Below are 63,806 nucleotides of genomic sequence, written 5' to 3'. Positions count from 1 at the left end.
GGAATCGGCTGCCCTGGCTGGCAGTCTAGCCCCGGGCTAGCCTTTTGGAAACCTTTCCCCCTCATTCCCAGGCTCTGGCCCCACAGGTGTCAATTTGACTCCCCTGGGGCATGGACCGTCATCGCCTCTGTGTTCAAGGAATGGCCTGAGTTCAAGCCGGGCTGGGGGTGTGTGAGTCCAGGCCAGGCAGACAGGGCCAGCTCCTCCTCCACCTGGTGGGTGTGGTCATCCCCAGACGGTTTGTGGCCACCCCCGGACCTTCCTTCCAGCCTGCCCTCCAGGTGCTGGCCTTGGCTCACTCCTCCATTTTGCTGGGCTCTCTGCCTCACTCTTGCCTGCTGCTTTGTGAGACTGGGTCAGGGGTCCCAGGGACTTGGGTGACCTTGGCTTCCCCTCAAGTTCTAGGCTAAAGATCTAGGATTGGAATTTTCCCAGAAAGAAACTGTCCAGTTTGTTTTGCTTTTCTGAGCCCCTGCAGCCAAAGGGCTAGGGCACTCTGTTGGCAGGGTGGTGGATGGGGAAATGGACCCTGGGGTAGGGCCACAGAGCGGCCATACCCAGGTCTTCCTGGCTGAAGTGGGGTCTCACTAGCTAAGGTGGACAAGGAAGGCATGCATGGGGGGACCAATTTCTTGAGGAAGCCAGCCTGCCTTCTACAATCACGGTTGAGACTGCAGTTGTGTCTTGGTATTGGGGTTTTTCTTGCGGGGGGGGGGTGCCCGGGTAAATATAAGACTGCATGTCCTAGCGCCCTCGTCTGGTGCAGCCATGTGTCTGCATTCTGGATGATGACAAAGACGCAAAACCACGTTGACGGCCAGCTGTGCCCTCCCGCTCCTCACCCTGTTTCCTGCTCACTCCATCTGGAAGTCTCGCTGGCACCTTGGCCCTGAAAGGTGACCTTGAGGAGGGAGGCCTGCACCTGGATGGAGCAGGCAGATGGAGTCTGGCTCCCTGAGACCTTGACCACTGGTAATGGAATGCCTAGATTGCCTTCTCTGGAATTCGTACTTGGCAGAGAAATAAACTCTTGTCTTTTGTAAACCACCGCGGTGTAGTTTTCTGATGTGTGCAGTAAGGCCACTGCAGAGTCTTTGTTCCACAGGAGCTGTTCCTGTAACCTGCTGCCCGGCAGCCCTTTCCCATGGTGAAGGCAGAGGAGGTGCTCCCCTCCTCCCCGCAAGGCTGCCCTCCTCCTTCCTCAGGGCCCTCGGTTCTGGGTGCAGCTGTCAGGCTGTAGGACAGCCCATGTGTCCACTGACTGTCTCAGTTGAGCCACCGTGGGGCCCGGCAGGACTTTTCCACAGGCCTCGCTCTCAGCCCTGATGTGGTCTCTAGACCTCCGGAGCCCCGGACCAGACTGTGCAGGGCAGGGAAGGCAGGACCTTGGCCCTGGCAGATGTGGCAGCTGTTTGGGGCCAGCATCTCTAGGGACCATCTGGGCCTGGAGATCTGAGTAAAGTGGAATAGGCATGGAGCAGGAGGTGGCGGGGTGTGGGTAGGCCGACTCTCCTGTTAGGGAGCTGGTGGGTCCTGCCCTGCCCCTGGGCTTGGAGGTGCCACAGCTCAAACCAAACCACCAGGGCTGCGGGCATCTAAGGCCCCAATCCTGGCTCTTTGAGGACACTTGGGCCCAATGGTGGGTTTCCAGCAGACCTGCAGATGACCTGGGGGTGCTGCGTGGACCCTAACAGCGGCACCTGTCTGCTGCTCCTGGGGTCCTTCCTAACTGTCTCTCCTGCAACTGCCCAAGCTCCACGCGTGGATACAGTCATGGGCTCCTCTCCCCTGACTGCCGTATGCCTCTCATTTTGTCCCCACTGCTGCAGCCTTGGCTGTGACTCCATCATCCTCTCCACGGCTGCTGACTTGTCTTCCAAAAGGGGTTTCCGATCACGACAGCCCCTGCTTCCATCCTGCCAGTCTCTCCACCTCATCTCCCGTCAACAAACCCACCTCTCCCTGGACCCTTGCAATCTGATCTCATGCGTGTGCCTCAGATATGCTGTTCCTTCAGTCCTGAGCACCTTTCCTCACACCCTGTTTTGTGACATTGAAGGGAAAAATGTCAAATTTCTAAATCTTTAACACATAGGCTGAAAAACAAGGCCAGGATGCCCTGCAGGAGGACACGTGGCCAGGCCATGCTGGCCTCTGCCCTCCTCCATTGACCAGCAAACCTACAGCTGCCACACACCTGCAGACAAGTCACAGCCCACCTCTCAGAAGATGCTTGCTGCTGGGCAACGATTAGGACCACAACCACCCCTAAGTTGTTGCTGTTGTTATTTTTTAATAATATGGAACTAAATGATGATGGTTGGAAGAATCTTAAAGGGAATAAAAGAGCTACAAGAAACTATTTGCAACGTTCATAAACTTTGAGAGAATGATAAAAATGCAAATTTGAAACTGTACCAAATGAACCAGAGTGATGAAAACAAGTCTTTTCTAAACCTATGAATTCTAAGGTAATGTAAAAGGCACAGAGATTCAAATCACGGAAATTTAGAAAGCCATAAGAGGACTTCCCTGGTGGCACAGTGGTTAAGAATCCTCCTGCCAATGCAGGGGGCATGGGTTCGATCCCTAGTCCGGGAAGATCCAACATGCCACAGAGCAACTAAGCCCCTGAGTCATAACTACTGAGCCTGCTCTCTAGAGCTCACAAACCACAACTACTGAAGCCCGTGCGCCTAGAGCCCGTGCTCCGCAACAAGAGAAGCCACCGCAATGAGCAGCTTGCGTACTGCGATGAAAAGTAGCTCGTGCTCGCCACAACTACAGAAAGCCCGTGCACAGCAATGAAGACCCAATACAGCTAAATAAATAAACAAATAAACAAACAAATAAAAATTGCCGTCTCTCAAACCACTAAAAAAAAGGTTAAAAAGAAAGCCATTGGGCTTCCCTGGTGGTGCAGTGAGTCCGCCTGCCGATGCAGGGGACACGGGTTCGTGCCCCGGGCCGGGAAGATCCCACATGCCACGGAGCGGCTGGGCCCGTAAGCCATGGCCGCTGAGCCTGTGCGTCCGGAGCCTATGCTCCGCAACGGGAGAGGCCACAACAGTGAGGGACCTGCGTACCGCAAAAAAAAAAAAAAAAAAAGCCATAAGAAATGAGTGCGTCTTATTAATAAAAAGGAGCTGATGCTGAAGAAAACTCTCCTGGAAAATGGTGTAAAGCCAAGTGGCCCTGGAGCCAAAGGCCTCCTGCCCACCCAGCTCCACACCCTCCTCTGCCAACCCTACATGCCTCTTTCCTCACCCTGGATGAAGGGTCTTCCAGGTGGCCATTTAGCTACCCTGATTGTGCACTTGCATTTTTGGCTTATTCCACAGCAGCAAGTTCTGTAAATTGACTACGTATTGGGAAAGACAAGCACTTGTTTTTGTCTGGAACTTGATACAGGAGGCTCGTGCTGGGACTGCGCTGGGTGACGGGGCCCGCAGGCCCACCTCGTGACTCACAGACCACGGTTATGTTCCCTCCCAGCCTTTATTTTGCGTACAGTCACCACGCACTAGGTGTGCCCTCCATGGGTGGCCGCTCAGCCCCATGGTGGTCCCCAACTGGCCTCCCGGCCCGTGGCTCACCCCTCCCCTCACTGGTCACTCTGGAAGATGCTGGTGGGATGACACCGGGCTCAAGGCCGGCTCTGTCTGGTGCAGTGTCCACCCTCTCAGGAGAGGGACTCCAGGACACCCAGCTGCACTGGAAACCAAGACCTCAGTGCCTAATTCAGCTGCATCTCCCCTGAGGACAGCGACAGGCATCTTTCTGTCCATCCTGGGCAGCCTGGTGAGCCCGATGCCCACTGTCCTGCAGGCCTCCCCTGGGAAGCTCCGTGCCAGGTGCGAATGCAGGGATATGGCTGGGTACTCTTGACCCCTGGGTCAGTGAGGCCCCTTCCGGGACAGCTCTCCGCCCAGACCCCGCAGCCTGCCCGCACAGACTGCCCAACACGCTCTTGGTGGGGATCTTGAGTTTTGGACAGCGGGCTTCAGAATGCCTGAGACGTGGACATTCCCATGCTGCTTCCCGGCATGAGGGCGCGACACACCCGGTCCATACTGTGCCTTGATTCTTGAATCCATTGTAGAAAACAGTGATCAGAAATAAAGGTGCAGGATGAGGTGAACTCGGAGCGAGAGAGGATGCCCATCTGTGAGCCCGGCTCCTCACGGCCCCTCGTCCTCAACAGGTGGCTGCAGGTGGGCGAAGCTTAGGAAGACCTGCTCCAGCGAGATCTGGCTCACAGAGTAGTCATCCATGCCATACTTCTCCTTGGCCTTCTCCAGAACACCAAACACCTTTGGAAGCAGAAAAGCCACTGTTAACAAGGCAGGGCCTGGCTCCTCAGCTGGTCTGGGACTCCTCTGGCCATAGGGGATGGTAAGGTCACCAGAGATCCTACCCCTGCACGGGGTGAGCAGGCCCCAGCACCAGGCTTCCTCCTGACTCTTCCCAGCTCAGAGTATGACCTTTGGGCAAGATGTGTTACCTCTCTGGGCCAGTCTCCTTTTTTGCACCATTTTTTTTCCAACTCAGATATCTGAGGTATAAACCCCCAAACCTAGCAAATATTAGGGTGAGTGTTAGAGGAGAAACTGGAAGTGATTCCTCCTTGGAAACAGCTGGCTGGAGAAGGAGCAACTGCTGGAGGTCCAGTGGGGCCCAAGCTCACCTTCGCCCAGCTGAGGTCATTGCCAGGCAGGTGGTAATGGACCATCCCTTGGTGCTCATCTTCCAGGACGCTGCCTGCACAAAGGAGAGACCGTGTCCCCCTGAGGGCTGGGCTGGATGGCCAGGGGAGGGCGGCCCAGGCCCTTGGAATTGTAGCCCTTGTCCCAGGGGTCAGGGATGGACAGACGCACAGATGACCTCTGCACAGCAGCACATACCTGGGAAGGTCAGGTCCACGAATGCCTTGAACTCTTCCAGGGCCTCCTGCTGCCTGTCACTCCGGATCTTGGCCCGTAGGGAGTAGCCACTGCCAAACTTGCTCTTGAGGTGCTGTGGGCTGCCCAGGCACTTGAACTGACCCTGCACCATGATGGCCAGCCGGGTGCACAAGGCCTCACACTCCTCCATGCTGGGGAGAGGGAGTGGAGGCCTGATATAGCACTGGGGAATGCTGATGCCCACCCTCCACATCAAGAGCTGTGCACATGGGAAAGTACTGATGCCCAGATCAGGCTGTTCCTGATTCCCATACTCAGGATGTGGCCCACATGGTAGAGCCTAGGGATTCTCCTCAGACTCTTCACCAGATGCTGACAGGTCTTCTGTCCACCCAGCCCCTCCCGGCCCACCCCTCCTACAGCCCCGGTCCTGGCTTTACCTGTGGGAGGTGATGACGATGGCCTTTCCAGACTCGCGGGCCCTTGCCACGGTGTCCCAGAGCAGGCGCCGGGCCACGGGGTCCATGCCAGTGGACGGCTCGTCCAGGAAGATGACTGCTGGCTCTCCAAGAAGGGCAATGCCGGTGCTGAGCTTCCGCTTGTTGCCGCCGCTAGGGCAGAGAGGGTGCAGAGGAAGGCAAGGCGGATGATTAGCGTGGGCTCCCCGGGTCCCAGCACAGGACTGGGCCCAGTGATGGCAGAGTGTCTCAGGTGAAGAAGAATGAGGTGAGCATGCCTGGAAAGCCCACTTCATAGAGTAGGAAGCCCTAGAGAGAGCTGTGCCCAGGGCGTCGGTCCACAGCCCCACACAGAGCAGTAACACCACCTGTCTGCATCTAAGGGGGCCTGACAGGGGGTCCTGGCTGTGCCTCCAGGTAGCAGGAACCTGAGGGGCAGCCCCTCTCATCTGGACCTGCCTGGGCCATGCTGCCAAATCCTCACTGATCCTGGAATGATGGGTGGGAGCTCCAGCCCCTGACCCGAGTGCCCCTGGCTCTATGGTAATGGAGAGCCTGACTCCACCCTGGGAAGGCCTGAGGTCACTGAGGCGGGGGGCAGGGCAGGGGCTGGGACGCAGGCGCACCTATACGTCCTGACCAGCTTGTTGGCATGCGGCTCCAGGAGCAAGCCCCGCAGCGTGTTCTCCACGCAGGCACCGATGTAGCACTCGGGGACACCCCGGAGCCGGGCGTACATGACCAGTGTCTCCCGGCCCGTCATGTGGTCCAGCAGGGCATCAAATTGGGGGCAGTAGCCAATCCGCTGCCGCATCTGGGGTTGGAGCACAGCCAGGAGACAGCAGGTCAGAGGGTTTCTCTCAGGCGATCTGTCTAGGGTGGTCCCTCAGTTGGTGCACAGGCCCTGGCGGCCTCCCACTGCCAAAGTTTGCCGAGCAGCACTTTGTTGGGGTTGCTGGAGGGGCTCGGCTGGCTCAGTGGCCGGGTAGGCACTGGGACCCAGACTGCCCCCCACCCAGGGGTCAGAGACAGGCCAGAGACCAGTCTACCCCGGGCAGCACAGGGGCAGACGGGTGCAAGAATGCATTGATTATACAAAGTGACCGTATCCATGCAATGCTTTACAGCTGACAGATACCCGTTCATTAGATGCTTGACAAACATCTAATGTGTGCTGGGACCTTTCTTTTTCCTCCTCTGTTAAGAGATGTTTGCTGGCAACACCTTTGGGGTGGGGTGTCACCTGGGCAGATGGCATGGTAGCTGGTCTTGGAGCAAGTGGCTACGTTCAGCACAGCCAGGATGCTGCGTGGCAGGCCTCCACCTCCAGCCACATTCGGCAGCTGGTGGGGACAGGCAAGCCTGGTTTCTGTGGATTCCAGAGATGTGGTTTCTTTTTTTTTTAACCTCTTTGGGGTTCTTAGACTTCCGGAATCTGTTCTTAATTGGTCTGGGAAAGTTCTTGGCCATGACCATGGCAGTTACTACCTTTCCCCCCGTTCTCTCCTTTCTTGCGGGAACCAGATTAAACGTATTTCAGGCTTCTCACCTTGCCTCCATTTCCTAGATCACATTTACTGTTTCCTCTTCCTTGCATATAATTTCAATCTTGTCTATTTCTTTGAACATAGTAACACAGTTGTTTTATAATCTGGGTCTGGTAATGGCAAATCCAAAGTGGTGGGCTTGTCCTGCTGTGGAGCCCTTGTGTCTGTGGCTCCAGCCACAGCACCCTGTCTGCTTTGTTTGCTTTGCTTGTGCACTGCTCACAGGCCTTGAAGCACTATGTGAGGGGCTCTTGGAGGCCTAGGATGAAAGCCTTCCTGCAGAGAGGGTGTGAGCTGCAGTGTGGGGGCAGAGCCACCTGGAAGCCCCTGCTGCCAGTTCAGGAGATGCAGTCATTCCCAGGCACAGGCATCTTCTCTGTTCCTTCCCCTGCCCTGCTCAGCACACGGGAAACTGTCCATGCAATCCCCGGGGGGTAGGGAGAGCAGGAGGGTAGCCTGCTTCATCCTAACCTACAGGGGTGGCCCTTTGTTTCTGCCCCATACACTCGATAAGGTCCCTAAACCAAGTCACTGGGACCACAGCGCCCTCTGTGCAGGGGCGCTCCGGTGGAGCCTCTCGGGGCTTGCAGATTGCGGAGGTTTTCACCATGCCTCGGGCTCTTAGATGCTCTTAACCATGTGGTTTGTCATTAACATTTTATCCTGCTTTTGGTTCTCGGTGGAACGCCTAGTTTGAATAGCCCAGAACACCATTATTATAAATCTACGTGCACAGACTAGAGTTCTTTCCAGCGGGCAGAGTTCTGTGGGTGCCACTCTGTGCCCAGGTCCAGAGAAGCCGCTTCTCTGGGAGGGACCCGGTCTCGGCCCGCCTGCCAGGCCTGGTCCCTTCTGGCCGAGGGGGCTGTAATCTCCTCAGTCTTCTCCTCATCACTTGCTTACCTTTGGCCGTGGTCACTGCCTTGTCCTGCTGTCCATGAACCATGAGCCAGAGACAAGCCCCATCCCTACCTCCCGGGTGCCCTTCCTCTTGCCTCCCTGGCTGTACCCACCTTCCCGATGTCAGAGCTAATGCTGTAGCCCCCAACAAAGGCGTCCCCAGAAGTAATGGTCTCCTCCCCGGTCAGCATTTTGAAAGTCGTGGTTTTGCCGGCTCCATTGAAACCCAGCAGGCCGAAGCACTCCCCTTTCTGGACTGCGAGGGAGACCTTGTCCACGGCGAGGAGGGGTGCTCGCTGCTCATACACCTGCACAGTGCCCGGGAGAAAACACAGCTGTGGGGAGGCCTGAGGACAGCCGGGAGCCGGCTGGGGGGTAGACCCGCGGAGGGAGGGCCTGCCTCACCTTGGAGAGCTCCTTGATAATCAGAGGCGTGTCCAGCAGGGAGTCCAGGCTGGGGGCCAGGATGCGGTTCCTCTCATCCACCACATCCTGGTCTTCAGGAAGCGCCGACGTCCGGGTGAACACTTCTGTCTGTTCCAGAGAAAGACCACCAGGGTGAGCTCCCACCAGAGCGGTCCTTCCCCATGGGAGGAAGGGCTAAACTACTCACCCCAGCTCAGCCCCACGTGTGCCGACTCAGACCTCCCACAAGGAGAGCTGGGCAGCTGTAAGGGCTAACATTTGCCTTGAGGAGACACAAACTACCTGAGGGACAAGGACAGTGCAGGACTCATGGAGAAAACCACGAAACCCCTTTTCTTAGAAAAGTCATAATACCTTAGCTCCAATTAGCCCTGTCCATCCAATGTTGTTTCAACAGGTTTTGTTTGTTTAGGGAGAGAATGTATGTGACAAACATGAGAGCGCCCCAGTCCACACGCCTCCACTGAGACCGTGGTCCCTGAGGCCCCAGGCTCCCTCGACTCCATGGCTTCAGGGTCTTGGGACAGAGAGCCCCTGGGGACGGTGAGGCCGCAGCCCCTCCCAGGCTGTGAGCGCTGCCGGTGGACGCGCAGCCAGGCTGTGGCCAGTGCTGAGGCCCTCCCTGTGTGGTGGCCTCAAGGAAGCCCAACCTCGGTTGGAGGGCGCCCAATGCAGAGCAGCCAGAGGCCAGACGGGGGCCCCAGAACCACTCACCAGCGCCCGCCTCCTCTGGAAGGCACACAGGCAGGCCTTCAGCCTCCACAGCAGATCGGTCTCAATGAGGAAGAGCAGGGTGAGGTAGGCAAACCCTGAGGTAGCCATGGAGGTCACGAACCTGCCAACCCCCGGAGTGCTCCATGCATAGAAGTTCTCCTGGTACTGGATGTCTATGCAAGCAAGGGACAGGGTGCTGTGCCCATGCCCTGAGCGCCCCTCCCCTCCAGGGTCCCAGCCCACGACCCTCTCTCTGGGACCGTGAGGTGCCTGCGCTCAGCCCCCAGGGTGGAGGATGCGCTGGCGCGGGGCCCACTGGGCTTCCGAGGGTGTGTCACTGCCACACGGGGGCCCCAAGCATCTCCTGCGTTTTGGTGGCTTCACCATGCGAGGTGGCCCTTGTGCCTGTGATGGGGGACAGGCTGTCCCAAGAGAGGCCTGGACACTCACTGTGTTTCCGGCAGTAGTGGGCTGCCACTTCGGAGGAGGTGCAGTACCTCCTTGTCTCGTAGTTCTCGTAGAAGCTGCTGACCGCCATCCCCAAACAGTGGTTGGGCAGCACCAGGAACACGCGGTCCAGGGTTCTGGAAAGTTCTTCTAACTTGACCGCTGTGGGGAGGAGGCACAGACAAGTCAGCGCTGGAGGACACACCACACCTGCCTCCAAGAACAGAGCAATCGGGAAGGGCAGGTTTCCGGAGTTCCCTGCATAGCCAGCTGTGCCTCCCCCAGGGATCAGGCACCAGACCTCCGGGGCAGCACCTCTGGCAGGCGGCCCCACCAGCCTGCCCGGTGCCCCCATCTGGGCCTCCCCCATCGGGCTGAGCGGCTCTGTGGGTGCAGGGATGGGAGTGCAGGGAGGTGGTCTCCTGGCTCCCACCTGGGATGCGCATGATGGTGACCACGAGGAAAGTGGCGATGCCCGACAAGATGTTGAATATGGTCAGCCTCGTGTAGGCAGTGGCCGCCCCCGAGAAAAAGAAGCTCATCAGGTACATGAGGGGGATGATGGCCCAGCCATAGAGCATGAGCAGCAGCAGGGCGTCGGCCACGTGGCCGTCCTGCGTGAAGGCGTGCACGTCGAAGGCTTTGAACACCACCTGCAGCAGCACAGACAGGTGGCCGGCGTGCCCTCAGGGGGCACATGAGCCCAGGCCCATCAGCCCCTCTGGCCTTGTCTGCCCCCCACCCACCTCCAAGGCTCTCCTGGCATCCTCCCTGAGGAAATAGGGAGCTGTCCACCAGGGCACCTGCTCCAGGGACCTACCTACCGAAGTGGGGCAGAGGCTGGGGGTGTGCAGACAGGCGAGGGGGGCTGCCAGGGCATTCCCAATCTCCTCCCACAACGGGGGCTGAGCTGCCAGCATGGACCCCCGGCTGGTTTCAGTCCACGCAGGGTCCCCAAGGCAAGCCCCCTGGACACGTGGGTGAAGGGCCCCAGCACCATGCAGCTCACCAGCAGCAGCAGACTGGGGACGAGGAAGGACATGAGGTCCCACAGCAGAGCCGAGAGCCAGAAAGTAGCCACATGGACTCCGCTCACAAACTGCATGTGCTTGGCCTGGACGGCCCTCTCGCTGACCGCCAGGATGGAGAACGTGCTGGACAAGAACGCCATGGCGAAGAGCAAGTTGAGGGCGATGTCGAATCCCTTCCGGCCCCTGTGGGGGTGAGGAGGGGGCGCACCGACAGGTCAGGGACAGAGCACAGCATGTCCGGGAAGGTGGGGGTATCAAGTGCTGGGTCACTACTGTCCAAAGCAGGTGATGCAGTGGCCCAGCCACTAAAGGGTTTAAGGGAGAACATGAGAGCCTCAGAGTCTCTGCACCAGGAAAATTCCATCCCCCTGAGAACAGCTCCTCCTCTGGACATCCTATCCCCAATGATGGCAGTGCCACTCTCCCAGTTGCCTTCAATCTGTCCCCGTGCCACCCACTCCCACAGACCCTCAGGTATGGATCTGAGACCTCCACCTCGCTCTCTCTGGCTGCCCCAGTCAGACCCGCTGTCGGGCACAGCATCAGGGTGGTGGCCGTCTCCCCGCTCTTGAGTGGGCAGGACCCTCAGGTGCCAGCAACATGTTCCAGAAACCAGCGCTGACAGCACTATTCTTCTGTAGCTTAAAACATCCCACACCATGAAAGGTTCAACAAATGGTGCTGGGACAAATGGATGCTAGGTACTGAGTGAAGTGCTAACACAACGTGGATGAGGCTCGAGAGTGAAAGAAGCCAGTTATGAAAGGCCACACACGTGGTATCTGATTCCATCTACATGAAATGTCCAGGACAGGCAAATCCACGGAGACAGAAAGCAGACTCCTGGCTGCTTAGAGTTGGAGGAAAGAGGAATGGGGAGTGACTACCAGTGGTCCCGGGGTTTCTTTCAGGGATAATGAAAACGTTCAATAAAATTATATTGTGGTGATGTCTCCACGACTCTGAATACACTAGAAACTATTCAGTTGTACACCGTGAAAAGGTGAATTGTATGGCAGGTGGATTATATCTCCTAGAGCTGTTACAACAAAACAAAAACTCCTGTTCCTTGTCCACTGTCACCCTACTAAGCCCAACTCAGCCTGATCCCCAGCATGGCGAGAACAGAGGACCGCCGCTGTGTCTCTGCTTCCGTGGTGGGGACGGGAGGGAGCAGAGGGGAAGGGAGACACTAGAGGGCCAGGGCACAGTCTAAAATGGGAAGTGGGGATGAAGCCGCCCCCCACTGATTAACTGCCCTGAGGTGGGATGATTGTTCTGAAATTCATTGATTTTTCCGGCTTCCTCTGGACGGTCCCCAGAGGTCTGGGGACTCTGCAACGAGGAAGAGGGAGAGTCCCACACACATGATTGTGTGACAGGCGTAAGGACAGAGATGCCCAATGGGCTCCCTGACTCGAGGCCACCGAGGGGCAGCAACACACACAACAGCTGCGTGCTGCAGCTTGGACAGGAGCAGACACTCGGATCCCCCAGGGGCAGTGGCCAGCAAGAGCTGGGTGCAGATTTGGGAAGAGGGCACGGCCCTCCAAATCCTCAGGAGTCTCCCGTGGGGCCTGGGTGTATGGGGGCTGTGGTCTCACCAGCTTATCTGCTGTCCAAGGGAAGGCTGAGTGTGGAAGGCCGAGAAGGATGTGGGGCAGGAGTCCCCAGCCAAGAACTGGGAGATTCCTGAGGGCAGAAACAATGTTGTTTTTACTGCCATGGCCCTTGGGGGTCCCTGGCAGTGCCCGAGGTGGTCAGGCCTGGTGCGCGGTCCCGACCTGATGGGAGCAGGGTCCTGACTGGGCTAGGCCAGGTCCTGACCATGCGGGGATGGGGTCCTGAGGGCGGGGGGGACAGTGCACATACTCGTTGAACTGATCCTTGGCGGCCTGCAGGGCACTCCGGGGCTGAGGGTAGTTGGAGACCATGATGGAGGCCTGAGGGCCGCACAGCAGCTTGAACAGAAGGTTGTCCACGATGGCCAGTGCGGTGGCCGGTGAGTGGTACGCCTGGTTGTTGAACAGGGCAGTGACCACCGTGCGCTCGCCCACGTCTCTGAAGGATGCCGCCACCAGGCACCGCTCGTTAAAGCCGCCCCCCTCCACCGAGGCCCTGAAAATCAGGAACTCCTCCAGGTCACCTGGGGGTGGGCAATGGCAGAGTCAGCAGCGTCCTGCGTCCCCCTCTGAGGCCCTGCTCTGTGGGGCTCTGAAGGGCCGGAGGAACAGCAGAAAGGATGCATCACCTTCCACCCGCACACTGTCCACGGACCATGGGGCCACGTGGTGGGAGCAGCAGGACCTAGGGCTGCAGGCCTCGGGGGGGACACCCCCATAGCCACAGGAGCTGAGTGGCAGGGCAGGCTCTTCCTTCTCCCCCACAAACCCCCTGTTCACACACATACACACACTAAAGGGCCTCTCAGAGATACAGGCCCGGACCTGGGCCAGGGTCAACGTGGCAGGAAGAGGTTGGATCAGGAGGAGGTGAGGATCCAGAAGTCAGAGCTGTGGAAACCTCTGAGCGGCCTGAAGGGCGAAGCTCCCAGTCAGGTGCAGGGAGGGGTGGCCCTAGGTGGGCTTGGACCAGCCCTCAGGACCACGGGGGTGGGTGAGGGGCTACCTCCAAGGGTGCAATTACACTGGACTGTCCCTCTATGTCTCTGTTTTTCCAGTTTTCATAGAAGGAATAAGTACCCTTTTTTTTTTTTTTTTTTTTTTTCCTTTTTTTGCTGTACGCAGGCCTCTCACTGTCGTGGCCTCTCCAGTTGCGGAGCACAGGCTCCGGACGCGCAGGCTCAGCGGCCATGGCTCACGGGCCCAGCCGCTCCACGGCATGTGGGATCTTCCCGGACCAGGGCACGAACCTGTGTCCCCTGCATCGGCAGGCGGACTCTCAACCACTGCGCCACCAGGGAAGCCCGTAAGTACCCTTTTATAATCATAAAAAAAAAAAAAAAAGAGTTTTTAAAAAGAGTGGCCTGAGGGAGAAGGCCCTGGGAGAAGGAGCTGTTCTCTTGGCACACGAATGAGCTCCAGCGAATCTCCACTTCACATCAGATTCTCTAGGCAGTTGGGTTCTGGGCAGCCCATATGCCTGGCATTCTCCTGCAACCCAAGGGCAGCAACAGAATCCTAATCATGCCAGGCCCGTCACTTTGCTCCTTAGCTGTGGCACAGAGCAAGTGGGGGTTCTGATGGGGGTGGGGTCAGCTGCCCACCCACGAGTGACCTTGGGGGCATTCAGTTCCACTAGCTCACGAGCACACACTGCCCAGCCCAGAGCTGGCCGCGTGGCTGCAGGGAACCAGCATCTCACACATACTCATTGCTCCCGCCTTGCCTCTCACTCAGCTGTCGCCTGGGGACAGTAATGACACCCACACTGTGGGACCCCAGTGTCAGCAAGGGGACAGGGACCCGTTGGTGAATCCTAATGGAGACAGTTATAGAGGCTCCTGGCAAGGTTTGCTGTGGCTCTTGGCACACAAGGAAAAGGGTCAGATGCGTTAGGTGCAGCGTAATTCACCCACAGTAAGGTGCTCAGGACTGAAAGTCCCCACGCTCCATGAGGGAGCAGGCAGTCTGGCCTTCCACACCCTCTCAGGCCCGGGCATCTACGGTACTGTTCTAAATCCCTGGAGCCACCACGCACCATGACAGCCCTGAAATCTTCACACCAGGCTGAGTGACAGCCAGAAAACAAGATGGGATGGAATGGGGGTGACAAACAAGGTGCCCACCACTGTCAGTAGGGCTACTCAGGGCCCTGATCGCTGGCAGGCCAAGCAGGGACTCCGGCTGCAACAGCTCCTTCTGGCAGCGGTGCCCCTGGCAGTGCCGGCCTGCTCTAGGCCGTTGATACGGTCGACATTTTCCTAAAGAGGAACCTGACTCCTGCCAAGATTTTGGAACCATCAGTGTGCTGAACCTCAAAGCTGCTGGCCAGGAAGTGGGAGGGGAGCAGAAAAACGTGAAAAACTTCAAGCATATTCCATTTAACTAGAGTGCGATGCCTGCTCTAAAGCCAGGGCAGTGTCCAACTGCCACCGCCAGGGACACGAGATAGTTTCAGTTTTAGGATGTGGTAAGAAAACACCATGTCACATAAGGCATATCGTGACCGTCCTCTCAAACAAAAAAAGGTAACGTAAACATTGCTGAGGTTTTACATTTCATTTGTAAATGGTTCTGAAGAATCTGACTTCTGTAAATGACTGCCTGGACATAGTTTAGCCCTAGAGACGTGGACTTTTGTCTTCCTTTGACTCAGGGCAAAGATTTTCTCCCCCAGGGGACACCTGGCAATGTCTGGAGTGGGGTGATGCCAGGAATGCTGCTAAGCAAAGAACCACCCCAAATGTCCACAATGCCTTGGTTGAGAGGCAGGCTCTGACAGCACAACTTGGGCCCCAAGCCGCCTGGGGACACCCCTTACCCAGCACCTCTCGAGGTTCCTGGTCCTCAGCCTGCAGCATGTCTTTCAAATGCTCTGACAGCTGCTGATCCAGCCGAGAGGTCCCGGGAACCGAGAAGGGCACGATGGTTCTGCCATACTCGGCCAAGGTCAGCTTCAGGAGGGGGTCATCGAAGATCTCGGAGGAGTAGTTGATGGCCAGGAGGGCCAGGGTGATGCATGTCAGAGGGACCAGGACCTGGGCCGTTACCATCTTCCACTCCCGCCAGCTGTATGCGGCCTTCTTCAGGAACATGGCCCAGAACTGCTGGCAGTGGAGGGCCAACTGCGACAGAGGGGATGAGGGTGATACAACCGCCACCACAGAGCCAGTGCCTGACCCCGCCCTCCAGCAGCAGGCATGGTCACATGAGCCAGGGCTTCTCCTGGGGCCCAGTCGATGACATGGAAGACCCACAAGAACACATCCCCATAGGTCCCAAATGGGCCCTGGGGGTCTCACACCAGCTGTGGCGGCAGGGCAGGCACTATTCCACCATGGAAGGAGGTTAAGGGACCCTCTGCTATCCCAGAGGGGAGCTGAGGCCTCTGCTTTCCCCATGCTCCTGGTCAGAGGACTCTGGCCAACCTCACAGCAGAGGAAATGGACAAACCTCCCCCCACTGCCTATATTCCCCACGCTCAGCCCTTCACTGTCCTCTAAGTGCAGGTCAGGCCGGCAGGGACCAGAGCCCAGCTCCGCCATGTGCTGCCCATTCGACCTTGGCCCAGGCCTCAGCTTCCTGTCTGTAAAATGGGACCGGTGCTGCCCTCTGTCTCACTGGGTGCCGGGCACATAGCAAGCTCTAAGCTCTCGGTACACGGGGTACTGTTAGCCTTATAAGCAGTGTTCACCCTTATTTGTGAGTGGCCAGGTTAGAACAACGAGAAACGACAGGTACTCGACTAAAATGTTCCAGGTTTTCCTTCTGCCTGCCAGCCCATGGGAGCACGAGCTGTAATCTGCCCTCTTCCCAGAGTGCTGACCCTCCCTATGCTCACGTCTGCCCCCGCGGCCTCTAACTCATGCAGTGCTCGAGGTCGCGCAGTCTCACCCCAGTGTTGAGCCTGACGGCAGTGTTCTCCTCAATCAGGGTGCCGACGCCGTCAGTCGGGTCCATCATCCCGCACAGGTGGCTGTCCACGGCCCAGTCACTCGCCCGCCTCTCGTGCTGGTACTGCAGGGCAGGGAGCTGGATGGCTTGGATGTCCATGCTGGTGTCCACCAGCTTACCGACCCTGGTCGAGACATGGAGGCCCAGTCACAACTCAGCTCCTCGGGGAGGGAGAGGGGCAGCAAAGGCGGGCGACTGTCAGGGGCACTAAAGCAGAGCGCCATCTGCTCCATCAGCTGGGACTTCATTTGTTCATTCACTCATTCATCGATAAGTATCTCCAGGACACCAGCTATGGCAGCCAAGCAAAGTCCAGGAGAGAGACAACTAGACAGGGCCCTGCCCATGAGGGCCTCCTGGTCTGCCAGGGAGACTGATCGAAGTCAGCATTTATAACCCGGGCTTTCCAGAGGGACAGGATGGGGCTTGAGGCACGATGGCAGCACCAGGAGGGCTTGTCACAATACAGGACACCGTGGCTCGGGGTGCTCACTGTCACTCTGAGACCAGGGAGCAGAAGAGTGTGTTCCAGAAGGGGCAACACTGGGACAGGTGCGACAGAGACGGGTGCATGGAGGGCGGGTGGGTGGTAAGGCTGCCAGGCCTTGTGGCGGAGCCTGGTGTTGGCGCCGCACCGAAGCCAGGGAGCCACCCGACTCAAACGGCACTGTACTTATATTCACTTATCCTGTTGCCTCCTGTAGGGTATGCGATCCTAAAGGAAAAACATCTATCTCACAGTTTTTGTATTTCTTGTTCTTAGCACTATATCTGCTAAATAAAGCATTCAAGCAATGTTTGACCAATGTATTAACCGTCTGGAGCTCACCCCGTAGTTCTGAGGGGTGAAGGCTAAATTTCACATCTTCATCAAAGATGGAAACACACTCCGGGATCATTACCTAGACCTGAGAGGAGCTTGGCCAGCCTGATGCTGCTGAGGTGCTCCCGGGAGGGGCCCCAGGGAAGATGCCAACACACTCACAACGTGGGAGTGGAGTTTCCAGTGATCAGAGCTCGGCTGCTCTGCTGTCTGAGTCACTGCGCGTGTCAGGAACCTGGCTGAGTCTGTGCAAGTGTTAATATATAGGGCTGTGATGTGAACTCGGGTCCTGACAGCCGGCCCACTGCCCTGCTGCCCACCCCCCCGGGCTGTAGGTCCACCTCAGATGGGTGTTCCAGATGACTATCAAGGGGATTGCTTTATTATCACACTTCAGAAAAATCATCAAGGCTGAGCCCTAGACAGATGCAGACACACGTTTACTTACCGCAGGAAGACTTCCTCCATGGTGGTGACAGAGGCCCCGAAGCTGGCGATGCCCAGCTCCTTCTGCTTCTTCTCCAGTTTAGCAAAAAGACTTTCAAACCTGAAGAAAAAGACCGAGTGATGAGTCACTTCTCAGTGACTTTCTAGATAATTTGTTTCTAAATAATCACCTCTGTGCTGTACGGGGGAGGAGCAAAGGAAGGTTAGCTCCTTGAGATGCCTTCTCAAAAAAAAAAAAAAAAGTTAGGCTTTGTTCTTCCCCTGCACACCCTTTCTCCCCCCATGTAACATTTCTTTTTTAATAATCTTTTTGTTTTTTGGCCATGCCGCACAGCTAGCAGGATCTCAGTTCCCCGACCAGGGATTGAACCCAGGCCACAGCAGGGAAAGTGCTGAATCCTAACCACGAGACCACCAAGGAATTCCCACACATAACATTTTTTGAGTATGTTGGCCTATAAGGCACTCTTCGATACCTATACACCTACATGAAATCACAAAGCAAACCAAAAGAAATTGATGAATATTCTTTTACTTATTGGGTAGGGAAGTACTTTCTAAGAAGAAATAACAAAGGAAAAGATATAACCCATTAATCCCATCTGCAGGGGGAAAAAAATCCCACAAAATTAAAAGGCAGCAACAAATCAGAAAATGTTGCGACACAAAAGGTTGAGGTTAATACATAAGCCGTGAACATGCAACACGCAGAAGAAGTGACGCTTATAGCCCAATAAGCATGGGAAGCGGTCAACCTCCCGCCAGCAGGAATGGAAGAAATACAAAATGCCAATTACGTGTGTGTGTGCCACTTTCACCCATTAGATACACAAATATTAATAAGAAATTTTACTCAAAGTTGGCAACTGTGGAGTAAGTGGACACTCCCCTATGCTGCTGCTGGGGAAGTCAAACACATCACCTTTCCAGAAGTGAATCTGGTAAAATTTACCCCACTATTGGGAATCTATTCTAAGGGGTCATTGGAGATGTTGACAAAGATTTTTCTAAAAGGATGTGCATTAGCACATTTGTGTGTGTGTGATAACAGAGTAGGTGTAAAACAAATTATACTATATCTAAGTCAGAGAGGACTCCCCTGGTGGAGCAGTGGTTAAGAATCCATCTGCTGGGCTTCCCTGGTGGCTCAGTGGTTAAGAATCTGCCTGCCAATGCAGGAGACACAGGTTCGAGCCCTGGTCTGGGAAGATCCCACATGCCGCGGAGCAACTTAGCCCGTGCACCGTAACTACTGAGCCTGTGCTCTAGAGCCTGCAAGCTACAACTACTGAAGCCCATGCGCCTAGAGCCCATGCTCCACAAGAAGAGAAGTCACCGCAATGAGAAGCCCATGCACCGCAACGAAGAGTAGCCCCAGCTCACTGCAACTAGAGAAAGCCCGCACATAGGAACGAAGACCCAACGCAGCCAAAAAAAAAAAAAAAATCTGCCTGCCAATGCAGGGGACTGGGTTCGAGCCCTGGTCCAGGAGGATCCCACATGCCACAGAGCAACTAAGCTTGTGCACCACAACTACTGAGCCTGCTCTCTAGAGCCCGCAAACCACAACTACTGAGCCTGCGAGCCACAACTACTGAAGCCCGCATGCCTAGAGCCCATGCCCCGCAAGAAGAGAAGCCGCTGCAATGAGAAGCCCGTGCACCGCAACTAAGAATATCCCTTGCTAGCTGCAACTAGAGAAAGCCCGCGCACAACAAAGACCCAACACAGCCAAAAATAAATAAATTAATTAATTAAAAAAAAAATGAGTCAGAGAACACTGTCGTGATTAAAACAACATTTCTCAATCCAGATTGCAGCAAGATTAATGTACTTTTAAGTCTTCTATTCCGAAGTTTCTGAATGTGACTTAAAGAGTTTGTTTTTTACCTCCCCACACCGGGAGTCTGCTCTGTTTATGAGGCCTGTGTTCATGACTCAGATTCTGAGACCAAGAAGACACACGAGTTCACAGCTGCACACTAACCCTGAGTGGCTGCAGTGTGAGGAGTGAGCCTCGTGCCGAGTGTGGATGGAACCAGGGCACTGAGTACCCTGTGATGAGCCACTCTTCTCCCTCTCGGGTACAGCCCTGATGCACAGGGAGGCCTGGCACCCTGGGCCCAGCAAGCAGATTCACTGGATACCGACCATCACAGGCCCAGGAACTAAGAGGTGCCCCTGGCCAAGCCACACAGGTGCAGGGCGGGTGACTCTACACACGGAGCCCTTAAGGCCCCCTGAACCTCCTTCTCAGATCTGTACCTGTGAGTGCTCTGGGACACACACGTGCCTGTGCTTGGTCTCTCTACGATGTGTACCTGTCCGTGCTCTCTGGGACATGTATGTACCTGTGTGTGCTCTCCTTGGGAAGAATGAACGACAGCTCTGCTCCGGCACTGCTCTCCAGGGTGGCGTTGGGGACATGGTGGTGGACCAGCCGGGAGATGCCCTCGGGGTTGCAGTGAGGCTCCTTCACCAGCGTCATGTGGTAGCCTGCGCCTGGTACATCCAGGAGCCCAGTGAGGCTGCATCCCACTCTCCTCCTGGCCCACCCAGGGCCCCGGGCTCCTGCAGGTCAGGCTCCTGGGAAAGGGGCTGCAGAGCTGGGGCAAGTGAACTGGAATTGATGCATCTCAGGGCACCTCAATACTGCCCTGAGGGTCTCACCACCCCACCTCCACCCGCTGGGGAGAGATGCTGGAGGACCTGGGTTGCTGAGCATGATAAGGAGGTGAAACCAGAGCTGGACTTCCGATGTCAAGTCTCAGATACTGGGGTACAAATTGTCCCCAAAACCCCTTCTCCCTGCTTTCTCAGTAGCAGAACCTAAGGGCAAAGGCCACTCTCTTACAGCCTCCCCCCAGCCTGATGGTGACCATACTAGGTCACCTTCTGCTTTCAGGGCTGTGTGCTGGTCAGAGGAAGCTGCAGATATGAGGGGTGCAAATCCTGGGGTGTCTTGGGGGTGGGGTGCTGGTCTTCTGTATTGGCTCCTTCTGCTGGCGGGACATGGATGTGACCTGGCATGCCAGGACCATGTTAGACCATGAGTTGTCCTCGAGATGGGAAGCCATGCTCATACAGCAAAGATGGGGCTGACTCCACGCGCTGCCCACCAGCCCTAGACAGTGCCGTGGGCCCCTCACTTGTTTGGGAGCTGCAAGGCTGGAGAGCGGGCTTGGTCTCTGCAACGGCACCCCTGCTCTTGGTGGCCCTGGCACTTGACTGCTAGTCCACTGCTCAAAGCTGAATGATGCTCCAAATCAAGACTACCTGCTTCATTCCTTCTTCATTCTCCCAGGCCCCTCTGCCTGGGGCCTCAGGTCTCTACCCACAGGTAGCAGAACAGGATGTCTAGAGAAGGCCTCTCTCTGCTTGATCTCAGGGGTCCTTCGGGAACGTTACCAGTGGATACTTTCTCCAGCACGCTGGGCCAGCAACGCTGACCCCACACAGAATGGAGTTTCGGCTGCCTGCCCCGTTGCTTGCCTGTGGCCGCTCACCATATTTCTGCTTCAGGAACAGAGATGACCCGCAGCACTGCAGCTCCCCCTTGGCCATGATGGCGATGCGGTCCCCCAGCAGGTCGGCCTCATCCATGAAGTGGGTGGTCAGCAGGATGGTGTGGTCACTTTTGTGCTGCTGAAGAAGGTCCCAGATGGCCCTCCTGGAGATGGCGTCCATGCCTGAGGTGGGCTCGTCCAGCATCAGCACCTGGAGGGCAGAGGAAAGGGCTTGTGATGACGGCAGAGCCACGTCCTAGGCCCAGGTTGCTGTGCTGCAGGCCCCGCCGCCCCTACCTTGGAGCCTGCGATGAGGGCAATGCCGATGGAGAGCTTGCGCCTCATCCCCCCGCTCAGGAACCTGCTCCGGGAGTCCCCCTTGTCCTCCAGACTGAGGATGTGCAGCATGCGTTTGACTTCTTCAGGGCACTTCTGGCGCGACAAGCCTTTCAGCTGACACAGGAGGGGACAGAGATCTGGCAGCGGCTTCTGATGGGAGGCCAGCCCGTCCAGCTGGCACTGGAATGGTGCTGTCTCCGTCCCTCCCCAGGCTGGATCTCGTGTCCTGACACCCACCCACCCCACAATTCACGAACGCCTCCTCGGAGCAGGTTCAGTTTGCTGGGAGGCTAAGGGCTCACATGGCTGCCCTGGGGACCCGAGCATGTAGGTGATGGAATAACCACAACGACCCATGAATCCTGTCACCTGCCAGCTCACCTGAGCATAGAAATACAGGTGTTCTGCGACAGTCAGGTTGTCAAACAAGACGTCATGCTGCGGGCACAGGCCCAAGCTCTTCCGGATCTGAGCCATATCTTGGGAGATTTCATACCCACTGATATATGCCCGTCCACTGGTCGGGGGAAAGAGACCTAGGGCCGAGCAGAAGACCCCGGGGCTCAAGTTCAGCGCGAACATCCTCCAGTAGCACGAGGAGTGCTGAGCTTCCCTGGTTCACACGGTGTGCACCCTGCCGTGTGGGTCTCCGGAGACAGAGGAGGGTGGGGGATGCCCACTGCCAGGATGTGTGGCTTGTAAGGAATGAGAGAGGCGCATCCCCCACGCTCTCCGAGCCCAGGTCCTACTCGAGCCTGTTCTCAGGGAGGACAGGACGACCGTTAGGGCTGGGCTGGCTCATTCAGGACGACTTTCTAGGAGAGTGGGCTCGGGACTAAATCAGCGTGGGTGGGGCCGCCTCTGTGTGGCCTGAGAGGCTCCCACCCTGTTCCCAGAGCCCCTGGGGCTCCACTAGCTATCAGCACAGCAGGGGGAGGACAAGAGCCACCTGAGGGCACAAGGCCGGGGCAGCCTGAGGTGGCCTTGAAGGAAGGGCCTGGAGGTCAGGGTAGGGCATGAAGGCTGGGCCCCTCACCAGTGAGCATGGAGAGGGTGGTAGTCTTCCCCGCGCCGTTGTGGCCCAGCAGAACAGTGATCTGGCCTTCATACAGGTTCAGGTTCAGGTCTCTGACAGCTGCCTTGCCCTTGTTCCCCACTCTGAACACCTGCAGGAAAGGCAGAGGGTGGCCCCAGACTTCAGGAGCCCCTCACTGCAAAGGGCCCCTTCTACTCCCCTCTGGAATACCCATCCAAGCGTCTGGGGAGGAGACCACGCCCAGTACCACCAACCAGCGCACAGAGAGGCAGGAAGAGGACTGAGAGGAGGCCCCGCTGCTTCCTGCTGCTCTCCGCCCCACCCCAGGTCCACAGCACCCAGGTGTTTTGGTGTCTCGGCAGGACTAGAAGGCCCACGACGCCCAGGCATCATATACGGCGAGCTCAGAGAGCATCCACTGCAAAGCTGGTCAGAGGTTAAGTGGGGCAGCACAGGTTGCTGACTTGACCCTGAGCCTCCACACTGGGCCCTGGGGACACAGCCTGAGGGATGGCTGGTGCCCAGGAGAGCCGGTCAGAGGGCAGCCACAGGAATCCAGGAGAAACAAGGCCCAGAGGATGGTCTCCGCCCCATGACCCTGCGGTCCCCATCCCCATAGGTATGGCACCTTGGACACATGCTTGATCTTGATCCCGGCTACCAGGTCCTCTGGCTCAGCTTCAAAGTACTCGGTCCTAAGCACTTTCTCAGGATCATCGTCTTCCTCCTCTTTCCCTAGAACTGTCCTCGGGTGTCCGCACCAATATGAGGGCTAGGATGGAAATCAGAAGCTCTCAAACAGCCAATTCACGTCAGTTCATTTTGTTTGCGACAACCAACTGACAAGCTAGAGCAGACAGTAGCCGCCCTTAGACTCCCCTGCAGGGAAGACGCTGCTTAGAGTTCAGAGTTGGGGTGAGACCCAGCGCAGTTCTGCACCCAGCTGCCCTGGGAAGCTCTGAGACTGTTTCCTATTCCGCTGAAGGGGCTTACTATGCACGTCAACTCAGAGGTGATACAGGGAAAGTTAACAATGGAATTTAATACAAAAACAGGTCATTAAGTTCAGCCCAGAGCCATGTGGGGCGAGCCCCCAGCTGCATCCTCACTCAGCCACGCAGGCGCTCGTGAAATAAGCAGGAGAAGCCCAAGGGCCAGCCTCCCTCTGCTGGGAGGAGGCCTCCCCTTCTACAGTCTGGCCCCAGCAGTGCAGGTGTCACTTGAGGGTGGCACACTGATGGCACAGTGGCTGGGCAGGGTCACAAGAGCGGTGAGCACAGGGCCCTGGAAAAATGCCCACACCCCGGAGGGAAGCCCTGCGGGGGGAGAACATCTCACCCACAGCTCTAGCCCCCACGTACCCCACAGCCTGGGGTGGTTCCTCATATCACAGTCTGTTGGTTTTAGGGGACACATGTCTCAAGTTTTAAGTGACTGAAATCAGAATGTGTCTTACAAATCACAGAAATGTCATAGTTTTAACTGTCAGTATCTTTCTTTCTTAGTGATGAAGTAATGGTGCCTCTAAGAATCAGGGTCATCTTAGATTTTTTTAAATGTATTTATAGCTTTATTTTATTTTTATTTATTTGGCTGCACCACACGGCTTGTGGGATCTTAGTTACCTGATCAGGGATCTGAACCCTACCCTGGCAGTGAAAGCCCAAGTCCTAACATAACCACTGGACCGCCACAGAATTCCCCAAGGGCCATCTTAGATTTGATGAAATACAGTAAATGGATGCTTGATAAATATTTGTTGAATCAAAGAACGAACGATGAAGTGGCACCTGGCTAACCTAGCTCACCAACAGGGAATTAAGTTAACGATACAGTGGTACATCCATGGAATACTGTGTAGTCATTAAAAAGTGAAGTTGGTTGATAAAATCACATATGTTTAAATAGAAATATATTTATACATAAAATTTAAAAATTTATAAACATATGTAGATAAAAATCTAAAAACATATTTGTAAATAGACCACATGTATATGTACTTAAGATATCTAAGCTGTACTGTTACGTTAAAAAAAAAAAAGCAAGTTTCAAGCATTTTTACAATATAATCCCCCCATCTAAAAACAAGCGTATATATGTTATAGCTGCACATGTATAGAAAATCATCTGAAGAGCTACACCTCAAAGTGTCAGCGATGTTCATCTCTGGGTGGTGGGAGTGTGCTGTGCACTCCAGCACGTGATCGTTCTTACACAAAGCTCTATTACTTTGTAGGCAGAAAACCCAACAAGATGTTTTTTGAGAAAGACGGCTGGGAGGGGGCTGTGTACTGGCCCTGTGGCAGGCCAGCCAGCGCCAGCTCCTCCTCTCAGACCTTGGAGCGCAGGGATAACCTCGGGCGTGGGGGTCTCGGGGTCCCTAGGACACATGGCTCATGACAGCGCACAGGGCATGCATTGCATGTCAGGGACTAGAGGTGCCTGGGGTGGGTGCTGGGCCCACCTCTACCCCCACAGAGGTGGCTGTCAGAACTTACCAGGATGAAGAAATACCAGGGCTGGGGCACACCGAACTGGCCTGGGAAGATGGCCTCCACATACCAGGTCACCAGGCTGTAGAGGACGGAGTCCAGCAATAGCATGCCGAGCACTTGCCCAAAGGAGAAGTCGTCGTCCACGTTGACAGGACTCAGGAGGTCTCGCCACTGGACACCTGTGCCTGGAAGACATGCCAGGAAACAGGCCTGAAGCGGACCCGTGGTCACCAATGTACACGTGTGCGCAGCAGTGCAAAGTCAGTGTGACGCTTCCCTGCCTACAGCAAACCTGACAACTTTCTTCAGGCCTTTAGACAAGAGCAAGTCACCAAATCGGTGTCATAGAACTAACAAAAGCTTGTGAACTGACGAGAGGGGCTCATGTTTGATTTATGACATATACACACATAAAACACATATCCATCTACATAACATACTTGTACATATACATGGATGCACATACACGTGTACATACACATACACACGTACACATATGTGATCTGGGTAAGGCCAACACTGGAAGAGGCTGCATTTAATATAAGTCTTTTCAAAAAAAAGGAAACACTCCCAGCATAAATAAAGCTCTGTTTAGTGGTGCTCGTGGTGTTCTGTCCTCTCTCTGGTTTGCAACATCACAGTCCAAATGATGCTTGGGGATTCTGTGCGGCTGGACCACCTGGGTTGGCTCGAGAGCCCGTGATGGAAATGGCTGCTCTCCAGCCTTGGTCACTGTTCACTTTCAAACAACTAGAGGTTTGTCTATTTTAAGAAAATTCAGGGACTTCCCTGGTGGTGCAATGGTTAAGAATCTGCTTGCCAATGCAGGGGACACGGGTTTGATCCCTGGTCCGGGAAGATCTCACACACCGTGGAGCAACGAAGCCCATGTGCCACAACTACTAAGCCTGCACTCTAGAGCCTGCATGCCACTACTGAAGCCCACAGGCCTAGAGCCTGTGCTCCGCAACAAAGAGTAGGCCCTGCTCGCCACAACTAAAGAAAGCCTGCGTGCAGCAACAAAGACCCAACACAGCCAAAAAAAAATAAAATAAAAAACAGGAGAAAATTTTAAAAAAAAAGAAGAAAATTCAGTAGAGAATTTTGAAAACCAAGAGGTGCCATGTAGTTAGACTCCTCTTTATAAATGGCTTTTTAAAAAGCATTTGAACCCTGGAAGGGACTATGCCTTTAAAAAATCTACATTTTATCACACACTACTGAACATGGAGAACCACGTATATTTAAAAGCACCAATGTCATAGGACTTTTGCCAACTGAAGAAAAAAATTCTAATTAAGGATAAAGCCACACTAAAGGTTCCCGTGGCCACCCACCTCCCTCCCTCCTTAGACCCACAACTAGGAAGCTACAACTAGGCATTGCATGACTGGAAGAAACCAGAGCATTCAGCCTGATAGAGAACATCTGGGTGGGGCGGGGTGAAACCATCTCAAAATGCACTCAGGTCAGTCACTCAGAAGCGAGGTTGTATTTCACCTCCTGCTAGCAGAGCCAGAGCAACACCAGGAGCTCCCGGGAGACGGACACCGACACAACACCAGCCACGCATAAACTCATCCTGTCCCTTCTGTCTCCGCTTGGAACCAAGGCAAGTGAGACAGAGGCAGGGCCAGGTCTGGGTCCACTTGCCTCTTCAAGGCCCTTCTGTGAGGTGGTCTGAGTGATCCAGAAATGAACGGGGCCTTCTCCTAAGAGGTAAGCACTCCATCTCTGGAGATTTCCCACTAGATGTGGGGTTAAGGGTTAAACTAGGCATCCTCTCAACCCTTTAGAGGAGCAGCCTTGACTCTACCATGTGAAATCTGAGCATCTCCTGCAGGGTTTGCAAAATGGGAGCCCACAGGCCAACGTCAGCCCTAGAGGTGTTTATTTGACACCCATGACATTTTAAAAATCAGGAAATTTCACAAAACTCAAGAAAGCAATGTCCTGGTCTGTGACTTGTTCCTCTCTCAGGCCTTCCTGCCGTCATCACCAATTACTGCAGGAGGTATCAGGGAAACAGGAGGAGGGGAGATGCTAGTTCTACAAGTTCACCAAGAGCTGGGAACCCTTCGAACCCTGCAGACTGAGACCTCTGGCCTAGGAATCCTAAAGCCTCGAGAGGCAGGCAGAGACTCAGAGGCGACCAACTTGAATCCCACCATTGGCAGATGCAGACGCTCACGGCCAGCGTTTTCCTGAAGTAACGGCCAGTTCCAGGCAGGGCTTCGAGGGGTGCTCAGAGCCGGGACCGCAATGGCCAGGTGGTGGCCAACATTGCATTGGACACCTCAACTCTCTGTCCTGTGAACCACGTGTCTCTGACCTACCTCTCCTGTGGCTCTGGTCACTCCTCCCCGTCTGCCCTGGGCGTGAGCCTCCCCCTCGCCGAGGACCTGCCTTCCAAATGCACTGTTCGTTTAGCTGTGCTGATGTGTCTGATTATCGTTGGAGCGAGAGTCTTGAGTCTGGAGGCCCCTCTGCTTAGACCCTCTGGGGTAACTGAATCAGCAAGGACAGCCCGTGTAAAGGAAAATACTCACCTTTTGCTTCAAATTTTCCTATGAGCTGGGCTCCCATTGCCATGGCAACATTGGACAGGAGGCAGGAGAACAGCTTCTGGCTAAGCGTCATCCAGTTGTATCGAGGGGCAACGAAGAAGTAAGGGATGTACGTGAAGAAGTAGAGGAAGCCCCCGATGGCTGCTGCCACATTGGCTATGGGCGGAGAGAGGAAGACAAGTGTGCCAGAACCAGGCGAGGGCATCTGCACTGATGGGCTCCATCCGTGGCACAAAGGACGCCTCTCTTGGGCGAGCTGCCCAACCCCAGCCTGGCAGGAGCCGGGGACACGGGGACACAAGCCTCAGTGCTGGGGGGGGGCGCTCCATGCTCGGCTCTCAGCCTCTGCCCTTGTTGGCGTGCCTGTGCCCACCCCAGGAACCCCAAGGGGATTTCTCCAGCCTCTCCTGCAGACCTACCTCCAGCTATCTGGGCATCGCACACCTGACACGACTAACACGGAGCATGTGATCCCCCGCCTGGTCCTGCCCCATCTTGTTCACTCGTGCATCCCACAGATACTCGCTGGGCACCTGCTCTGTGCCAGGCCCTGTTCCAGGCACCAGGAAACAGAACAGACAAAGCCCTCCACTCGGGGAGCTTAGGATCCAGTGTGGACACAGCCAGTAGACAAGAAGGTAAGTAAAGCAGATGGTGCTGGGTGGGTACAGCCCTGTGAAGAGCAACAAGCCACAGACCTGGGACAAGACACTCCCTAGGCTGAGGGTTGCAACTATAACCAGGCGGCCAAGGAAGGCTTTGATGAGGAGGTGAATGTGGAAAAGACCTGAAAGAGGTAAGGATGGGGTGGTGGAGGTGTGGGGAGACAGCATGGCTTCAGTCGACGCAGTGCCCTTACACCCTTTGGTCTTAAGACTCCTTTAGCTGTAAACAGTTGTTGAGGATGTCAAAGAACTTTGTTTATGTGGGATACAAACATTATATATATGTCAACATTCCACTGTGTCAGAGATGAATACTAAGAAAATGTTAAGATATTTAAGAATAACAATAATAAACCCATTACAAGTTAACATAAGTATTTTTATGAACAACACCTGTATTTCCCACAATTTAGTGGGAAGAGTAGCCTTGTGAAACATTCTTGCAAACCTCTGTAAAGATTTAACCAATTACAGCTGGATTCTCATATCTGCTTCTGCATTCACTCTGATGTACTGCCTTGTTTTAGGTGAAGTGAATGAAGAAAATGAGCTTCACAGAGATCAGCAGTTGGAAAAGGGACAGGAATTTTAATAGCCTTTTTAGGTATTTTGGATATTCTTTGCTACCACACCACCACTTAACAAGGGGTGGTTTCTTAAAGGTGAGGTGCCACGTGGAATCAACCTGAACAATGAACTTTTTATACTCTGTTATGTGAAAATCTATTGGTCCATCTTGTACCTGGAATGGGTTATTTACTATTCTTGCATGATTTTGTAACATGATGCATGGCCATTTGGAAAATATTGCTCGTTGGGCAAAGAACATCTTCCAAATGTTGACACATTTTATTACACCACATAAAAAAAATCACACTGGGTAATATTATCACTAATTTCATAAAAAAGTAAGTAAGTACTGGGAGGCTGTAAAGCTCATGGTGGTAGATTAAAGTTTGCAAAATTCTATTTTTGTTGCCTGAAAGCCTGAATTTTGTAATTGACATCAGATATTGTCAGTTGTTTTCCTCAAAAAGGCAGCTCACACTTGAGAAAATGCTTACCAAATACCAGCAAGTGAATGACAGTGTGATGGTCATTGCTTCAAGCAAAAATGGTGTTCCGTGAAAAAAGTGGCTAGTTCAGCTGACAACTCGAACACCTGCACACATGCTGTTCCTCAAGAGAATCATTATACTACAATACTCAGGAAGCACTTTCTGTGGACATCTCATTCAGTCATGCAGAATATTAGAAAAGTATACTTGAGAGTCAAAGGTTAACAAAATTAACATTTTTTACTGTTCCGTCAAGGACATTTTTTAGTGAAACTGGCATTTTTGTTTGTTTGTTTACGAGAGTGTGTGGTGTGAAGAACACGCCACTGTCAAGTGCAGTTTGGAGCCTGTCTTGATCGTGCTCAGGGCCGGCAGTTTTACCACTTTTGCTTTTGCACCATCAGTGCACATGTCAACATGGTAGAAAAGGCAAATGACATTCTGATATTATCACAAAAAGTTCTGATTTTGTGAACCTCTGAAGGTCCCAGGAGCCCGTGGACCACACTGGAGAACCTCTGACCTGGGCAGAAACTGAAGAGGTGCAGGGGCAGAACCAGGAAGGCCAGTTATGGGGCTACCGCTGTCAACCAGGCTGGAGATGACAGTGGCTTGGGCCAGGGCAGGGCTGTGGGGGAGGTGGGAGATGGCTGGAGTTCAGGGGTACCTTGTGGTACAGTGGACAGGATTTGACTGGACTGGGGCAGGATGCTAGAGGAAGAGGAGTCGAGGGCATTCCCAGGTTTTTAGTGTGAGCACATGGTAGAGATGGGGAAATGGGGTTTTGAGGACACCATCAGTAGTTCAGGACACGTCTGACTGAGACACATGTTAAACATCTAATGGGAGTTGCTGGGCATGAGTCTGAATCTGGGAATTATCCCCATGTTTAAAGCTCTCCAAAGGAGTAAGTTTGAGTAGGAAAGAGATAGACTTCAAAACAAGAATATCAAGGACTTAAGGAGGAAATGAAGAAATGCTTCCATTGATAAAAGGAGGATTTTTCCCCACAAAAATGGATGAAGAAACAAGAATAAGTGGATATGTACAACAATCAACTGGATAGTTGGTAAAGGATAAATATAGTCATAGAAATAAAATCTCAAAGATGAGACACAGTCTAGAACATACACAGTCAAAGAGAGAATTAGGGAATTAGAAGACAACTCTAAGGAATTCATATAGAGCTCAGCACAAAGAGATTTTTTTAAGGTATGAAAAAGTAGTTAAGAGACATAAAGAACAGACTGAGAGATATACTTACACCCAAGAGGGGTCTACTATAAAAAAAAAGCAAATATAACAAGTATTGGTGAGGATGTGGAGAGATTGAAACACTTTTGCACTGTTGGTGGGAATATAAAACGGTTCAGCTGCTGTAGAAACAGTATGGCAGTTCCTCAAAAAATTAAAAATAGAATTACTATACAATCCAGTGGTTCTGCCTCTGGGTATACACTCAAATGAACTGAAAGCAGGGTCTCAAAGAGATCTTTGTACACCCATGTGCATAGCACCATTATTCACAATAGCCACAAACGTGGAAGCAACCCAAATATCCATTGATGAATGAATGGATATGCAAAATGTGGTCTATACATATGATGAAATATTACTCAGCCTTACAAAGGAAGGAAACTCTGACACAAGCTGCAACAGGGATAAACCTTGAAGACATTATGCTAAATGAAGTAAGCCAGTCACAGAAAGACAAACGCTCCATGATTTCCACTTACGCGAGGTCCCGAGTAGTCAAATTCATAGAGACAGAAAGTGTAATGGTGGTTTCCAGGGTTGTGGGAACGGGGTAGGGAGTTAGTGTTTAATGGGGGCAGAGATTCAGTTTTGCAAGATGAAAAGATTTCTGGGGATGGATGTTGGTGACAGTTGCATGACAATGTGAATGTACTTAATGTCACTGAACTTTACACTTAAATGGTTAAGGTGGTAAATTTATGTCATATGTATTTTACCACATTAATAAAAAAAAAGTTACGAGACATGAAGGACAGACTGAGAGGCTTCAACTTAGGTCTAATAGAAGAGAAGGGGGATTAACAGGGAGCAAAGTCTGATTGATGACGAACGGAAATGCAGAACTGAAAAGACTTGAGTCCTCAGATCCAAACATCCATACAGAAAAATCAGACCTAGACTGTCAGCTGACTTCTTCCCAGCAATAATGGAAATCCGGTGGCAATAAGGTAATGTTATCAAAGCGCCAAGGAGAATTTTATACGCAGCTAAGACAGTATTCAGGAGTGAGGGCAAAACAGAGACATCTTCAGATACACAAAGTCAATGAGAATTAACCACTCGCTGAGCTTCACTGAAAGGACTGTTCAGGGATGTACTTTGACACCCAAAAAACTGAATCCAAAGGAAGGCACAGAGTAAAGAAAACCTCAGTCTCCGGGTTATTTCTGCTCAGATGCCCTTGGACCCCTTGACCTTACTCATCCCAAGAGAAACTGCCGGTCTTCTGAGGTGTGCATCACCCACAGACCTCCACTCTCAGAGGCAGGACAACTCACCTTTGCTGAAGAAAGTGCTGACCATGAAGCTGAAGGAGATGGAGGAGATAGCAAAGCAGGCCAGAAAGACTAGCACCAGTGAGGGGTCACTGTGCGCGAGCACTGCCACATTCTTCTTCACCTGTGCAGCCATCCCGTTGGCAGGTGGGGGCAGGTCGGGGCAGGGTAGGGGAGACAAAACCAGGAAGAGTCTCAAACTTTCCCAGCCCCAAATGGAGCTGGTAAGGGTGGGAGAAAGGCTACACCAGTCCTCTCTACCAAAAGGGCAGACTCCCCAACCAAAGCCGTAAATGCGGAGTCTTGGGGTCTCCCTGGTGGTGCCACAGCTGTCTCTGGCCCTCCCACCAACTCCAACGCCTTGCTTTTCATGTGAGACCCCCTTCTGAAGCCACACTCACCTTGATGCAGAAGAGCAGGGTCATGAAGGAGACGGTGATGAGGAGGAAGAGGAAGAACAGGAGGAACCATGCGGTCCAGTGCAGCCAGCTGCTGAGCCCCATCATGCGCATGTATTCCTGGGGGAGGGGCACATGTGCTGCTCCACACGCCCCACCGCCTGCCACCCCTGCCACACCAGACCCCAGGAGCCTCCCTCACGCTAAACCTGCACCATCCAATACAGCGGCCTGCGGCCACACGTAGCTATTTTGGCTGAAATTACTTAAGATTAAAAAGCCAGCTCCTCAGCCGCGCCAGGCACAAGTGCCCAGTGGGGCCGTAGAGGACAGCAGACCCAGGCCTGTCTGTTACCATGGACAACACTGGTCTGGGGGAGGGGACCAGGGCTGATTAAGTGTCTCTTGTGTACCAGGCACTAAGGTAGGCTGATTTTCCAACTTCTTCTCATGGACAATTTCAAACCACCAGAAAAATAGGAAGATTGGAACGGTGGCCACTCACATACCACTTGGGCTCAGTGATCATTCAACATCCCGCCACACTGTTTTCATCTATGTACCTGGAGGCGCGTGCACGCACAAACATTTTTTCCTGAACCATTTCCTTGTCCACTGCTAACCACCTCAGTGTCGCACCATTTTATTAAAGTTATTTAGGCACCGAAGTGGACAGGACCCACCTCATTAGTTCTCCCAGCCCCTCATTTACAACAATTTAAAAGCGCCAACAGGGACTTCCCTGGTGGTCCAGTGGTTAAGACTTCGAGCTTCCAATGTAAGGGGCACGGGTTCAATCCCTCGTCGGGGAACTAGTAAGATGCCACATGCCACACGGTGTGGCAAAAAAAAAAAAAAAAAAAAAAAAGCTCCAATAATCACAGAGTTGGCACCACTGAGAATACTCTAAACGTCCTTCCACTGGCACTGCAGACATTGCCAAAGGAAGAACTTCACATAAATTCTGGGTAATTCTGGCAGCGTCAGAGGTGAGAGCTTACAGAGGACACTATTCATCCAGATGTACATGGTTATGTCAGTGAGATGCCTGTGGAGCACACCTCACACACTTCCACACACTTCTCCATCCCCCACGACACTGCCTGACAGCTGGGCACCACAGCTGTCCTTGATCACATGCAAAGTTCGCTTCCTGCTCTCCATGTATGTGAACATTTGTCTTGTGTTGACCTACTGTTTCAACAGAAACAGAATTCAACCCGCATACGTAATTCAGAATTTCAGTAGCCACATCAAAAAAATTTAAAGGGGGACTTCCCTGGCGGTCCAGTGGTTAGGATTCCGCGCTTTCACTGCCGAGGGCGCGAGTTCCATCCCTGGTCGGGGAGCTAAGATCCTGCAAGTCGTGTGGCGTGGCCAAAAAAAAAAAAGTTTAGGGACTACCCTGGTGGCACAGTGGTTAAGAATCCGCCTGCCAATGCAGGGGACACGGGTTCGAGCCCTGGTCTGGGAAGATCCCACATGCCGCGGAACAACTAAGCCTGTGCGCCACAGCTACTGAGCCTGTGCTCTACAGCCCGCGAGCCACAACTACTGAGCCTGCGAGCCACAACTACTGAAGCCCACATGCCTAGAGCCCATGCTCCGCAATAAGAGAAGCTACTGCAAAGAGAAGCCCACGCACCACAACGAAGAGTAGCCCCTGCTCACCACAACTAGAGAAAGCCCGCGCACAGCAACAAAGACCCACCCAATGCAGCCAAAAGAGTTTAAAGGAACAAATGAAATTAGTTTCAACAATGTATTTTACTTTACCTAATGTATCCAAAACACTGTCTTTTCAATGTTCAGTCCCTAACATACAGCACATGAACTACAGCGCTTTATCAGGGTTTTAAAAATCTGGACAGAACAGGCTTGATTTCAAAGAAGCCTGAGATGGGCTGAGCCATGTGGGCACTAGCCCCATGCCCAGCTGCCCTGGTGCCCCCAGTGCCCAGGAGCTGCCCCCACCTGATGACAGGACTCAGGACACGACAGCCCATGGCCACACTGTGCCCGGACTCAGGATCTCTCAAAGCCAAACGCAAACAGGGTTACCTTCAGTTTCCTTTCTTTCTCTTGCACGACAGCCCGGATGATGCTGAGTGAGGTGTAAGTGAAGCTCAGCATGAGCAGCAGGGGAAGCTGGTACTGGATGGCGACGAGGAAGGGGTCCGAGATAAAAGGCGGGTAAGGGAACCTCTTGGCGATCACGGTGAGCTTCTCAAACAGCTGGTGCGTGGAGGCGTTGGCGTGGTACTGCATGACAGCCCTGTCCACGGCATGCTGCACGGCCAGGAAGCCCTCACGGATATACCCTGAGTGCAGGAGCAGAGGACGTTCCGGCATGTGGGGTCGATACATGTGGGAGAAGCCAGGTCCTGGGTGCTGGTGCTCAGAGCGCTGAGGGCACTGAGCTGGTGAAGTGGCCTGGGGTTTCCTGCAGGCCTCCAGTTTGCAGGGGCCACCCTCGCTCTTTGGCTCGAGGCCCCTCCTTCCACCTTCCAAACCATCCAGGCAACATCTCTCTGACTGGCTTCCGTGTCATCACATCTTTCTCTGACTCTCTCTTCTGCCTCCCTTGCCCACTTTTAAGGACCTACTGGGATAATCGACAAGTCTTGTTCCCTTGAGACCAGCTGATCAGCAACTTTCATTCCATCCACCCTTGAGTTACCATCTCAAAGGGAGGCAGGAACCACAGACCAAAGGCCACCACTACACGACCTTTGTGTGCTTTGTGGTCCCTCCCTGCTGGCCCTTTCTGACTCCCCACATTTTTAAAGTGATAAGGGCCAGGGGGATGCGATATTCCAGTCCACAGTGAGGCTTGTGAGAGGCTGAGCCTATGGAAGGAGTACGGCATAGCCTCAGGAGAGAGAAAGGCAGCCTGGATTCCTGATGTCCGAGCCCAGGGGACAGAGAGGGGACATGGGGTGCGGGTCTGGGTGGCGTGGGCACCCTCATTCCTAAAACAGTGACATTTAGAACACCTAACATCCTCCAACACAGAACTGTCAGCTGCCTGAGTTCAAGCTTCTAGAATAAAGAAAAGCAATTTTATGCCCACCCCACCCCCAGCACGAGGTCACCACATCTGTGCACTTCTACCACCTCCCTTGAGTAAGTAGTTTTATATGGCTGCAGAAATAGCAGGTGCTCAGTGAATCTTACCGCTCGTTGTGCTGGGTGGGGGTTTAGTTCTCATCTTCACTGTGACCCTGCAGAGTAGTGAACGACATCTTCATTGGACAAACGGGGCCACTGAGGCCCAGGGCGTTGAGCCACACAAAGGGGGAGGGGACAAAGCTGAGACGGGACCCTGGTCTCTTAGCTTCAAAGCCAGTGTCTTTCTCACGTCACAACGCCTCCCCCAGGAAACGTCCTGCCTGCCTCCTGCTCCCTAGTTGTTCTTCCATGAGGTTCTGCATGCTGCCATGGGGTCTTCACCACCACAACCTCTGCAGCTGCTCAGCACTGAGGCAAAGCCACCCTCTGTGATCAATCATGTCCCACTACTGAAGTTTTTATGATCATAAACAATGCTGTGGGGAACTTCTTTTGTGCCTCTGCATTTTCTCCTTCTTTCAGACTATTCCAGGGGCTCAATTTTTATCAGGGGTCTAAGGTATGGACATTCGGGGGTGGGCTTGGGGGGAACACTGGCCTAATTCTTGGAGGGCCTGCTGTGTGCCAGGTTCACATCCTTTCCACATCTCTTGGGGTCTTTGTGTTTTTTTAAACTGATTTGGACTAAGGAATCATTTATAAAACAGAAGGTATTTACCCTTTGTCATCTGCTGGAATGTTTTCCCCAATCTCTTATTTGCTTTCAAAATTGGTGTTATGTCTTTTTCTCTTTCAGCAAATTTCAAGTTTGTACGTAGTGAAATCTGTCAGTCTTTTCCTTGGAGAACTTTTGCCTCTATCGCTTCCAAGCTTAGGAAATTGTCCCCACAAACAGGACGGACAGCCCCGCCCCAGGTCACACAGCCAGTGTCTCCTGCTGCTGGCCACAGGCAGTGGGCGTGGCAGCTGATGTGGCTTCTCCTCCTCTCCAGTTGGTGACCTGTCCAGGGCTTCATTCTGGGGCCTTGCACACTTCACCTTGCCTTGCTCGTCGTCTTAGCTCCTCTTTTGGATTTAAAATCTTTTCCTGGAACATTAGCCTGGTGATAGGGTCCTGGCACCAGAAATAAATCTAAATGCTGGCTGCCTCCTGCCTTCCTGGTGCTCTATTTAGGGCATTCCTGGGTCTTTTCATCAAAATCTCTAACAAGTTCTGCCTCTTGCAGACCTGGGAATTAATTCTGTGTTCTTTGCAACACCCAGGATGCCTCCTGGGGCCTGTAGCTGGGCCTCAGCTTGAGGGCATAGTCTAGTCCTGGGCCCCAGTTACTTGGTTCTAAGATGGAACCTTGGTCAGAGAAGACAAACAAGCCAACTACCTTCCAGAGTAACAGCGAACAGACCGACACACCCTCTGGCAATACAGTGAGCTGAGATCCGACTTCTGCAAACATTCCACTGACTCAATGAAACCACGGACAATTACACAAGGACAACAGAGCGTACAATGCCTATACAACTGTACAGAGAGAGGGGCAAGGAGAGAAGGGAAATGGAAAACCAAGCCCAAAAGACCCAATGCAAACTGAAGCTCCTTAAAAACTGAAATATAAATGTTTCATTCAACAGCACGTTTGCTGGGAAATAGGGAGACAGCCTTTGCTGTTTTCAAAGATTATTTTGCTTTTCAGAAGCCAGTTTTACTGGATGTTTTCTTCCTTCTCCTACAAAGAAGAAGGTCAAATAATCATAAAAAATCTTCCTCCAGAGAAATGCAAGATGGGTTTCCCCGACGTGATGATCATGAGCCAGCACCCCGGGGGAGGGAAGGAGACCCCCTAAAAGTGTTCCTCACCAGGTTCTCCGCCATCAGGGGATGTGGGTTCCCTTGGTCCTGGGCTGGGGAAGAGTGGAAAAAGGGAAGTGGTGTGCCAGCCTTCTGTCTCTCTCAGGAAAAAGGAGCCTGTCTGGGTCCACATGTAATTTCTTCGCGTGTAACTGAACCGTAAGTGATATTTCACCTACGGAAACAAAGAGAAAACCAAGTGCTCTAAGGGATCCAGCCAGAGGAGCAAACGTCTGCATCCAGTGGGAGGGCTGGGGGACCCTCATTACCGTGACCTCACCACTGCCCCAGCCCCCGCCAGTGTCTGGATCTCAGGAGGTCAGAGTGAGCGGTCCTGCCAGGGCACAGAGAGCCCAGGGGCACCTCTGCAGTGCTCTTCACCACCCTCTTCTGCCATTACTAATGGGAATTCCATGCATGACTTGTCACTGCTAACCAGTGCAGGGCCACCAGCGTGATGCTGAGGGACCTGACGGTTTCCCAGTCTTATTGCCACTGGGGCAACCAAAAAACCTTTCTTTTTGTTTGTTTGTTTAAATATGTAACAGAAATTCTAATGCCATATGGTGCTAAGTCCCGAGTATCTGCTACTTTCCTACTTGTCCTATTTGACTCTGTCAAAGGAGACCTGTAACGCCTTTCACAAAACGAGAGGACAAAGAGGGGCCACAGCAATGGTCTACGGCCACTTTCTTCAGACACGCGAGGTTTCTAAACCGCTCTGGCCTGATGGGTCAAACTCCATCAGGGCCCCTCAGTGGGCTGAGAGGTGATTCTGGACCCAAGGGGAAAGTCGCATTTGCTCCCAGGCAGGCAGAGCGTCTCTGGCTCCTGGGGGAGGAAGCTTGGCTCCGTGGGGCTGGGGTCCTCACCGCCAGCGGCAGGGGATCCCTGCTGTGGTTGAAGGCATGCTCGAACACCACGGCGGCCAGCACGTTGGCAGAGCGGTTGTCGTACCTGACGTAGTCCTCAAAGTCCTTTTCGGAGGGGAAGCCGCGAGCTGTGGGGAGGAGGGGGGCCCAGAGTTGCCCAATCGTCCACTCTGCTTGAGAAAGCTGGACCTTCAGATAAAGGACTAAAGCTTACAAGTTTCTCTAGGGCTTTGTAAACCTTTCCTAAGACTCGAGGAGGCTTTTGTTTTTGGCAGAGACGGGCTGCGGTGAAGACTGGCAGAACCTCACCATCGAAGCCGGCCCTGGGCATCTAGAAGCTGAGAGCTGGAGCAGGGCCCCTCCATGTGGGCAGCTGCCCTGCCCTGAGCTCTGCAGCCAGCATCAGTTTCTCTCATAACCATAATGGTGGGCTTTAAAAATTCAAGTGGACACTAATGTATAGTCTGTTCAACGACCTCTCTCACCCAGACCCCATTTCACATAAAGGGTTTGACTATAATCACATAGTGAGGGACCAGGGATCTTCCCCTAAGTGTTTGCTACACTGAATTAAACAGGCCACAGTGCCAAAATCAAGAGGGAGAGGAAAAGGGATAATACTTTCTATTCTGAAAGCAAAGACCTAGCGAGGGTGACTGGCACATTTCCTGGGAATGGCCCTCAGCAGGCTTCTTGATGACCTTTATCAGAGCTGTCCTCCCAAAACCATATCCCAGAAGAGATTCCTGGCACCGGGGCCTTGCCCTCATAATTAAACAGCTTTGTGGGGTATGTGGACGCCATCCCCACTCTGAATAGCCAGGGGCTGTAAACTGTCACACACACTGCTTCCCACAGCCGTCATAACCCTGGTCCCTGTTGCAATGAGACATGACACAGGGATTTGCGGGTCGTGCGGCCACTACAGGGCAGACTGCATTGCCTGCTGCCCGGCTCCCCGCCTGGCCAGTCCCTGCCCCAAAGCCCAAGTCCCGCAGCACTACTGAGTCCCCGACAACTCACCTCTCATGTTGATCACCAGCATCCTCCTCACTGTCTCCACAACGGTCCTCACGGCGTCACTCTGGGATGGGATGTAGGCGAGCTCCCAGGCGGCTCCCGGTGGCGGGAAGCTGAAGAACAGTGGCAGCTCTCGGATGGACTGGCCGGGGTAGAGGGTGGCATTGGGCACGTTCTCTGACTGGATCTTCAGGCGAAGCCAAATCAGGATCCCAGAAAACAGCAAGGGCAGGAAGAGCTCCAAGATGGTCACCAGGACCTTCCGCTTCTAAAGAGCAATGGAAACCGAGGGCTGAGGAGTGCGAGGTGGAGGCGAGGGGCTCCTGGAGCCCCTCCCACTGATGCCCCCTCTTGCTGACACCCCCTCTGCCAGGCCCCTCTCGCCCTTCCCCCTGCAGCATGCCCCCAGGGCCGGACCCACCTGCAAAGTGTAGTTCTTCCAGAGCAGGAGCGCCAGCTGCCTGAGCACCGCCATCCTTGCCAGAAGGGCCGCTAGTTGTGGACCAAAGACAAAAAGGGTGTTGGTTCAGGTTTGCGAATTGTGTTTGGGGAAGGCAGGGAGAGTGGGGGAGAGTCAGTCCTGAGACACAGACCCTCCACTTCTCCTCACCTTCTTTTGTCCCAGCCTAACTCAGAACAGCTCCCCAGAGGGAGAGGCCAGTTCTACTCTGTTCAAGGAACACACGCCCTTTTAGGAAGCTGACTTTGTTTCTTCTGGAAACAGGAGATGAACGGCAGGGCTGGTAGATGCAACGTGGCCAATGGAATGGCAATCATTCGATGAATGCTATTCAGATGTTCTCTGTGGTTCGTATGAATGTGCTATTTCTTAGCAAAAACTCAGGCTGATGGAATTCCCCTCCCTGACTGCTTTATTCTCCACCATCACAGAACAGTAAAAGGAAACTCAGCCCAGTATCCTGGCTGCGGGCTGATTTCTAAGACCTGGAGAGGGCTGTGGGGGAGCAGGGGAGGAGCCTGGGGTGAGGGCCCTCAGTGGCCTTAACCCAGGGGCAGACACAGCAGGCGAGGCGGACGCGTGGGCGGCAGGATGGCATGTACTCTCCCACCTTGAACCCTAAGAACCAGTTTTTCCTGCTTTAACTGTGAGCAGTGGTCTGTGAGCCTCCACACGACACTGGTCATTTTCCTCCAGAGAAAATCTACTCTATGTCAGGTATGAATGTTATATTTAAATCTGGCACGTATGGCTGGGAAAATCTGCTGAGACTAATTATCAAACACAGTGACAGCAGAAACAAGAACAGAGCTTTATAAAGGTCTTCCTCAATTTAGGGAAATCTATGTCATGAGACTGCAGTGTGAGAAGCAGAGACACGGAGCCACACTAACCTCTAGAGAAGGAGGGAGTTGGAGTTAGCTCAGGAAGACCCCAGGACGCTCATGACTAGAAGCACCTAGTTCTGTAAGCTGCGGGCATGAATGCCGAGGCTGGACCTGAGGTGGGCAGCAAGGGCGGCAGAGGAGGGGAGGCCCTGGAGAGCTCCTGGTCACCGTCTGCGCCAAGTATGCAGATGGAGCGGAGAGGGGCCCTCCACAGCTCACGGTCCTTCAGGTGGGGAGAAGCATCTGTGACTCACAGGAAAGAGTCCTGAGTGCAGTGAGCCGGCTCCACACTCAGGTCGATACTAACCCAACACCATCCATTAGGCGCGTCAGGACGGCACGGACAAATGGCTGGTAAATCCTTCATTAGTTAACCTGCTCTAACACTATGGCCCAAAGAACCCATCTCGAGACCCAGTGCGCATGGAGCGAGAGCTTGTTTTTTTTTTTTGAAACAGCCAGTTTTGCTTTTGACTTCAGTTAGCTGAAAAATCATTTCCATTAAAGCTCATTTTTAAATTAAACTCTCGCTTTTAAAAAAAAGATGTAGCTGTCCATATCTGCCTAAAAGTAGTTCCTCAAAATTTAAGCTTTAAAGGGCACTCAATAAATGTTAGTAGAAAACACAACTGCAAGAAGTTATTTACAAATTAACTTAAAATATGGCTTTTATTTAACCATATGGTTAAAATATGGAGAGATTAAAGCTAAAATAGCAATGAAGGGCTATTAAGTGGCAACTTAATAAATTATCCAAATTCTTTTAAAATTAATAAGGTGGAAAAACCTGTCTTAAAATCAGTCGTAGACAGTTAATAAAAGAGCAGTAGTGTAATGTTACCCACGAAGGCCTACGGCCTATGAACAGTTTCAAGAAGTGGTTTAGGCTAAGAGGGGAAAGCAGTGCCTCCAACGGAGCTGATCATCCCCACAGCAGGCTGATGGGTGCCTGTCTTGGCAGAGATGAAGGTTCTTTCTCTACCAAGAGGGGAATGTGAAAAGGTCACAGTTCAAAGAAGTCTTCTGGTCAGAGAAGTCGATGACTTCCTTTTCCGGAAAAGTCTGGTCAAGAAAGGACAGGTCCCCACGCTTAATCCCACCTCTCTAGGCCCAGAAGGGTGGGCAGGGCAGGGAGACAGACCGTCCGCCTTCCCACTAGGACAACACCAGACAGCAACACCGGGGAACTGACCTGAGTCCTGACAGAGGCTCCTGGCTGAGGCTTTCCTCTGGGGCTATGGGAGGTCTGGCTGGGAGAAAGCGGCCCTGCACACAGGGCTCTGGGGTGGGGCCGGTAGGCCTCTGGAGTGCGGTGGGCTGACCTTGGAGCTCGGGAGCACTGACGCCTCACAGGATATCAGGAAGGGCCTGGGGCTCGTTGGCATGACGCTCCGGCCACCTTTGGGCAAATGGAGGGTGCCAGAGCATAATTTAAAAAATAATCATAAAACGCCTCTCACCAAGGTAGGAAATCGAAGTGCAAAATACACTGTAAGCATGTTACTTAAGCAAAGCCAAGTCCAATATCAAAGAAACATGGATTTCGGGAATCAGAGAACTCTGGGGTGGCTTTTGTTCTCTCCTGGTACAATAAACTGTAAGAAGCTTTTATTTTATATACTTTTATATTTATAGAGCCTCCTAATCCAGCCCTAACTTCTGGTACCATCACCCTTTCAAAACTAAGAAACTAGGAGGAAGTGCCTGACCCAGGATCACACAGGAAGCAAGGCACACACCCAGGATCTGAGCTTCCTAGTTTGTGTTTTTACCACTACACCCCTACAGTCTGTGTATCCTAAAAGCAGCAAACATCTTTATAAAGTCTTTATGTATTTCTCCCAGAACCTAACATTAGAAATCAAAAAGAAAAAATATCCCTTGAGCCCCACCGCCTTAACAGACATCATACGTGTTTCTGTCTCCCCAAGGCACCCAGCTCTTTGCTCTGTGCCTGCCATGCTCTATCTGAAGTCTCACTAAATGCCATACTCGTGTCTGTTCAGTTTGAGCAGAAAAGGAATTTAAAGGAGGAGATTCCCAGAATTACAAAATCTGGGAAGCTTTCTGGTTGCGACAGCAAATGTACACGAGGAAAGGAAGTTAAAGTTCCTCAAAACACTTAAGACCGCGGCACTCAGAGTCCCTCAGAAGTGGCGGGGGTTGCGATCCAGAACCAGCCCAGGCGGGTCCACTCCAAAGCAACCGCTCGCAAAGCCCCACAAGAACGTCTGAGGACTTCTCCCAAGGCTCACTTCACTCCTCCCAGGACAGAGCCGGGAAGGGAAGGGAAAGCTCTTTTTACCACGGAAAGGCGTGTTTGCTTACCGTTAAAATATTAAACATTACACAAATCATTGAGTATTTCAATGTTTGGTTTTCAGGTGAGCAGTGGAGCTGGTCCAGAGTGAGTGCCTATTGTGGGCTGCTAACTTCTGAGAACTCTTTTTTTTTAAAATATTTATTTTTTTGGCCACACCAGGTCTTAGTCGTGGCATGTGGGATCTAGCTCCCTGACCAGGGATCGAACCTGGGCCCCCTGCATTGGGAGCATGGAGTCTTAACCACTGGACTAGCAAGGAAGTCCCTAAGAACTCTCTTGATGTCACACGGGATTCCTCTGAAAATGGCTGTCCCAGTTTGGGAAATGGTTGTCCTAGTTTGGGAGCACTGTGCTGGGTGCTTGCCACTGCGTGTTGAGTCCCGACAGCTCTGCTTCCTGATTTGGGTATTTTTTTTCATTATGGGCTTGAATATGTCCTCCAGTTTCTATGTGCCCAAGCAAAAGAAGCTTTTATTTCTGCATATACAGAACAGAATGGTGGTAACGCTTCTGGAAAGATCACTGCTGAGTGGGCCTCAAGGCCAGCAAGCAGAAGTGGACGGAGCCCCGAGGCCAGGCACATGCTGTTATGTCACGTGTCCTGTCGTATCCCGAGCTCGGTGCCTTTCCTTCCACGGAAGCCGTCAGCACAGGCCTGGGGGAAGTCATGGCTGGGAGGGAGGGGGTCTCAGTAAGGTCAAGGCAGACATCTTGCTGTCACACAGACAGCAGACAACCAGGGCTCTGCCCTCTTGACCACACATGTGGAACAGAGAGATGCCCTTGTTGGTGGTGCTCGCTGGGACTCGGCACTTTTCCTGAAGACTGAGGTGGGTGAGGACCCATTTCAGCTAGGAAAGCATTTCCTTCTCACATGGGGAGCCCACAACAGTCAGCGGTGTTAAGTCTACGTGTGTACACGCTGCAGAAGGCATGATAGGTACTTCACGTTTGCTGGTAGAATCTGTGGTTTTTTAGGATACACAAAACAAAAAAGCATCTACTCATCCAACTAACATTTGCCAAGTACTTACTGTGTGACAGGCACTTATACCAGGCACTAAAGATCTGGAAATGAAAATCACAGTGTTCTTAATCCAAGGAGTTCACAGTCTGCACATGCTTGCATGTACTGTAATCACTATAACTGAAGCCAAATGAAGCATCATGAGATTCTGGAGATCAGGATTCTGTGTGTATGTGTAAGACAGGGTGAGCTCTGGGAAGGCTCCCAGAAACAGGTGACACAGGAGACCAGTCTCGGGTTTCTTGTTAGTTGAGGTAGGGAGGGCATTATAGGATCATGAAGAAATGAAAGAGTGTGTGGGGGGAACAGCAAGTAATTCTGAGTGGCTGGGGAGGAGCACCAGGGACGGAGCCAGAAGGGGAAGCCGACCAAGGCCTTGGATGCCGTGCCAAGAAGGGAGCAGGGGTAGGGGTGGGATGGGGGGTGGGGAGGGGATCCAAAAGTGCAGTAATTCTGCTCGAGGGTGTTCTGTTTTGCTTATAATCTTTTACCCAGTACATGATCTTTTAAATTGTGAAAATATCTAATTCAGTGGATTCTGCAGGTGAATGTCCAAATACCAATAAGCACTGTAAAAAATAGGCTGAAAATAGCAGGCACATTTATAGAGGGTGGTTCCCACCAGTGAACCCCACTATTGGTCTTCAAGTGGGATGAGCAAGACAATCTGCTAGAGTAAAGGAATGGCAAGAAATTCTACTTTAAAAATGAGGAAAAATTGGTTTTACTAATATTTAACACATGAATGCACCCTGGCTCTCTTGCTGGCCTGTGTGTCAGCAGCCACAGCATCTTGACAGAGGAGGGGCTCTGTGACACGTGGGTGATGACTGGCCCTCGCCCGCTAGTTTACTTTAAGTCTCTCAGGTGTGTTGGAGTTTACATGCTTTGGGATATCGTGGTTGTGGTCAATTAAAAAAAAAAAAAGACTCAAATAGCTAAAGTTTTACAATACTTTGCAGTGATCTGGGGAGTTGTGAATACCTGGTTATCTTGTGACTTAGAACTTAAGGAGGAAATACATATTTTCTTTCATGAGAAGTGTCAAACCTGGAAACCTTTTTCTTTTTTTATTCAATGACAAATGAGCGCAGCAGCGTGTGAGCTAGCTTACTGGTTTTAAGCCAATGCACTCAAATCTGTCCCTTCCAGGAAAAGGTGACAATGCATGAGTTACAGCTTTTCAAAATAATCTGTGCCAAGTACAGAGCATTTATGAAAACAGACGTTTGGCGATGTTTCCACAGGTGTGTGACTGTATTGCCAAGGATGTGGCAAGTGCGCCATCCACATGAACACTGACACCTGCACAGCAAAAGCTTTGGGAACCAGGACTTTCACCTCCCCTGATAGCCCCTGAACACTTAGCAGCCCAGATTCATCAAGAGCCCTCAAATGACTGGCAGGTGGGATTGAAAAACAAGTACCAGACGCACAGCAAGTCTGCATGCCTCCCTGAGGTTCACTGTGCTTACCTGTGAACCCCTCAAGAACCAGGAACTGAAATAAACAGAACTCAGAACCACACCTTCAAATGCTGGACTCAGGTTTCACCGAGTTTATAAATAGGATGTAGACTTGATCACATGGCTTTCTTTTAAAAACAGCACACATTTGTATAATAGATTATGTACTATTGATACACTGAAAAATTTAATCGTGTTCACTTCGCCACTCATCCACTTAATAGGTCTTTATTTGTATGTGTTTCTATGTCCATGATATTCAAGACAGTAGTATATGGCTTTCTTTTATAATAAATAAATAAAACGTATGGTGGTGCATGCTCAAATTCTTTTACATATAGCAGTGAACAGGAAAAAAGCTTGTGGACAACTTATTTACCGAAATGACCCTTGTGTGGTTAAGGTGGGAACAAATGCCACAAGCCGCAGTCATTGTCCAAGAGCCCCATGAGGCCAGGTTCAAGGCCATGGTCATTTGCATTGGGAGGCCCAGATGGAGACCTAGTTTACAGGTCTCACACTCAATGCCACCACCTGTGCTGTCCTGGGTCAGGGTGGCGGGCTCCTCAGAATCATGTGGCTCTGAGTTTACACTGGAGCTCCTGGCAGGGAGTGGTGGGGTATATTTTTGAGCCAAAGGTGTGGCCCAGAGGAGGCTATCAGGAGAGAGTTCTACAAAATCTGTGCCACTGCCTGCTCTCCTAACCCCTGCTGCAGCCTCGGGCCCATTCCCCGTCCTGCTAGCCTTCTGCCTCTCTAGGTGTAGGAAACGAGGTAAGGAGGCAATTGAGAATCCCCAGAGAGAGGTAACCATGGATCTTCTGCAACAAGCAAGGCAGCAAGCTCATTACTCAGCTCCTGCAACCACACTTATCTGCCCGTTGACTCCAAATCTCTCCAAATGTGGCGAACGACTCAGCCAGTCGGAGCGACAGGCACTGTCCAAGTCTCCCAGGACAGGGACTGCCACACCTTACTTTCCCGGGAGTGTGTGGGCCTTCTGTGGTTTTGTCGGCTTGGAGTATCACCCACCATTCCCATCTCTACTTTCTGAAATCCTTCCTATCATTTCCCAGTCCAGGTCTGGCTCCTCTGTGAAGCCGCCACCGACAACCCTGACTGGTTCAGGGGTTCTTTGTCTTGGCTTCACAATGGAATCTTCTGGGATAATTTAAGACAGAAACTGATGCTGGAGGCCCACCCCTGGAGATTCTGGGCTGTGGCCTGGGCATGGGACTCTTTCCCGGGTGATTCTAACATGCAGTCAGGGTTGAAACCTTCTGCTCTTGTCGAAAGCCATCCCTCCACCTTTGCATACTTGAGGCAGCTTTTCTGGATGTCTCATGTAGCACTTATCTCTTTCTGTCTTAGGTCAGTTACTTGTGAATAAATCATCTCTTTAGCTCCATCCTAAGGTCCCCGATCGTGCACAGAGCCTTGCCCATCATTCTCCCCAGAGTTCTAGAATGCTCCCCACCCCGTAACAGACTCAATAGCAGAGGAGTCTACTGCTGTTTCAGGAAGCAGGGCTGGAAAAGAAACTGTCAACTAGGGAGTCTTACCTGGGCTTTCCCAGTTGAGACTAAGTTAAAACAGCTTCCCATGGACTGCCTGGCATATGCACTGTGGAAAGCTAGTAACTCAGGAAAAAAAAAAAAAAACCAACAGCTTTAGCTCCCTCTCATGTTCCAAAAGGCTGTTTCAACAGAATGATGATAGATCACCTTAAAGAAGGAAAGATGTCATCCTGTTTGTCAAATATAGTAAGCAAGTGTTCAATTAAAAAAACCAAACAAACCTCTGAGAAGTTAAAAAGGTGTGGGGATTCCCATGGCATCCATTTTTACCTGTTTTCCCTTTCTTTTACTTTTCCAATGATGTTAACTTTCTAAAGGAAAACATCCTTAACCTTTTCACATTTACAAAAGGCAGCATCAAAATGTTCTGAATCAAATGATATAGCTGCTCAGGAGAAAAGAGCATAACTCTTCCACTTGCACCTTGCCTGGATTTCCACACTGCTACAGGGTGTCATCCACTTCTTCAGCAAGCGTTCCTTCAGTGCCTCTCATGTGCCAGGTGCTGGCTATGTGCTAGAAGTGCAAGCCCCACAAGAGACAATCTGTGCCTTCAGGGAGCTCACAGATCAGGAGGCAAAGGGGCAAACAGAAACAACCCTATCAGGTAACAGGCTTTAATTAGGCAACGTCCAAGGAAGTGAGGAGGGGCATTCATGCATGAGACAAATATGCACTAGGCATGTGTCCTAAGCACTCATTTAGGAGATAGTCCCTGCCCTCATGAAGCTTATAGTCTAGTTCAGGAAGGAGCCAACACCTATGTAAACACAAATTCATACCAAGTACAGACTGACCATGGGCACCAGGGCTGTTGCAGGCCCTTCTGCCTAGACCAGGAGGTCCCTTTCCTTCTGTCCCCCACACAACTCCCACCACTAACAGTGGACCACTGGACCCCCATTCTGAGGCTCATGAGAAGGCGGGTTTGGGAGCAGGGCGGACTCCGTTACGGGGATGCATTCCCACCCACACGGGGAATCTCTGCACCGAGAGATGAGCCAGTAGCATCCTTGGCGGGCCTGCCTCAGCTCCCCAGCCTGTGATGCCGCCTGGCTTTAGCAGGCAAGTGCTCAAACTGTCTGCCGGGTGAAGGCCAGCGGGTCTTAGCGTGGTAAATGTCTGTCCACCCTCCTCGCCTCGGCACAAAGGATTCCACAACGATTCTAGCTCCGGGAAGGTAACGTTTCCCCAAGGGGAGGCCGGCTTTGGGGAAACGCCTGAGGGGATGAGGACACGCCCAGAGGCTCGCGCCGAGGGGAAGCCTGAGTCAGGGCGGCCTTGCACTGCTGGGAGATGCACCTGCTGCGCCGCCGGAGGAGACCGCGGGCAGGGCGGGGGCCGGGCAGGGCCGCGGGAGGGGCCGGGTGCCCGGCCGGGGAGGGCGGCAGCCCGCGGTGGGGAGGGGGCCCCGGGCGGGGAAGCGGCCCCCGAATCTCGAGCCTTGGGAGCCAGCGCGCGCGAGCGGCGGGTTCTGGGACACTCACCGACCCTTAGCGCCCGGGCGGCAGCGGCCGGGGCGCTGCCCTCTCGCGGGGTCCCCTCCCTCGGCTCCCGGCTCTGCTCTGGCCTCGCGGCGGCGGCGGCGACCGCTGCTGACAACTGCTAGGCCCCCACGGCGGGGAGGGGCGCCTGAGACCCGCGACGGGCAGAGGACCGGGCCGCTCGGGGTCCTGCAGGAGGCGCCCCTCGGCCGGCCCGCGCATGCGCAGTGTGCCGCCGTGCGGGTGCCAGCCCCGCCCCGGGACGCCCCGCCCCTGATCGCGCGTGCATAGGGCTCAGCGCGCTCGCTACAAGGCCGGCAGGAGGGGCGACACGCGGGAGTCTGGGCGAGGGCTGGATCCGGTAGGAGAATCGCGTGGTCCGCAGGGACTTACAGGCGGCTGAAGTAGTCTTCGCCCGAACGTCTGCCTTCCCTGGCCATCCTCCATTTGCCCTCCAGCACTGTCTTTCTGTTGGGCGCCGTACACCTCACGGAGGGAGGGCGCTTTGCTGCCTCAGGCCTGGCACGAACGCTGCTGGGCGGAAGAGGCCCTGGGGGTGGACCTTCCTAGGAAATTTCTAGAAAACGACCCTGGGGTGGGCAGGACGGCGCAGCGTCCCTGAGTGTGGCCGCGGTCCCGGGGCGCAGTTCAGAGGGGCAGGGAGGCCTCGGGGTCACCTCAGGCAGGAGGGTCGAGAGTCAGGGTCAGGGTTACCTCAGGAGGGTCACGGGTCGGGTCGGGTCGGGGTCCCCTGAAGCAGGGAGAGTTGTGAGGCTGGGTTGGGGGTCACCTTGGACGGGAGGGTCCCGAGGCCCGACAGGGATCACCGGGGGCGGAGGGTCTCGAGGCGTGGGCGGCGCGTGGCTAACAGTCCACGCGGGCTGGCCCCTCGGCTCCCGACTGCCCAGGTCGTGAGCGCCGCCAGCGGCCCATCATTTCCGAGGATCCTCCCGCGGCCCGACGTGCACCTGCCGGCTGGCTGCCCAACTGCCCTGCTTCCCTCTGCCCAGCCTCTGGCGGCTCCTGGTTGAGGTGGCGGCTCCTGGATGCCGCCTGCTGACCAGCCAGGCCCCGCCCCCGCTCCAAGCGCGCCTCTGGAATGAGGACAAGACTGACTGAATCGTAAAGTAATGACCCAATTCGGGAGGCAGACCTCTGCCCCCCAAGACTGTTTATGGATTAGTGATAAGAGTGTCTCAGTGCCCCATTTGTTTACTTAACATCTTTTATTATCTGAAGTAGTATTATTTACTTGTTTGTTTATTTTTTTATGTCTCTCACCAGAAGATGGGCTCCATGAGTAAAGGGACTTTGTCTAGTTCATGGCTACATCCCAGGGTCCTAGCATGTCTGGCACAGAGGAGGCATTTGATAGATATTTGTTGAATGAAAGGGTCACAAAGACCTGGCTTCAAATCTTGACCCTATCCCCTAACTAGTGCAGGCATGGCATTTAAACATCCTGAACCTCAATTTCCTATCCCTGAAATTAAAATAATACCAAACTCAAAGGTAATTAGTATTTCAAAGTGAAATGAGAAAAAAACATAAGTGCTTATCGCAATACCTGGCACATAAATGCCAAATAAATGGTAGTATAATGGAAATATAACTAGAGACTTATATAGTCTGGTCTCTGTAATGAGGATTCAGAAAAAAAAATTGAAGGCAATTACTGGATAGGTAGAAGAGTGGATTATTAGTATGTGACAAACATCTTAAAAACCGTCTCTCCCCATTATTCCTCACAGACTGCACCCCTTCCCTCCCAACAAAAGTGCTGGGAAAAACTCTTGTGAACCTGGCTGACTCGTCCTTCTCTTCACCCTGCTTCTCTTAATCTTTTTTAATTTCAGGAACCCATCCTTTCCATTTCTAACTTACATTGGTTACACCTTGCAATTTTTTTTCAAACCCCTTCTAAACCTGATCCCAGTTTTGCATAACCAAATCCAGAAACAGAACTGGCTGACTCAGAATTTCCCTTATATGGAAAGTGAGGGTAGGGGCACAGGAAAAAGAATGACCATGCAGATCAAGACAAACATCTGGGGACTTCCCTGGTGGCGCAATGGTTAAGAATCCGCCTGCCAATGCAGGGGACACGGGTTCGAGCCCTGGTCCAGGAAGATCCCACATGCTGCGGAGCAACTAAGCCCGTGTGCCACAACTACTGAGCCTGTGCTCTAGAGCCTGGGAGGCACAACTACTGAGCCCACGTGCCACAACTGTTGAAGCTTGAGCGCCTAGAGCCCATGCTCTGCAACAAGAGAAGCCACCACAATGAGAAGCCTGCGCACTGTAACAGAGTGGGCCCTGCTCGCCGCAACTAGAGAAAGCCCATGTGCAGCAACAAAGACCCAACACAGACAAAAATAAATAAATAAATAAATTTATTAAGAAAAAAAAAAACAACTGCAAAGAATTCTATATCTTTGTTCTTAATCATGTTAGGGTGCCTGCTATTGTAATTATTATCAATTATCATAATCATGAACGGGAGGGTGTGAAGGTCACTGGCAAAGGCAGATTGTCACATGCAAAGATTCCAGGCTCTAGACTCCTGTTCAAAAAAACTGCCCACAGTGGGCTGGACTCTTCTGATGCTTTTCAACAATCACTGAAAAATCCACCAATGTTCTGCTCAAGGCCCACTACCGAAAAAAAACAGAACAAACCTAGATGCTCCATCTAGTCTTCTCTTTCCATCAGGAGGCCCACATAATGGTCATAATTTTGTTCAAAGTACACAGTAGAGATGAGACCGGAACCCAGGTGTTCAGGTTTGTGAGCTCTTTAATATTCTCTGGTACGTGAATTACTCACATTTATATACCATGAATATATGCATAGAAATTACATGGTATACTTCTTGGGATTCACATGGCTCAGACATTTCTCAAAGATTGATGGCAAATGTTAAAGTCGATGGTGTCACTCATAAACAAATGTTATGGCTTTACAAAAGGCAGTAAACTTAGTCATTATAATAGTTGGCCGACATACATAATAATATACCTATATATGCTATATGCGTTTTTAAAATGAAACCAATATTTTAGCACCTGTTTCTTTTGAGAGGCACAAATACTATCTAGCTATACCTACATATGCTTATATATGTATTTTTTTTGTATGGTAGTTACTGATATTCAATGCAGAATTAATTTAATTTAATTAATTTACTTGGTTGCTCTGGGTCTTAGTTGTGGCAGGCGGCCTCCTTAGTTGCAGCATGCAAACTCTGAGTTGTTTCATGCGTGTGGGATCTAGTTCCCCTACCAGGGATCGAACCCGGGCCTCCTGCATTGGGAGCACAGAGTCTTACCCACTGCACCACCAGGGAAGTCCCCAATGCAGAATTTTAGAATGGGGCTTTTCCAGTTGCTTCCATAGGACTATGTTATAATTGGGGGATGCCTTCTAAACTAAGGGCTGTACACATACTCCTTCATTCAGTGATTAAGAGGCATTATATTGCAGTGGTTAAAACTGGTTATGGACTCTGGCCACACAGCCTCAAATTGAATCCCAGATCTTAATGTCTTAACTTTCTGTGCCTTGGTTTCCTTGTGTAAAATGGGGATTGTATAGTACCCACTTCATAGGATTGTTGTGAGTATTCGATGTATCAAAACATATAAATCCATGGTATATTTCTCCATCTGTTTGTATCATCTTTAATTTCTTTCATCAGTGTCTTATAGTTGTCTGCATACAGGTCTTTTGTCTCCTTGGGTAGGTTTATTCCTAGGTATTTTTATTCTTTTTGTTGCAGTGGTAAATGGGAGTGTTTCCTTAATTTCTCTTTCAGATTTTTCATCATTAGTGTATAGGAATGCAAGAGATTTCTATGCATTAATTTTGTATCCTGCTACTCTACCAAATTCATTGATTAGCTCTAGTAGTTTTCTGGTAGCATCTTTAGGATTCTCTATGTATAATGTCATGTCATCTGCAAACAGTGACAGTTTTACTTCTTTCCTGATTTGGACTCCTTTTACTTCTTTTTCTTCTCTGATTTCTGTGGCTAAAACTTCCAAAACTATGTTGAATAAGAGTGGTGAGAGTGGGCAACCTTGTCTTTTTCCTGATCTTAGTGGAAATTGTTTCAGTTTTTCACCATTAAGAACGATGTTGGCTGTGGGTTTGTCATATATGACCTTTATTATGTTGAGGTAGGTTCCCTCTATGCCCACTTTCTGGAGAGTTTTTTATCATAAATGGGAGTTGAATTTTGTCAAAAGCTTTTTCTGCATGTATTGAGATGATCATATGGTTTTTATCCTTCAATTTGTTAATATGGTGTATCACATTGATTAATTTGTGTATATTGAAGAATCCTTGCATTCCTGGAATAAACCCCACTTGATCATGGTGTATGATCCTTTTAATGTGCTGTTGGATTCTGTTTGCTAGTATTTTGTTGAGGATTTTTGCATCTATGTTTATCAGAGATATTGGGCTGTAGTTTTCTTTTTTTGTGACATCTTCATCTGGTTTTAGTATCAGGGTGATGGTGGCCTTTTAGAATGAGTTTGGGAGTGTTCCTCCCTCTGCTATATTTTGGAAGAGTTTGAGAAGGATAGGTGTTAGCTCTTCTCTAAATGTTTGATAGAATTCGCCTGTGAAGCCATCTGGTCCTGGGCTTTTGTTTGTTGGAAGATTTTTTTTTTTTTTTTTTTTTGGTGGTACGCGGGCCTCTCACTGTTGTGGCCTCTCCCGTTGCGGAGCACAGGCTCCGGATGCACAGGCCCAGTGGCCATGGCTCACAGGCCTAGTTGCTCCGCGGCATGTGGAATCTTCCCGGACCGGGGCACGAACCCGTGTCCCCTGCATCAGCAGGGGGACTCAACCACTGCGCCACCAGGGAAGCCCTGTTGGAAGAGTTTTAATCACAGTTTCAGTGCTTGTGATTGGTCTGTTTATATTTTCTATTGCTTCCTGGTTCAGTCTCGGAAGGTTGTGCTTTTCTAAGAATTTGTCCATTTCTTCCAGATTGTCCATTTTATTGGCATATAGTTGCTTGTAGTAATCTCTCATGATCCTTTGTATTTCTGCAGTGTCAGTTGTGACGTTTCCTTTTTCATTTCTAATTCTGTTGATTTGAGTCTTCTCCCTTTTTTTCTTGATGAGTCTGGTTAATGGTTTATCAATTTTGTTTATCTTCTCAAAGAACCAGCTTTTAGTTTTATTGATCTTTGCTATTGTTTCCTTCATTTCTTTTCATTGATTTCTGATCTGATCGTTATGATTTCTTTCCTTCTGCTAACTTTGGGGATTTTTTTGTTCTTCTTTCTCTAATTGCTTTAGGTGTAAGGTTAGGTTGTTTATTTGAGATGTTTCTTGTTTCTTGAGGTAGGATTGTATTGCTATAAACTTCCCTCTTAGAACTGCTTTTGCTGCATCCCATAGGTTTTGGGTCGTCGTGTTTTCATTGTGATTTGTTTCTAGGTATTTTTTGATTTCCTCTTTGATTTCTTCAGTGATCTCTTGGTTATCTACTAGTGTATTGTTTAGCCTCCATGTGTTTGTATTTTTTACAGTTTTTTTCCTGTAATTCATATCTAGTCTCATAGCATTGTGGTCAGAAAAGATACTTGATACGATTTCAATTTTCTTAAATTTACCAAGGCTTGATTTATGACCCAAGATACACTCTATCCTGGAGAACGTTCCATGAGTACTTGAGAAGAATGTGTATTCTGTTGTTTTTGGATGGAATGCCCTATAAATATCAATTAAGTCCATCTCATTTAATGTGTCATTTAAAGGTTGTGTTTCCTTATTTATTTTCATTTTGGATGATCTGTCCATTGGTGAAAGTGGGATGTTAAAGTCCCCTACTATTATTGTGTTACTGTCGATTTCCCCTTTTATGGCTGTTAGCATTTGCCTTATGTATTGAGATGCTCCTATGTTGGGCGCATAAATATTTACAATTGTTATATCTTCTTTGAATTGATCCCTTGATCATTATGTAGTGTCCTTCTTTGTCTCTTGTAATAGTCTTTATTTTAAAGTCTATTTTGTCTGGTATGAGAATTGCTACTCCAGCTTTCTTTTGATTTCCATTTGCATGGAATATCTTTTTCCACCCCCTCACTTTCAGTCTGTATGTGTCCCTAGGTCTGAAGTGGGTCTCTTGTAGACAGCATATGTATGGGTCTTGTTTTTGTATCCATTCAGCCAGTCTGTGTCTTTTGGTGGGAGCATTTAATCCATTTACATTTAAGGTAGTTATCGATATGTATGTTCCTATTCCCATTTTCTTAATTGTTTTGGGCTTGTTATTGTAGGTCTTTTCCTTCTCTTGTGTTTCCTGCCTAGAGAAGTTCCTTTAGCATTTGTTGTAAAGCTGGTTTGGTGGTGCTGAATTCTCTTAACTTTTGCTTATCTGTAAAGGTTTTAATTTCTCCATTGAATCTGAATGAGATCCTTGCTCCGTAGAGTAATCTTGGTTGTAGGTTTTTCCCTTTCATCACTTTAAATATGTCCTGCCACTCCCTTCTGGCTTGCAGAGTTTCTGCTGAAGATCAGCTGTTAACCTTATGGAGATTCCCTTGTATGTTATTTGTTGCTTTTCCCTTGCTGCTTTTAATATTTTTTCTTTGTATTTAATTTTTGATAGTTTGATTAATCTGTGTCTCGGCGTGTTTCTCTTTGGGTTTATCCTGTATGGTACTCTCTGTGCTTCCTGGACTTGATTAACTATTTCCTTTCCCATGTTAGGGAAGTTTTCAACTATAATCTCTTCAAATATTTTCTCAGACCCTTTCTTTTTCCCTTCTTCTTCTGGGACTCCTATAATTCAAATGATGTTGGGCTTCCCTGGTGGCGCAGTGGTTGAGAGTCTGCCTGCCGATGCAGTGGGGGGGAACGTGGGTTTGTGCCTGGTCCGGGAGGATCCAACATGCTGTGGAGTGGCTGGGCCCGTGAGCCATGGCCACTGAGCTTGCACGTCTGGAGCCTGTGCTCCGCAATGGGAGAGGCCACAACGGTGAGAGGCCTGCATACCGCAAAAAAAAAAAAAAAAAAATGGTGTTGTGTTTAATGTTGTCCCAGAGGTCTCTGAGACTGTCCTCAATTCTTTTCATTCTTTTTTCTTTATTCTGCTCCCTGGCAGTTATTCCCACCGTTTTATCTCCAGCTCACTTATCCGTTCTTCTGCCTCAGTTATTCTGCTATTGATTCCTTCTAGAGTATTTTTAATTTCAGTAATTGTGTTGTTCATCACTGTTTGTTTGCTCTTTAGTTCTTCTAGATCCTTGTTAAATGATTCTTGTATTTTCTCCATTCTGTTTCCGAGATTTTGGATCATCTTTACTATCATTACTCTGAATTCTTTTTCAGGTAGTTTGCCTATTTCGTCTTCCTTTCCAATTTGGATTCCTTTCATTTCTTTTTCTTGTCTGATTGCTATGGCTAGGACTTTCAATACTACGTTGAATGAAAGTGGCAAGAGTGGACATCCTTGTCTTATTCCTGATCTTAGAGGAAATGCTTTCAGCTTTTCACTGTTGAGTATTATGTTAGCTGTGGGCTTATCATATATGGCCCTATTAGGTTGTGGAATGGTCCCTCTATACCCACTTTGTGGAGAGTTTTTATCATAAATTGATGTTAAATTTTGTTAAAAGCTTTTTTTTGCATCTATTGAGAAATCATATGGTTTTTATTCTTCAGTATGTTAATGTGGTATATCATATGGATTGATATGTGGATATTGAGCCACCTTTGCATCCTTGGGATATATCCCACCTGATCATGGTGTATGATCCTTTTAATGTGTTGTTGAATTTGGTTTGCTAATATTTTGTTGAGAATTTTTGCATCTATGTTCACCAGTGATATTGGCCTGTAATTTACTTTTTTTGTGTGATATTTTTGTCTGGTTTTGTTATCAGGGTGATGCTGGCCTCATAGAATGAGTTTGGAAGCATTCCTTCCTTTGCAACTTTTTGGAATAGTTTAGAAGGATAAATCTTAACTCCCTTTTTTATTCTTAATTAATATGTCAGTGTGTTGGCTCCCTTTTTGTGTTGACTTGGTGTGCTAGTGGATTATTTATTTTAGGGGTTTTATTTCCCAACTGTCAATCCTTCTTTTCTCTTTTTAAATTTAAATTCTCTGCTATGAAACAATATCTTGTGTTTCTAAGAAATTTAGAATTAAGAAAACACATTACATAAACAATTCTTTCAATTGGAAAGGGTTATTATAGACTAGAGATAGTCATACATACTATAACAGTGATCCTCTTCTTGCCAGAATCTCAACTATCATATTTTAAAAATACTTTTCAAGTTATAACTACATAAACGGAACATTTGATTACATCTATATTTTGTTTAAGAAGGACTGCCTTTCTTTCCTCTCATCAACAACACTTTCATTAAGCTAAAGCATCATACACATCCTTAGTATCCCTAACAGTGGGTGATAAAGATGTTAATGACCTATAAGAAGCTCTTGCAGCTGTGTAACTGCACAGACCTAGTTCCTTGAATCAGTTTAAGGAACTGTATGGTCCGTGTAATAAAAAATTACACACATTCCCAATTAATTGATTTTTAATTTAATTTGTATGACTTTTAAAATTTTCTAATTTAATAGTGAAGGGGTTTAGGATTATGAATTTTCCTGTTGATACAATTTTGCATCGGTATAGTTTTTTAAATAGAGTTTATTTTTTAGAGCAGTTTTAGGTTCACAGCAAGATTTAGAGGAAGATACAGAGATTTTCCATATACTCCTTGTCCCCTTACAGACACAGCCTCTTCCATTATAAACATCATTATTCCCCAAAGTCCATAGTTTACAGTAGGGTTCACTCTTGGTGTTGTACATTCTATGGGTCTTGACAAATGTATAATGACATGTATCCACCATTATAGTATCATACACAATAATTTCACTGCCCTAAAAATCATCTGTGGGTCACCAATTCATCCCTCCCTCCCCAACAACCCCAGGCAACCACTGATCCTTTCACTGTCTCCATAGTTTTGCCTTTTCCAGAATGTCATATCATTGAAATCTTACAGGCAACCACTGATCCTTTCACTGTCTCCATAGTTTTGCCTTTTCCAGAATGTCATATCATTGAAATCTTACAGTGTGTAGGCTTTTCAGATTGGCTTCTCTCACTTAGTAATATGCATTTAAGTTTTCTCCATGTCTTTCATGGTTGCTAGTTCATTTCTTTTTAGCACTGAATAATATTTCATTGTCTATGTGTCCCACAGGTTGTTTTCCATTCACCTACTGAAGAACATCTTGGTTGTTTCCAAGTTTGGGTAATTGTGAGTAAAATTGCTATAAACATCTGTGTGCCGATTTTTGTATGGACATAGTTTTTCATCTCATTTGGGTAAATGCCAAGGAGCACATTTGCTGAATTGTATGGTAAGAATATGTGTACTTTTGTAGGAAACTGCAAAACTGTCTTCCAAAGTGGCTGTTCCATCTTGTATTCCTACCATTAATGAATGAGACTTCCTGTTGTTCCATGTCCTAGCCAGCATTTGATATTGTCAGTATTTTGGATTTTGGCCCTTCTAATAGGTGTGTAGTGGTATCTCATTGTTGTTTTAATTTGCAATTCTTTATGATGAATGATGTTGAGCCTCTTTTTATGTACTTATTTGTCATTTCCTTAGTTCAGGTCTTTTGCTCATTAAATTTTTTTTCATTTTTTAAATCTGATTGTTCATTTTCTTACTATTGAGTTATATGAGTTCTTTTTATATTTTGGATAACAATCCTTTATGACATATGTCTTATGTAAATGTTTTCTGCCAGTCTATGGCCTATAGAGTCTCATTTTCCTGGTCTGTGTAGTGTTTTGTGGTTTAGGAGAGAGTTTTTAATTTTCAAAGGTTTGCAGTGGTTTTTTTTGTTTTTTTGTTTGTTTTTCCTGTGCTTAGTGCTTTTATTTTATTAATATTTACTTTCAGTGCATTTTGGTCTAGGAATATGGTCAGCATTATTCAACTTTTTAGAATCTGACATTTTCTTTATGGTTGACACAACTCTGTCTTCATGAATAGTCCATGGATGTGTATGAACTTTTCTGACCCACTTATATTGACCCCTTTTTCATATGGTGGACGTTTTGACCCCAAAGATGATTTGAATGCCCACTTTAAGTCAGAATTACACCAGCAATGATGAATTTTCATTTAGAAAGTATTTTCAACAAGAACTCCACTAAACTAATTTCAGTGAACCACATCAATATCTCAGTCCTTTTGGAGTCAGGGGTCAAGTCTTCTAGAAGTAGTAAACTGAGAACCTGAGAGACCTTATCTGTGGAAAGAGACAGAACTCCATGGCTGCCATCCAAACTCAAGTCCTGTGGTTGGACAGAGTATCTGGTTTTAGTTCCTAGCTTAAGGAGCCAACATAATGTAAATTGACTGGCAACTGACTGATATTTTACTGGAGTTTTATTTCTGGGGCATGGGGGGAATGTTTAATAAGCAAAATTCTGTGATTGTTCAACCCCTAAGTTAGTCTCTAGGTGTTTCTCAAAATCACACCAGTAAGAAGTGGGCTACTAAGGTTCTGCAGCTGCTCAGAAGGGAAATTGCCTCCTATTCCCTACTTACGAAAGGCCATGAAGTATGGCAAATACAACCAGTTTTCCCTCTTTCAGTGTATGTTGGATGACTTGGGTGGTCATATTCTCATCTTTTAGCCCAAACTACCATAGCCCAGGGAGTCACATGTAGACCAGGACCAGAGAAATGCGCATTGCCCAGACAGCCTAGCCTTGATCTTGGATACAGAAACTGCACAAAACCTAGCAGATCTTTTGAAGAGGGAGCAAGTGTGTTTTATGTTGCACATAGTTGGTTTATTATATTAGGCTGAGAAGTTTGGAAATTTTGTATGTAGGAAGGATTTCTGTTTTGTGGAGAGCAAAGGAGGTATGCTTTGTGCACACACACCCCATTTCTGCTGGTAATAGAAACCTTCTTTGGTGTGTGTATGTGTGTGTGGGGTAACTATTCCATATAGTTCAGGAGGTGCTGACCTCTTCTCCCCCATTTTCCATACCCTCCTTCCACCTGCCACTCTGCTGGGACCCAAGCTAACCCAATAAGCGTCCTCCTAGGAACTACCAGGAAGGAGACACTCTTCTCTCTGGGATTTTGATATAAGCCTAGAGCTCCTGGGGGCCATCTCAGCCCCCCACCCCACCATATATTTAGAGACTGCCTGACAAGAAGATACACAAAGGAAAGTAGAATGAAGAGAGAGAGAGACAAACTTTGATTACATTATTTGAATACTTGGATTCAGCTGTGTTCTGTAGTTTATTCTACTTTGGACTGGAAAGTAATGTGAGTAATGAATCCTTTTCAGGGGGAGGGTGGGTGCTTAAGCTAGGTTGAATTGGACTTCTGATACTTGTAACTGTAACAAGAAAAGAAGTGGATGACATTGAGATATCTTTCAGAGACAGAACCATCAGGACTTACTGATGGATTTGATATGAGAGGTGAGGGAAAGAGATTAAGGTTAAAACCTAAATTTTTGGCTTAAGCAACTGGTATAGACTTACCATTTACTGAGGTGGATAGTAGAAAAGGCAGAGAGGATAAAAACAAGAGTACCTTTGTGGACACTTCAAGTTTGAGATGCGCATTAAATTCAGTGCCCACTACAAGTACTTTCTTGTGAAAGCTGCCCCATTTCTGAGTTATTTGGAATCATTTGAGCACTGATTGCATTTCATCCTAATTTTTTTCAAGGGTGTTTATGGGTCCATCGATGTTTGCGAGCTTGAAAATGTCTGCCTGTTAACTTAGTTGATTATAACATCTTAGAATTGTACTCTTTTAATTTTTATTTATTTATATTTTTTGCGGTACGCGGGCCTCTCACTGCTGTGGCCTTTCCCATTGCGGAGCACAGGCTCCGGACGCACAGGCTCAGCGGCCATGGCTCACGGGCCCAGCCGCTCCGCGGCATGTGGGATCCTCCTGGACTGGGGCACGAACCCGCGTCCCCTGCATCGGCAGGCGGACTCCCAACCACTGCGCCACCAGGGAAGCCCCAGAATTGTACTCTTTTGCCTCCATCCTCTGAGGATATTCCTGTACTGTCTGCTGACAGTCTCTGGGGAGAGGACTGAGAGAGGGTGGACTGATTTTCTCCCTTCTGGTCAGTGATTTGAGTTGGTATTTTGGGGTTTTTTTTTTTGCCTGGATGCTTGTAGGAGTCTTTCTTTATCCTTGAAGTTCAGTGATTCACCAGGATGGTCTCTATTTTTACAGTTCTATTTAGGTTTTTATTGGAACATGAGGATCTTTAAAACACTTTTTTTTTTTCTGATTTAGCTATTTCTTCATTTGACACATTTTCTCCTAATACACACGTATTTAAATATATATATATATATATTTCTGTTATAATTATGCCATTTGCTATGGATTGAATTGTATTCCCCTAAAATTCATATGTTGAAGCCCGAACTCCCAATGGGACTCATCTGGAGATAGAGTTTTTAGGTAATTGAGGTTAAATGAGGCCATAAGAGTAGGGCCCTAATCTGATAGGACTGGTCCTATAAGAAGAGGAAAAGAGAGGGAAGTCTTTCTCCATCATGGGTGGACACGGTGAGAAGGTGGCCATCTGTAAGCCAAGAAGTAAGCTCTCACTGGGACCTGACTATGCTGGCACCCTGATCTCAGTCTTCTAGCCCCCAGAACTGTAAGAAAATAAATTTCTGTTGTTTAAGCCATCGAGTCTATGGTATTTGTTATGGCAGCCCAAGAAGACCAACACAGCATTCTCTATTTCAGGAATATTAATTATCTGCATCTTGCATATCTTTTAATCTTTTCTATCTATAACCTTATTTCTATTTTTTTTGTCTCTATTCTTTTTCTCATATATTTTCTCACATTTATTATAAATAAGAAAATATATTTTCTCACATATATCTTGCAGATCCCAGATTTCTGCTAGTACATAGAGCTCTTCCTTTTTTTTAAAGATTGCACATTACTTCATTGTTAGATAAATAATAGTTTTTATAACTAATCCCCTATTGATGAATACTGGGCTGTTTACAATTCTTTGCTGTTATGAACACTGCTGCAATGAATAACCTTGTACATATGTCATTTCATACTTGTGCAAGTATGTCTGTAGAGTAGATTCCTAGAAGTGGGATTGGTGGGTCAAAGGGTAGTAATACGTTCTTGTAGAAATTCTGAATAGTTGCTGTGTTGCTTATTTTAAGCCCATTTTTTCTTTTTCTATCTCAGTCATCTGTTTTCCCAAATATAGCATAAATGGACTTTCCTTAATCCCCTTCCTACTTATCTGGGGCCTGTTTGAATCCTGTCCTCATAATTGAGCTTGAGGCTGATAATTCATCATAGTTTGTGTTTGGTTGTGATGTTGTGATCCTGCAGAAATGACTGAGGCCTTTATTCTGACTGCATTGCAGCCTGGCTTCTCTCTGCCCAGGCCTGCTTCCTTTACTCTCCAAAGCACTGATTTTGAGAGTGCTCTCCAGTAAACTTCCTGTGCAGAAATCTCCATCTCAGTGTCAGCTCTTGGTTTTAAAATGCATTTCCCTGATGACCAGATAGGTTGAACACTTTTTCATGTTTATTAGCCATTTGGTATTCTATTTTGGAAGTCATCTGTTCAAATCTCTTGCCTATTTTTCTACTGGGATGTCTGTCTTTTTCTTAGTGACTTATAGGAGCTCTTTAAATATTCTGTATACCAGTTGTTTGTCAGATGTATGTATTATAGATGTTGTAGATGTCTTTCATGGAACAAAGATACTTAATTTTGATATAATTCCATTTAGCGTTTTTTCTTTATATTTAGTGGTTTGCAGCTAACCCAATGAAGTAGGTTTACCTACTTCAAGGTCATGAATATGTTCTATTTTTTTTTCCTTAAAAACTTCATTGTTTTACCTTTCACATTTCGATCTCTATTTCCCCTGAAGTGCTGTTCTGTGTGCGGTGGAGGCAGGAGTCAATATACATTGTTTTCCATGTGGACAGCCAATTGACTCTGAGCCATTTGTTGAAGACTGTTTCCCTGTGTTCTGCAGTGTCAGCTTTGTTATAAATCAAGTGACCTTATACCTGTGAGGTCTTGCTAGACTTTTATTCTTTTTCATTTGTCCTTAAGTTTGCTTATCCTTAAGTGCATCTCTTTTGATTCTCACTTTACTTGTGCTATAATGTTTTCCTTTGTATATATTATTTTCCTTTACTAGGCTTATTTTCCACTGCTGGGTTCCATGAAGATGAGCTCCATTACTGATCTTTTTATGATATCATTTTGCTCAGACACAGTGCCTTCAAAACATAATTGCTTTAATGCATAATTGCCAGTTATTGTACATTACAAGCATCTAAATAAACTTTTTTTAAAAAATTAATTTATTTATGGCTGTGTTGGGTCTTCGTTGCTGCGTGCAGGCTTTCTCTAGTTGCATCTAGTTGCAGCGAGCGAGGGCTACTCTTCGTGGCAGTGTGCGGGCTTCTCATTGCGGTGACTTCTGTTTGTTGCGGAGCATGGGCTCTAGGTGTGCGGGCTTCAGTAGTTGTGGCACATGGGCTCTAGAGCACAGGCTCAGTAGTTGTGGCGCACAGGCTTAGTTGCTCCGTGGCATGTGGGATCTTCCTGGACCAGGGCTCGAACCTGTGTCCCCTGAATTGACAGGTGGATTCTTAACCACTGCGCCACCAGGGAAGCCCAATAAACGTTCTTTTAAAAGAAACAGTCTACCTGTATTATCACAAACTTTAAAAAGATATGAAAACCTCTACCTGCTCTTATTTTTTTCCTGTCCATTGAACTGTAAATGTGGTTGGAGAAAACCGTGTATTCTCATTGTCCCTGGCTGTTACTTTTTATTTGTGTTGCACCAGTAATGAGCCAAAATACTTCCTCATCTACATGGTGAGGGTTAGGGTTGGCAAATTCTAACGCCGACTTTTAAAGAATTAAATGCTGAATGTTTTGGGATTCTTTTTTTTTTTTATTTCGCGGTACGCGGGCCTCTCACTGTTGTGGCCTCTCCCATTGCGGAGCACAGGCTCCAAACGCACAGGCTCAGCAGCCATGGCTCACGGGCCTAGCCTCTCCACGGCATGTGGGATCTTCCCGGACCGGGGCACGAACCTGTGTCCCCTGCATCGGCAGGCAGACTCTCAACCACTACGCCACCAGGGAAGCCCTGAATGTTTTGGTAGGTGGATATTGTTCCTGGTTCTTCACTCTTTCCTTGTATGAAATTTTACATCTGTGCCCTTTACCATGTGATGCTGCAGTGCCCCCCACTAGAGTAGTCAGAGTTTCTTTCCCTGTTGTGCTAATACCGGGCTTGGCTGTGGGGTTTGCTCTGGCCAATGGAATGCTTAGCAAGTGTTGTATGAGCAGAAGCTTTCAGCATATCTGTGTGGTTTGGCTTGGCCTCTTGCTATTAGAACAACATGCTCCATCTGGAAGCTGGTCTGAGGAGACACATAGAGCAAATCTGTATTAGTTTGCTAGGGCTGCTATAACACAATACCACAGATAAGGTGACTTAAAGAACAGAAATTTATTTTCTCACAGTTTTGGAGCCTAGAAGTCCAAGATCTAGGTGTCAGCAGGTTTGCGCTCTTCTGAGACTTTTCTCTTCGACTTGCAGGTGGCTGTCTTCTTGCTGTGTCCTCACATGGTCTTTCCTCTGTGCCCATGCATCCCTGGCTCCTCTTTGTGCATCCAGATTTCCTCCTTTTCTAAGAACACCAGTCAGATTGGATTAGGGCCCACCCTAACAACCTCATTTAAACTGAATCACCTCTTTAAAGGCCCTAACTCCAAATGCAGTCACATTCTGAGGTACTGAGGGTTAGGACTTCAACATGTG

At 50.0% G+C, this 63,806-nt stretch overlaps 1 protein-coding gene across 5 annotated transcripts; it reads right to left on the bottom strand.

The window, feature by feature from the left end:
• Positions 1–3,373: 3,373 nt before the first annotated feature.
• Positions 3,374–48,110, bottom strand: LOC113626319 (ATP-binding cassette sub-family A member 3). Of its 5 annotated transcripts, XM_027117754.1 has the most exons (31): positions 47,906–48,110; positions 39,100–39,170; positions 38,682–38,946; positions 37,659–37,786; positions 36,796–36,961; positions 33,930–34,189; positions 31,872–31,988; positions 31,474–31,594; positions 27,199–27,372; positions 24,653–24,834; positions 22,783–22,926; positions 22,155–22,284; positions 21,500–21,654; positions 21,077–21,232; positions 20,780–20,990; positions 19,625–19,775; positions 17,275–17,373; positions 15,944–16,127; positions 14,871–15,174; positions 12,300–12,573; positions 10,406–10,610; positions 9,830–10,049; positions 9,400–9,558; positions 8,950–9,122; positions 8,215–8,343; positions 7,923–8,117; positions 5,989–6,176; positions 5,345–5,515; positions 4,905–5,095; positions 4,688–4,761; positions 4,085–4,313 (listed from the first exon to the last, which is right to left on the bottom strand). In XM_027117754.1, the coding sequence occupies exons 2-31, from the start codon at positions 39,151–39,153 to the stop codon at positions 4,182–4,184; spliced, it is 5,112 nt and encodes a 1,703-aa protein (XP_026973555.1). In that variant the 5' UTR covers positions 39,154–39,170; positions 47,906–48,110; the 3' UTR covers positions 4,085–4,181. The 5 variants fall into 5 exon arrangements, with proteins under 5 accessions (XP_026973558.1, XP_026973557.1, XP_026973560.1 ...); XM_027117757.1 differs by lacking the exons at positions 9,830–10,049; positions 47,906–48,110 and adding an exon at positions 12,032–12,119 and having other exon boundaries at positions 3,374–4,313; positions 39,100–39,164; XM_027117756.1 differs by lacking the exon at positions 47,906–48,110 and having other exon boundaries at positions 3,374–4,313; positions 39,100–39,164.
• Between the last annotated feature and the right edge of the window lie 15,696 nt (positions 48,111–63,806).

The sequence above is a fragment of the Aethalodelphis obliquidens genome, unplaced genomic scaffold, assembly GCF_003676395.1.
Source record: "Aethalodelphis obliquidens isolate GAN/ISIS:26980383/991018 unplaced genomic scaffold, ASM367639v1 scaffold18, whole genome shotgun sequence".
Classification (NCBI taxonomy): Eukaryota; Metazoa; Chordata; class Mammalia; order Artiodactyla; family Delphinidae; genus Aethalodelphis; species Aethalodelphis obliquidens.
Note: the sequence above shows the minus strand (reverse complement) of the source record. Positions and strands in the feature narration are given on the sequence as shown.

Bases quoted from the DNA above. Each gene is read 5' to 3' on its own strand.
- LOC113626319 (XM_027117754.1), bottom strand. From the start codon at position 39,153: ATGGCGGTGCTCAGGCAGCTGGCGCTCCTGCTCTGGAAGAACTACACT. The intron at 34,190-36,795 runs GTGAGGAACACT...TCCTGCACTCAG, and splicing joins CCCTGATGGCGGAGAACCTG to GGTATATCCGTGAGGGCTTC. The intron at 9,559-9,829 runs GTGGGAGCCAGG...TCCTCCCCACAG, and splicing joins CACCATCATGCGCATCCCAG to CGGTCAAGTTAGAAGAACTT.